Here is a 72,089-nt window from a genome sequence, read left to right on the forward strand (position 1 = left end):
GCTCATGAGTCTGAGAAGCTCTTGTGTTTATTCCCTGGGTGGCATTGGATGAATCCCCAAAACTCCATGGGCCCAAACTTCTTTATCTTCAAAAGGAAAGGGGTTTGCTCAATGGTCTCTGCTCTAAGAGCCCTTTCAGCTGTAATCCTATAGTGCCATGATTCTATGAACAAACATTGATTATACGATGACTTTGGGCAGATTGAATGGGAGGTGGGAAGATCAATTCAAAGTTTAGATAAAACATGAACTCTGTCCTCATGGGGTTCACAATTTAGTAGTATGAGAGATCACACATATGGACATCATTATATACAATACTCTCTGACCTGAACCTCAGAGAGGTACAAAGCAGAGTGTTACAGGAGATCTGGGGGGTCTTGACCAATTGTGCAGATCAGGGAAGGCTACCCAGAGGAGGTGACATTTGAGTTGGACCTTGAAGGAGGAACTTCAATGAAACAAGTGAAGAAGGGAAGGGGAAACAGTTCAGGTATATAGAAGAACAGAGACAGAAAAGGGCAACGTCATCCTTTCTGGTGAAGCATGCTGCTCCGGCTTGGCCAGAGTGTGAAGTATATGGATCGGAAAACATGTGAGATAAGGTTGGAATGATTAATGGGATGGAAAGAGCACTGGCGTTGGAGAAAGAAGAACTGGGTTCAGATCCTACCACTGCCACTTATTACCTGTGAGACATTGGGGAAATCATCTAACTTCTCTGTGCCTCAGTTTCCTTATCTATAAAAGAAGGTTGGATTAGAGGGTCTCTGAGGTGCCTCCTAACTCTATGATTTTAGCTCTTCCCATCTTAACCTCAAGTTTATGAAGTTAAAAAAGTAACAATATTTCAATACATTTTATTTTATACATTTTAAAGACAATATCCTAAGAAGGTGCCCATAGGCTTCAGCAGATTGACTGCCCACAGCATCCAGGACACACACAAAAATGGGTAGCTGCTGCGTTAGGTTGTAAGGTCACTGGGAGTCGAGAGTGTTTCGTTCTCTGTATACGTATCTGCAGCATCTAACAACCATATTATTAAGAATAATCGTTAGCATTTATTTAGCACTTTACAAATATTATCTCATTTAATGCCCACAACCATGGAAGATAGGTGCTATTATTATCCCCATTTGATAGGAAATTGAGAAGTCATGAGGAAAACTTTATGAGGAAGATGAAGTAAAGCAAAGTTAAGTCACTTAACCAAGGTTATGAAGCTAGTAAGTGTCTGAGGAAGGATTCAAATTCAGATTTTTCTGACTTCAAATCCAAGATTCCATCTGCTGTGCCATCTAGCTGCCTAGCACAGTGCCTGGCATCTACTAGATGCTTAATGAATACTTGTTGATGGATTGATGCTGAAAAACTTCCCAACAATGAGTGCTGTCCCCAAGTGGAATGCACTGGCTGCCTCAGGAGATAATGGGTACCTTCTCCCTCTCTTTGTGCCCTCCTCCAAATCTTCCACCAAAGGCTGGGTGGCCACCAATTGGGAATGTTGTAATGACAATTCCTGTTCATGTATAAATTTGATAAGATAAGCCCTGAGCTCCTTTTTTGATTTGGATACCAAATGATTCTATGAATGATCTGGGTTCCTCTCCCTGGTGATTTTCAAGCCAAGGTGTATTATTATTCCCTATATATCCTTCCATCCATCCATCTATCTATCTATCTATCTACCTATCTATCTATCTATCTATCTATCTATCTATCTATCTATCTATCTATCTATCTATCTATCTATCTGGTTGTATGTGTATTTATATATTTGTTCGCATGCTATTTCCATTAGATTGTAAGCTCCTAGAAGATGGGATTGTCTTTTGCCTCTTTTTGCACAGTGCCCAGCCCATAATAGGTGCTTAATAAATGTTGGTGGTTTGATTGAATGACACCTTCTCAGAGATGCTGCAGAAAGCAATCTTGACCAGGAATTTGTGAGCTGGACGAGGCAACCTCCTAATCCTTTCTGACTCTTGAGTTCTGTCTTCTGTAACTTTCCATTGCAGGAAAGAAGTTTATTCTGTGTCAGAACCAAGGCATCTCGTATTATAGAATGTGTTATTACCTTTCATGTGTTTGTCAAGCTGCCTCCCTGGACCATTTGATAATTTGTCATTCTCCGCTGTATTTAGAATGCTTTTGCTGGCATCTAGCTCATGCTGATGCTTTGTTTGGATAGGAATTGTAGAATTCTGTTTATAAAGGGCGAAAAAGATGAAAAAAGTTCAGTTTAAAATACCAAGATCTTTTCTTTCTCAGTAGTAAACAGGTTCGAGGAGGATTTATCTCAAAGTTGGCGCATGTTTATTTTTTCCTGAAGGATTCATTCTGGCTGGGATTCAGTCCTTCTGAAGCAGTACCACTTGTCAGCAGGTCTAGGGCTTGGGAAAAGCAACTGAGTTAGTCCTGAATGAAGGAATCGGCACAATTCACAGCCAAAACCAAAAGTGGCCGTTCTCCAAAGAACATGGACCTTACTGAAGTCACACTTGACTAGAGAAAGGGCAGGGGGAAAATGTGAATGTGAACATTCCCCCATTACTGTAACTGAAAAGCAAAAATACTTCTCCAAGGTTCTGCTCTTTGGATAGCTGCATGCCGGAGAAGTAAATGGAGCTGTCCATCTGTGCTGGGTGATCCCTGAACCCAGGAAGTCTCTGACACTGACCCCAAAGCACAGGAATAGCAACAACACAGCGAAAGAAGTGTATTTCTCAGACACAGCGAATGCATGCATGCCCCTTCTCCGACAGCCATCTTGGAAACTCTGGGAGGCCACGAGTGGAAGGAGTTTGAAACTTTCTCTTTGAAAACCCCTCTGACCAAACATATTCTGAGCGACCATGGACAAAGGATACTCCTGTCCTCTGAGTCCCTGCAAGCTTGGTGCGAGACCACTAAATACTGTGGAACTAAATGACCTGTAGATAGTAGCCTCATTTCATGTTTAGAATGGAAAAAAAAATCTGCTTTTTAAACGGCTGAGAAAAGAAAGCAGACGAGATGAAGGGTTTTGTGTAGCCTTTCTTTAATTGCCTAAAATCCATAGAATTTGTTGCTTCATGAGGCAAAAGGCAAATCTTATTTAGAAAACTAAACAAAGTGAAAGACCTTTTTTCCTGTTTGTTTAGGCCCTGATTTCCTCTGGTGCCATCCCAGCATCAAAAAAAGAATGCCTTCCTACTGTCTTGGGAAACTCCCATGACAGCAAATAAGCATCCATGGAAAAATAATTTTATATCAAAATAAGGCCTGGGACAGCAGCCCGTAAACTTGGAGCTGATTCGGAGTGGATCAGACCAGCGTTTCGTTTTTGTTTTTAATGTAATGCTGTTACAACTTACTTGCAACATTATTCCCCTGCCATGGGGGCCCCCTAATTATTTCATGATGGAGCAGGAAATCCTGGTAGGTCATACGTAAACAGCCCGAGGCAGGGACCTCTCCATCAGCTAAGCCTGACATCTGACATCTGGGCAGTTCAACGCTCCCATGCCCCAATTAACCAGGAAGAGTCCACGTCAAACTCAGGCTCGTACCACTGGCCGGCCCAGAGAATGTTGGGTGGCAAAGGTCTTTCCTCATCCAGTAAATTCTTCCAAAGATGCAAATGAAGAAAAAGGGACCAGGAACTGAGCTTCTTCCAATCTCTCCAATTCACATGCAGAAGCTTTTCAGATTCCTATTCTCCCCCTTCTTTTCCCCCTTACAGTCTCCCCAAGGCTTAATTTCCATGGACTCTGAATGGGCCGAAGTGTGCTTGAAGACCCTCAAAGGCAGCTCTTACCATTGTTAAGGTATCCTGGGGGAGGGGGGTGGAGAGGGTGGAGCCTCCTGGCAGAAGCAATAGAGTTGCCCCCCTCCAGGCTAGTGTTGGGGAGCAGACCGACACCTGCTCGCCAGGCTCATTACTATGCCCTGAATCATTGTCTGGGCTTCTAGACTGTAGTCAAGGAGAGACGTTGGCTCAGAGGCATGGTGTATCCAAATCTATATGGAGTTGCAATTGGCCTCCTAAAATGGCTCCCTGGCCCCCTCTGAAGCACAGATCAGATCCCATCTATTCTAAAAGACCTTTCATGATCCCCCCCCAACACACACACACACACACACACACACACACACACACACACACACACAGTCACCCTGGAATTACTTTATGGAGCTCTGTACACATTTCCCCCTAGCTTGATGAAATTTGTGAAATTAAAATAAAGCAATGGTGTTGACACTGATATTTCAGTATAATTGGTTCCCTTTGTAATTCTGCATGCATTTAAAATCATGATTTTGAGGTGGGGGACCACAGGCTTCGACAATTTGCCAAAGCAGTCCCTGCCCCCAAACAATGCCTTAGTGACATGGAAGCTCTTTGAGGGCACGGGAGAGGGATATTTTGTCTTTGCCTTTGCATCCTAAGGACCCAGGTAGTGCCTGTTACATTGTAGACACTTAATAAATGTGGAATTAAATTGTATTTAATCTACCAACCAATAGATACTTATTACGTATTTTAGGTTTCAAACACAAAATTGAATTATCTATCTTATAAGGAGAAGAAAGTACAAGCTTTATATTTTCCATGGGTTTTTTTTTTTAACTATGGCTAATAATTGTTTCTGTTTTTTACGTGACCCAGACTGTTTTTCTCCCTTTCCTTTCCTGCTGAAATACAGTATCTGGTAAATAAAAGTTTATTGAGTGAGTAATTGGGATCCCCTCTTCTTCCAAGGTCCATGTCACCAGCCACCTTGTCCAGATCTTTGGTGCTCCCCAGTTGAGAAATCCCTCCTTTCACAGGATGGAGGGTCTAGATTGAAGAATGGTGGAGACCTCAGAAATGAGCTAGTCCCACACACTCATGTTATAGAGGAGGAAAGAGCAAGTAAAGCGAAGGTAAGCCTGAGGTGACCCAGAAAGCAAAGGCCAGAGCCAGCCTTTGCAGCTAGGCTGCAGATCCTGACCCACAGCCTTCATGCCTCCATCACATTCTTCTTCCTATCACATGGCTTTAGGTACATTTTAAGCTTTTCGGGGGCAGAGTTAATAATGATATGGTGTATTATAGCAGGAGGATGAACGTCCGGTTTCTACATTAAAAAAAAAAAAAAACTGGACTTGATTTCTCACTCTGTTACTTACTACCTATGAGACCCTGGGCAAGTCACTTGTCTTCCCATTTAGCTCACCTGTGAAATAAGGAGGTTGGAATAGCATTCAGCTGTTCTCAAACCTTTCGGTTTCAGGAACCTTTTAGACTCTTAAAAGTAATTCTGGAGCCTCCTTCCTCAAAGAGTTTTTGTTTGTGTGGGTTATATCCATCAACGTTTAACAAATCAGAATTTTAAATGTCTTCATTTTATTATGAAAATAGTTTTGTCATAAGAGACCCACTGGCCTAGATGCACTCTGTGGTCTTTCCAAGCACTAATGCCCAGCGTATGATTCGTCTTTGTAGCTCCCACAGCAGATGCTGAAGAAACGTTTTTGAAATGAATAGTCTGACCATCTGGAGTAGTCATCCATTCAGTAATAATAGCTGACACTCATATCACTTTAAGGTTGGCAAAGCACTCACAACAGCCTCACAAGGAAACTGAGGCTCAGAGATGCTGAGGGACGTGATATTGGGGTCCTAGAAGTAGGATGGGCCAGAGGTGGGATTCGAACCCAGGTTGGTCTCCCTCACTGCCACTTGAGTGCCTTCCATGGGCAAGGTACTGAACCCAGGGCCACAGTAAACAGTACTTAGTACTTAGTCCTTCCTTTTCCTGGGCCTTTCTAGCTTGTTTCAAGAAGGCAGATGAAGGTTTATGGTTAGTCTCCCTTCCCCCTTCCCCCACCAGTCTTGGTTTTCTTCTCTTTTGGAGCCATCTGAAAGGCTTGAATCCCGCCCTTTTAAGGTTAAAGAACTTGGCCAGCACACCAGACATTTCAACACTTCTCCCAGCTGAAGTCTTTGAAGTCGTAGCCTTGCTAGAAGTCATAGAGCAGATATTTCTCCAAAAGACAAAGTCAAGAGGGTTTTAGCAGAGACAGTGACATGAGAGAAGGAATCTGGGAATACATATGGTCAATTGCAAATTGCCTTTCGGAAAGGAAAAAAACAAACCCGACTCAGTAGAATGAAAGAATCCAATAATGATAGGTCTTTGGGATTAGGGGCAGACATGATGTATTAATTATTATTTTTCATTCTGTAGTGCCACAAGCATACACAGTGCTGGATGAGTGGCCGGCAATGCTGGAGAAAGAATAATATCCCTGCCCCGGAGGGCTTACTGTGGATGTAAACATACCCAAGGATTTTGCTTTTCTAATCAGCATCCCTGACCTGTGATTCCACATACTTTCCTCCATTCATATTTCATCTGTGTATTTAATATAAACAGAAGGATGAGTTATTTTAGGAGGTGCACATTTCCCAAAATGAAAAGGAATGTGGCCAGTGGTGAGTCCAGAGACAGCTGTGAGTGTGGGGACATCATATGGCTTCTCTTGGATTATTGTCAAGAAGAGGAGCTTAAGGCATGTCTGGTGAATTGAATTTGAGGGAAGAAAATGGGTATCTGATGCCATGGAAAGAGCATTGGATTGAAAACTGGAAAGGACCTTAAAGTCATTTAATCTCTTAATTTAAGGAAAAAGAAAGATGGGGTAAGCTGTCTCCCTAAGGTCACACATCTCATAAGCACCAGAGCTGGCAACCATCTAATCCAGGGTTCTCTACTCCACTGCACTGGTGCTGAAACAGGAGATGGGGGAGACCTGGAGACAAACCTTGCCTTTCACATAGTCTGGTAGAGATGTGGCCCTCTTATCTTCCTCCCTGAGCAGTTCAAGGATCAGAAGGCAGTGGGCTAGAGTGGAAAGAACACTGTGTCTGGAGTCCCAAAGCCTGGGTGGCTCTGCTTTTTCCTAGCTCTGTGATTGTGACTTCCATTTGCTGGATGGCAGCTCCCTTATCTGTAAAATGAAGCATTTGCTTCACTGAGTTCTAGATCTATGATGCCATGAGGTGCGATTTCACTGGCTGCAGATACTCCTAAGGCAGCCTGGAGCCCTTCTGCTCTGCATCTTGGTGAATGGTCTTTGAGGGTTGCTGAGGGTGAAGAATTAATCAGCCAGTGACTGACCTGGAGATGAGCCTCTCTGAATTTGGGAAATCTGGTCCTTGGATGCCAGCCATGCAGCCCAGGCTGTTTCCTGCTGCTACATTCCATCTCCCTCACTGGAGTCACTGGGTGTTTTCTCTCACTGGCTCTGATCCCTTTACTTTGTATCCATTCACTTAAGTCTGCTCACGTTTCTCTGACTTTGCATATTCATAATTTCTTATTCAATTACTTTTGTGAACCATGATAAGTTTAGCCATTTCCCAAGAGATGGATATCTACTTTTTTTGCACTTCCCTGTCACCACAAAGAAGACTGCTTTGAGTGCCTTGGGATTCTCTGTTTGTCTTTGACCTCCTTGGGTTCTATGTAACTTCTGGGTCACAGGGTCACTTTTTCATTCTTGCTATTGCTTTCAAGATTTTCTTTAATGCCTTCCCACCCCAATTCAATACGATTATAGGCATGCCACCAATTACAACTGTACATAGCAAAGTTGAGTGACCAGAAGTCAAACAAGTGATGTGTCATTAGAATGTAAGCTCCATGATGGCAGGGACTGTTTTTGCTTTTTCTTTGTAGCCTTAGTCACAGTCTAGAACTTGGAAGTATTTAATAAATGCTTGTTGATTGATTGATGAATCCAAAAAATTTCCTGGCCTCATTTCTGATGTACATTTTAAGTTCAGATACTCACACAAACCACCTGGTAACAATCACCTTAATTGGTGATAAGTGATGACCCCAACTCTGGTTTACTGAGTTCTATGAGTGTGGTCTGTCTTCACATTAGTGCATTTGCATTTGTCATTACACAACCTCTATTTACCTACTGCTGTGTGACCACAGGGCATAGGCCTAGGAGGCAGCTGTTCCAAATGGCTTTAATGAGGAAAGTCTTCTGTGGAAACAAGGATTGTTATTGTATGAGGGAGACTTTGTAAAAGTCTTAACCTACAATGCCTGGTCAGTGTAAAGTCAGGGAAATTGCAACTTGGGTTGGAGTTGGGTCCCTTACTGTGTTTACTGGTCTTGGCTTGAAGTGAGAATCATTCTGGAGGCTATTCCCTTGGGACTGCCAAGAAACAAGGTAGCAAGATAATTTTCAGGGTACAGAGAAGGTGTCTGCTGTCAAGTGTTTATTGTTGAGGCTGTGTGGACAGGCGTTATAGGATAGAAGGAAGATTATTGGATCAAAAGTTGCTGGAACGAATATTCTCAATGGGAACAAAGTCAATGGATGATGGAGGATGGCAGAGAAAGGGATAGTCCGCTTATATGTGCATCTGTCAGGATAGGGGCACCATGGATCATAGTATTACAGATTTAGAGTCGAAAGAGACCTTAAAGGTCATTTAATACAATCTCTCCAATTTATAGATGGGAAAACTGAGGCCCATAGAGGCTAAAGTGATTTACCTAAGGTTTTAGGAGTAGGAAGTGAAAGAGCTAGAACTGGAACTCAAGGCATCTGAATCTAAGTATAGCACTCTTTCATTGCACCATACTGCTTGTCAGTGGGGTATGGGACCCTGGAGTGAAGGCTGTAGGCAGGTCAGCAGAGGACTGCATGGCAAAGTACAGGGACAGAAGTGACTGCAGGGAGGAAGCACCCTCCCCTAAGGCAGATTCTTACCACTTTATCCCCAGCGTTAGTGTCCTCCGGCCATGCTTCATTCACCCAGCGTTAGTTCTTGCTCTGATAGTCAGAAGATCCAGATCAAGTCCCGTCTTTATCATTTACTACTTGTGTGATCATGAGCAAAGTACTTGACCTCTCATCCATAGCCTGAGGATCATTGGAATGTGTACAACCTATCTTTCAGGTTGTTATTATGAAGATATAAAAAGATAATAATACCAAGTTGTACTTATAAGGTTTTTAAAATGTATAGAGCCTTTCTCCTACAACAATCTTACAAGGCGGTCAGATAGGTTTAGTCACTGACTGACTAGATCTAGGTTATTGAATAATAGGTCAAGGCCAGCCTTGAGAGGGAGCCTTAGTGGAATGTTGCAGAGCTCTATGTGTGATCCTGGTCTGTTTAACATGTGATCATTATTTTGGAATTGGCAGGGAACTTGAAAATGTTTTTGTTAACTACCTGGAGGAAGAAATAGATGGCACCCTTATTGACTTTGAAGATGAGACCAAGCTAAGAAGCAAAATCAACATACTAAATCACACAATTATTTTCCAAAGAAATTTCTACAGACTTGAACGAAATCCTGAATCTAGTAAGATGAAATTTATTCATCACACATATGAAGTCCTTCAGGAGGGTTCAAAGTACATTGCATACATTTTTATCTTCACGTATTCTGATGACTGAAGAAGGAAAGAATGGGGGGAAATAGCTAGAAAGCAGCTTGTGTGAAAAAAGATCTTGGGATTTCAGTAAATTCTTTATGAGTAGCCAATGTGGTGAAGAGCCCAGGAAAGGTGAAGTGATATCAGGTGACATTAATAGGAGTAGAGTATATACAAGGAAGGCAATGGCAGCATCACTGTGCTTGGTCCTAGGGAGACTCTATCTTTAGCATTGTGACTAATTCTAGGTAGTGCATTTTAGGAAGGTCATTAGCAAGTGGCAGCAGGGCACAGGAGATGAGAGGATCCAAACCTTGTCATGTGAAAGTCAGTGAACAGAAAAGGCTGAGTCTAGAAGAGGGGGGCATATTTGAAGGACTGTCATTTGGAAGATGGATTAGACTTGTTCTGTTGGGTCTCAGAGGTCAAACCATGCCCCAAAGTGGCAGCTACCAGAAGACCAAATTCATTTTAACATAAGGAAACCTATTAAATGATGGGAGCTGTCCAAAAATGTACTATGTGGCCATAGAGAGTTGTGAGTTCCCTGTCACTGGAGGTCTCCAAGTAGAGGCTGGGTGGTGATTTATTGGGGCTTATAGAGGGCATTGAGTCTAGGAGCTGGGTTCGATGACTTCTGTGGTCACTTCGGATGCTGAGATCCTGAGTCACAGATTCTTTGCAAACGAAGAGCCTCATGAGCTGTGAAGGACAATATACTTGTGAGTGGTGCTTATTACTGGTATTGTCTTTAGAATTTCCTCTGCCTTTTAGCCATAATCCCAGGACAGGAGCCCATGTTTGGGCAGATGGGCTTTGGCAGGGCTGAAGGGACTCATAAAAAAGCCAACTTTTAGAGCTAAAAAATAAGCTCAAACCAGCAATGTGATAAAATGCATGACAGCCTGCGCTGGAGCCCAGCAGAGCTGGATTCAAGTCTTGTCTCTGACACATAATGGCTGTGTGATCCTGACCAAGTCACTCAACTTTTCAGTGCCCAAGTAACTGTCCACAGCCACAAATTGGAAATTTTCAAATTTCCTACAAACTGAACTGCATTGGTAGACAGAGTTCCTCCCTGGGAGCTCCCTCTATTGCTAAAATTCCTCATTTGGTAAAAAACAAAACAAAACAAAACAAAACAAAAACAAACAAACAAACAAAAAACACAAAGATCCAAGTAAATGTGCAGTATAGCAAAAAAGAAGTCAGAATTCAGAATCAGAGGACCTGGGTTCAAATCCTGACCCAGCTGCTTACTGCCTGTGTGACCTAAGGTAACTCAACTTACCTTTCTGGGTCTCAGTGTCCTCCTTTGTAACCTGAGGGAGATGGCCTGGGTGATTTCAATTTAGTTTAACAAACATTTATTAGGTACCTACTATGTATTTAGTGCTGTTAGATATAGGAGCAAAAAGGACAAAGCTGCCCCATGTGCAATGACGTTCACTTATAAGATCTCTTCCAGTTCTAAGTCACATGAATTTTCTTTTCCTGATGTGTCTCCATGGTTTGGCAAGAATCACAGCACAACTTCACCCAGCATTTTACCATTTGCCAAGAATTTTCCTTAGGTTAACTAATATTTGGAAAGGGCAGGTAAGATTCCTTAACACCGAGTGAAAAAACCAAGTTAGGCTTCCCCTCCTGCCACCCAATTTATCAGCAGTGGCTAGCGACATTGGAGGAATGCTTGGCTCTCCTCTCCACAATGCTGGCTCAGACACAGACCTTCGTGCTACTGAATTCATTTTAACTCAAAGTAGAAATAACTCCATTAACTGCCTTCTAATGCAAGACCCTTGGATCTGGCCACATCTGCTGTCTACCCTTCCTGCTCCCTGGGTCTTTTTGAAAGACAGGCAGAGTGAAAAGCTCTCTGGTTTTTTCTGTGCAAATAAAATTATGAAGTTGGGTGTGGCCCCTTAGGGAACTTGCAGTCTGGTTGGGGAGATAAGATATATTCCAGAATCACGGAATTTAGATTGGTAAACCAAGGCAGGAGCCATCCATCCCAACACATACTGTAAAAACCAACCCTTTTGCCAACACACCAGACCAGTGGTCATGAAGCCTTTGTTTGGAGGCCTCCACCAAGGAAACCATCATTCTCTGCTTTGTGAGCAGCTGCTAGTTTCTGGGAAGGTTTCTTTCCATCAGACCTCAATTTGTCTCTTTGCAGTTTCTACCCATTGCTCCCTCTGAGGCAGGGGTTCTGACACTTTGTGGGGACAATGGACACCTTTGGCAGCCTGAGGAAGCCTTCTCAGAATTATGTTTTTAAATGCGTAAAGTAAAATGCAGAAGATTGTTAAGGAAATTAATTGGATTGAAATAGTTAACAGAAGTTCATGGATCCCCAAGTTAGAACCTCCATGGGGGCCAACCAGAATAATCCTTCTTCCACCTGATGGATGATGATGATGATGATGATAATGATGATGGTAATAACAATGATGATGATGAAGATGTTGATAAGCATTTATACAGTAAAATACTTTAAATATCTGCAAAGTGTTTTTGAACATATATCATTCGATCTTTACGATAACCCTGTGATGTACGAGTATCATCCCCATTTTACAGATGAGGAAGCTGAGACAGGCAGACATTAAGTGACTTGCCCAAGGTCACATAGCTAGTAAGTGATTGAGGCAAGACTAACGCTCAGGTCTTCCCAACTCCAACTCCAGTGTCCGCTGTACCCCCTATTTGTCTTCAAGCACTTGAAAATAGAGCTATGAAAATGTTAGCTATTGGTTTTGTTGTTGTTGTTATTACCTGACAAGTTGTCACTGGGCCTCTGCTTGAAGACCTCCAAGGAGAAGGAGCCCAGCACCTCTGGAGGTGGACCTTTCTACCTGAGGACTGCATGGATTAAGGTTTTCCTGGCATCAAGGCCAATATTTAGAAGACAAGTGGATGAATATTGAGTTGAGCTCCCTCATTTTACAGATGAGGTAAAGTGATTTGTCCATTGCCCCAGGTTGCAAGTAGCAAATTTGAGCTTGGAACCCAACTCTGTTGACTCCTTCTCAAAGACGAAGAAGCAGCCATGTTTCTTTCCCAGAGTAGCCTCACACTTTCAGACACATTCTACGTTACTCCCTTTCATCCACTCCATGTCCCAGCTAAACTGGCTTTTCTTTTTTCTGTTTGTCTATTCCTTGGCTTGAGCCTCCCATGTCCCACCTCCTCATCTCTCAAGAGTCTTTTGCCTCCCTCCAGGCTCAGCACAGACAGCCTATCCCCACAAAGCTGTTTCTGATCCCTCTTATTGTCAGCCCTCACTCCTACTTTGATTTCCCTTGCATTCTATGCACTACGGGCATGTTTCTTCCATCTCCCCACTCCCCCAAAAGTAAGTTCCTTGAGGTCAGGAATTATTCTTCATTTTGTATATTTACCCATGGTACCTAGCACAGTGCTGACATAAAGGCAATGTTTAATTGGTATTTGGTGAATGGAATCGAATTTGATTGAACACTCAATTATGGTGAGAAAGGCTATAAGAATAAACCAGAAGTTACCCCTCCACCACTAGATGGGCCCTATATATCTGCAAGGCCAAATACTGATCAATTGTCCATTGAACTATTTTCTGAGACCAAAGAATGAGTAGAGTAAGGCAGTGGGAATTTACGTAGAGCTGTCTATTGGTCACCAACCATTAAAGACGGAGGCAAACGAGACACAGAACCTGCCTGAAATTCCTTCTAAGCTACTTCCAGTGGGTGGTATTGGACTACCCCAATATTTGCTTTCTGATAAAATCTTCTATTTTATCAGCCACTTGAAGAAAACTCAGGAGAGACGCTGATCCTATTTTTGGTGACACAAAGATGGCAGGAACAGCCGATACGGACAGAAGGATGAGCGAGTCATTGTTTAAAATCATTTCAGCTGGATCGGATGGTAGACAAAAACCACCAAGTTGTATTGAACAGCAGTAATTCAAGTCATCAAACTAAAGAGACACATAGCCATCCTAATAAGTGCAGAACACCATATTAGGATTAAACACAACTTATCCCCTGCCGTCATGAGGCTTATACTTTCATATAATATGAAACTCCACACAGGCTAAATAAATCCAACAATTCAAGAGACATAAATATAAAATCCCACACTTAAGACAGAAAAACCCAACAATTCAATTCAACAAACATGTTAAAACATTTTCTTATTTTTTTTTACATCACCCTCATTTTTCTATCTCCCCCTACCCCCTACACATTGGGAGAGCCAACATTTATAATTAAGTCTATAGAGGAAAAAGAAAAACAAATTCAATTCAGTTCAACACACCAACACATCAGTCTGGTCCAATGGTGTCTCCATGTCTAGTGTCCTCCATGTCTGCATAGAAGGGAGGAAGGTACATTCTCGGATCTCTTCTTTGGGGCCAAACTTAAATATTATAATTGCACACAGATCAATTTCTGTTTTTAAATTTGTCTTGTCATTGTTTATCTGTGTTCCTAGTTCTTCTTCCATCATTTTGCATCAGTTCATATAGGTCTTCCTGTTCTCTAGGGTCATCCTGTATTCATTTTTAAGGAGGGCTTCATTGCATCACACATTTGGAAGAAGCTATCATCTAGTCAAACCCCTCCTCTCCCAGATCTCCCATATGCAAGATTCAATCACATTCCCAAACCACAATTCGATGAACTATTTCCCCAGCTGATGAGCATCCACTTTGTTTCTAGTTCTTTTTCCTCCACAAAAAAGTGTCTCTGCAGATATTTTGGGGTATTTGGGGTAACGTTGACCTCCATGAGGCGTCTGCCTCATGGTATAATCCCTAGGTCAAAGGGCAGGGACACCCAGAGACCTTTATCAAGGGTCTATTATGTGAGAGACACTGGCAATATAAAGACCAAAAGACTGCAGTGCCTGGCCTCAAAGAACTTGCATTCAAACAACAACAATAATACTGATGTTTATTAGAATTGGCAGTGTTTATCATGGTGACTGGCACATAGTAGGTGCTTAATAAACGCTTGTTGACTTGATTAATAATCAATGTACAAGTCCAGGATAAGAGAGACTCCACTATGAAGCAACTCTGGTGAAAAAGTCTTGAAGGTGTCAATAGATGGCCAGCTCAACAGAAGCCAATGGTACGGCTAGACCACAGGAGGGAGGGATTGAGGGGGAATGAGGAAGGCAGTGGGTGTGCTGTCCTCTGCCTGAAAATATTCGGAGGAGTGTGATCAGGATGGAAGAAGGAACTCAACATCATAGGATCCTGACTTTAGACATGAAAGTCAACTAGACTAGACAATTAGAAGTAAATTAGGCCAACATCTCATTTTACAGATGAGGCCCAGAGAGATGAAGCAAGTTGCTTAAAATTACACAGATCACATTCGCCCGAATCTTTCTGAGATTAAACATTGCCAAGGCATTAGACAGGTCCTTATTTGGCAAAGGTGAGACGGGTGTTATAGACCCTCTTCCCCTCCTTTGGAGGTGAGCAGCTTATTCTAGAGGGAGTCTGGGGTCCTGTCAAGACTCAGATCTAGGATCTTGTAAGTGAATAATACTATCTCTCATGTCTTACATGTATATCATGCTTCATAATTATGTATAGACGTCATTTTGGAATGAGAATTCCAACCTAGAATTCCTGACCAACAATCTTTGCTACAAAATGCCTAAGAAAAGAGAATTCAGTCCAAAGGGAAGCTGGCTAGCTCCCAAGGCCACTTATTTCACTGATAGATTCTACTTAAGTTTTTTTCTGACATCGAGCCTCATTTGGCCCCTGCCACCATCCACTGCTTCCCATTTTGTCCTGCGGGGGCCAGCAGAGTGAATGGGATCCCTCTTCCACGTCCTGGCCTTCAAAGGCTTTGACTATTGTGTTCCTCCTTTAGTCTCTTCCCGGCTAATCTTCCCCGGTTGCAACTTTTCAAACGCTGGAAGATGGTGAGATTTCTTTCATGTATGTCCTGTGTCCCCTAAGCCTTCTCTTCTCTAACTAGCCACCTAGGTAACAATGGTCCAGTGGATAGGGAGCTGGTCTGGAGTCAGAAAGTTGGTTGTTGTTATCCAGTTGTGTCTGACTCTCCATGACCCTATTTGGGATTTTCTTGGCAGGGATCTGGAGGGGTTTGCCATTTCCTTCTCCAGCTCATTTTGCAGAGGAAGAAACTGAGGCAAGCAGAGATAAATGATTTGCCTGAGTCATATACAGAGAGTAAGTGTCTGAGGCCAGATTTGAACTCATAATGATAAATCTTCTTGACTCCAGGCCCGACACTCTATCCACTGTGTCACAAGGGTCAGGAAGATCTGAATTCAAATCCAGCCTCAGATATTCTCATGTGACCCAGGCAAATCACTTCTCCTTTGTCTGCCTTAACTATAAAATGAGGGTCATAACAGTATATATCTTCCAGGATTGTGAGGATCAAATGAGAATCTTTGTAAAGCACTTATCACAGTGTCTGGCTTATAGTAGGTGATTAATAAATGCTTATTTCCCTCCTTCCTCCCTCACAACTCATATATATAGTATGTTTTAAGGTTTACAATATATTTTTACCCATGTGACATGAACTCAAGTCTCTTCCCCATTCTGGTTGGCCTCCAAAGGACTCCCATCTTCTCAGCATTCTTCCTAAAATGTGGAATCTGAACTCAATACAATATTCCAGAAGTGGGGTGCCCAACATACACCTTTGTCCCTGGAAGCTAGGGCCATCCTAATGCAGCCTGAGGTTGTACACGCCTCTTTGTTTGGATGTCATGTCCCGTTGCCCACTTATATTGAGCTGGTATATATGGAGATAAATAGATATGAGAGAAGTAGAGTAATGTGCCCATTTTGCAGATGAAGAGTCTGAAGAGTTTAAGGGACTTTCCTGTAATCAGAACCTTCTCCACTTGTATCCAACTTTCACAATCCTCAAGTCCAGAGAGCTTCTTCCTTTCTATGCACTGGGTGCTCTTTCTAAGCCACTGGATTTGGAGTCAGAACACCAAATTTGAATTCTGGCATTGCCATTTATTATCTGTGTGACCTCAGGCAAGTCACTTGATTGGGGGTGGGGGGGAGCAGAGAGACTTAGTTTCCTTTTCTGACAAATGAGGTCAGACCTCCCTAAATTGGTAAGAGTATGGGCCTGGTCAACCTCCAGCTCCAGCTTTTGAAGCTAAAAAGTCAGGCTCATAAATTTAGAGACAGAAGAACTTGAGATCATCCATTAGCCTCTTCTTTTTACAGATGAGGAAACTGAGGCTCTGGAGAGGTTAAATGATAACCCTGGTGGTAAGTAGCAAAGTCAGGCTTTGAGTGCGATGTTTCAGTTCCAAACCCAGGGCCCTTTTCATTGCCTCGCATCTCAGACTTCAGATGGCAATGATCCCCTGCATGGACACAGAGTAACTTGTGACCACAGTTCTAGGCTAGACTGGTGATGACAAAAAGTGACTATAAAATAACATGCAACTTTTAGAGAAACAGAAAGTTTACAGGCGGTGCAGACCTTTGGGGTGTGGATGCATTTGGCCCTCATCTATACTGTTGGCATTTCAGTTAGACATGCTAAATTTTGTGCCTTTACCCATGAAATTCAATTGGTAATACAGAAGGCATGTGCATTTTTTCCCTTTAGGGTAAATGGAATTTTATTTCCATCTTGCAGGATTTCTTCTTGCCTTTAATTAAAGAGTCAAGGTAATTTTTTTCCTCTCCTCCATTAACTTTTTGAGGTTATAGTTTGTGTGTGTGTGTGTGTGTGTGTGTGTGTGTGTGTGTTTGTTTCAAAATAAGGTTTGTTTTGCACTAAGAAAAATGTATGACTTTTTTATGACTCTTCATTTATATTTGCAAATCCCTCAGCTGGGAATTAGAGAGTTCAAAATATACATTTTACAGATTGGTGGTCAGAATGCTGCAGTCAATTATGGAGCATTCATTGGAGTCTACATAAAAACTGCTTATATAAACAAGAAGTCATTTCCATTAATCTTTAGAAACTCAGCTAATCAAGGCAGCCCATGATTTTAGAGCTCTTTTACCAAGTTTATGAAACTATAAGAGATACACATTTAATCCTTGTTTTTGATACATGCAAAATGATATGATTATAAAATATAAACAAACCTGAATTTCATTATTAATTGGTGGGTGGATGGGTTGATGGCTGCTCTGAGACCATATTTCTATCTTTCTTTTTTAAACCCAGGTTCTGGATAATGAACAATGCCATCACACTTTCCCAGTCACCAATGGAGTGAAACAAGGCTGTGTGGTCTCTCCTATGCTTTTTAGCATGATATTTTCAGCCATATTGTCAAATGCCTTCAGTGAGGATGAACTCGGCATCAAGGTCAGCTACTGCACTGGTGATGAATTATTTAACTTGAAAATGCTACAAGCCAAGACCAAAGTGGAGGGAGAGTTGGTGCATGACTTTTGGTTGCAGATGATTGTGCACTCCATGCAGCCTCTGAGGCTGAGATGCAACGAAGTGTGTTTTGATTCTGTGCTGCTTGTGGTAATTTTGACCTAACAATTAGCACCAAGAAAACACAGGTGCTCCGTCAGCCAGCACCACAACACCCATATGTGGAACCATTGGTTATAGCAAATGGAGAAGTTTGGGATGAGTTCACTCACCTGGGCAGTGCACTTTCTAGGGATGTCCAAATGATGAGATCGACATATGCATTTCCAGAGCTAGCTCAGGGTTTGGAATGCTTTGAAGGAAAGTACGGGAGAGAAGATATATTAGATTGCCCACCAAGCTGAAGGTTTGAGAGAGCTGTTGTGCTGACAATATACCAGAGCTATGCCAGGAAACTGAATCGCTTTCCTTTGAATTGTCTTAGGAAGATTCTGAAGATCAACTGACAGGAGAAGATACCAGACACGGAGGTCCTTTCTCTAGCTGAACTTCAAGCATTCACACTCTGCTTCAGAGAGCACAACTCCGATGGGCTGGCCACGTTGTTCGAATGCAAAACGTACACTTGCCAAAAAGACTACTTTATGGAGAACTCACACAAGGCAAGTGCTAACATAATGGTCAGAAAGAGCAATACAAGGACACTCTCAAGGTCTCTCTTAAGACCTTTGGAAAATAATAGCAGCGGCAGCAGCACCAGCAACAATGACCAACACGGCAATTCCCTATTGGCCAGTCTTCTAGCGATAAGACCTTTTGAGCTTAGCTGGGTGGGTTCTTGGGTGTTCAGCCACATACTCAGTCACCAGAGTCCTAATCAAAGAACGTGCAGCTTGTCCCAGCTCACCAGGGCCTAGCGTGCTCTGTTGAACCTGCCTTTGGGAATGAAGGATGCCCACCACAGCACTACGATGCTTCAGAGTAAAACTCTGATGAAGATTCCCAGCCCTGGACGAGAATAATTGACAAATAGAATGATGATGGTGAGGCACTACAGGACCCCAAAGTGTCTCTGATTTCTCAATGAGAGACTGAACTCTATTCTGTAAAAGCTTAGCTTTAGCTGTACTGTTACCACGTCCAAATTCTTTGAAAGCTGGTTAATCAACAGAGCATCCATGAGATATCATGTAATATACCCATTTCACGGATTATAACAAGTCAGAACTGGAAGGGACCTCTGAGCCCATCTAGCCCTAACTTCATACTATAGTTGAGGAAACTGAATACCAGCAAAGTTAATGAATTGCCTTAGGTCTTTCTGACAATGAGTGACAGAAGAAAGGTTCAACATCAAGGACATTACTCCAAAGCCAGTGTTCTTTCTACTGCTCCATTCTGTTCACCAGCATGTTGGGTTAGCCAGAGCCACCCAGCCAGAGAACAATACTGGGATTCTAATTACAATCTCTCTGTGCTAAAATCTAGTTTCTGGTTTCTAAGTCAAGCCAAATACTCAAATATTTAGCAAATGCCCATTATGACCAAAGCACCGAGGTTACCAAGGTAAAATAATGAGATCCTGCTGGGCACAGAGGAAACGCCAGTGAGCTATGCCAAGGCCTCTGTCCTCAAGGAGCTTTCAATCTAAAATGTGGGGATAAGACATGAAGTAAACCCAATCTACTTCACAGGAGAAAAGGACACAGAGACAAAGATCTAAGAAACTCTGAGAAGGGAGGGACTGCCTTCCCTTTCTGCAGGAAGCCTTTCCTGCTCCCCCTCCTGCTCATGCCTCCCCTTGAAGGTCAGTGCCAAGCCATCGAGTCTCCATCTTGTTTGTGTGTTGTTGTCCCCAGGTCTCTTCCTTCATTCGACTGGGAGCTTCCAAAGGGCAGGGGCCATTTCTGGCCTTTCTTCATATCCCCTGCTCGCAGACTTCTAAATGGCAATGAACAAGTGTATGTTGACTTGACTTGAGAGTTTAAAGAAGGGTGTAAGGAATGGATGGTGCCTGAACTGTGTTTCAGAGGGAGAGCAGGATTTCAGTAGGTGATGAGAGGAAGAAGCATATCCCAAGCATGGAAGATGCACACACAGAGAGCGCATGGAGATAGGAGAGAACAGGGTGAAATCAGTGGTCCAGGTGGCTGAAATATAGATTGCACCAAGGCAGACCACATGACATGAGACTGGAAAGGCAGGGGGAGCCAAGTGGTACAAGACCTGAAATATCAGGATGAGGAGTTGGCATTTATTCCATAGGCAATACTGAAGCAGGGGAGTGGGCTCCTTGAGGGCAGGGACCATCTTTTGCTTCTTTTTGTATCCCCAGCATTTAGCACAGTGCCTGGCACATAATAGGTGCCTAATGCATGCTTATCGATTAATTGGTTAGTGATGAGAACTACACCTTAGGAAAACTATTTTGGTAGCAGTGTGAAGGAAAGATCACAAAAGGGGAGAGAATAAAATGAGGCAGACCAATTGGGAGGCTATCACGATAGTCCAGTCAGGAGGAGATAAGAATATTGAGTAGCATGGGGGCTGAGTTGACAGAGAGCAGGGGGCAGACTCTAGATAAATTATGGAGGTAGACTCCACAAGTCTTAGTAGCTGATGGGGTGTGGAGGTGGTGAGGGAGCATGAAGAGTTCACTCCAACGCTCAGAACCTGGGCCGTCAAGGATAGTGGAGTCCTCGGCAGAAACAGCAAAGTCTGGAGGAGGGATGAATGTAAGGGTGAAGACAAGAAGTTGTCATCCTCCTCCCATGTGCCCATTTCCATTCTCAATTCTCATGAAACATATGAGGATTTCCTTGGTTGAGAGGATCTTGTCAGTTTCTTCGTGGACTTCTCTCTTCCTTCATCCCATTCAATCATTAGTGAGATAGAAGCTCCCATTATCTTCATGGTGGCCTCTCTGTGGCTCTCCTTTCTAGATGAGATTTGCAGCATCAACTTAGCCTGAGAGAGGGTAGATGGCTTTTGGTTTATTTTTCCTCCCTTGTCCCTCCCTGACCACAGAAGGTAAACTCCTTGAGAGCTCATGGTTTCACTTTTGTCTTTGTAGGCAAGAGCCTAATACAATGCCTGCCTAGGCTAGGCACTTAATAAATGCTCATTGTTAATTGATTCTTTTTTTTTCTTTAGGTTTTTACTATTCAGCTAGGTGGTGCAGTGGATAAAGATGGCCTTGGGGTTAGGATGACCTGAGTTCAAACCCAGGACTGTGAAGTGTTCTGCCTACCAAAAGCAGAATATATAATACATTCTTGACTTGCCTTAATGGCAATTTCATCTGTCAAAAGGTAGAGAGAGGAAACAACATGCAGAACTCCTCTTCTGGATCTCGTCCTTACCAAGGATGAGGAGCTTGCTTCTGAAACAAAAACAATTGGAACCTTGTGGGGAAATGACTACTCCATTTTACAATTAGTGATAGAGAAGGTGGGTAAAGGTGTTCAGGGTCCCACATTTCCCCTTAAGATTGAAGAGAGCAGACTTCCAACGCCAATGGTTTTTGTGAACAAGGTGGAAAGAGGTGGACTAAACTAGTGGGAAATACTGAAGCTGAGGATGAAATACTTTGGTCCCCTAATGAGAAGACAGGATTTATTGGAAAAGACTCTGATGCTGGGAAAGCTTGAAGGGACAAGGAGAAGGGGATGGCAGAAGATGAGATGGGTAAATAGTGTCATGGAAGCAACAAACATTAAGTTGGACAGACTTTGAGGGACAGTGAAGGATAGAAGGGCCTGGCGTGCTGTGGCCCATGGGGTCAGGAAGAGCTGGACGCAGCTGAATGACTGAACAACAAGAGACTCATGGTGTCCATCATGTGCACTGGAGATTCCTGAGGGAGGACTGCAGTAATTAGAAGGGACTAAAATTTCATAGATGCCCAAGCATTTTATTATCGTCCTTAAATTTTTTTCAATGAATTTGATACCAATAGTGCAACTCCTACCATGTGAGAACCTATGAATTTTTTTGATGTTAAAAAAGGGTGCTTATACTCAAAAAGGTTGGGAAGCATTAGGTGAGAAGGCCGCACAGTTAGAGTTGATGGTCTCTAATGGATTGCTATGGGGATCTTTCTGCTCAACACTTCATTCCATCGTTCCTTCCCAGGCTCCCCTCCTGGCTCTGGACTTTCTCTACCAGGTCATAGCAGCCTCCTCACCCTGGAAGTTCACTCCCCTGCTGGGCTTCTCATGCCTGAAGGACAAGCTGCCCTCTGTATTCCTTCCCCTAATTGGCTGGTTCCTCCCAAAGCTCTGTCTCAAGGGAAGTGCCCAGGCCTGCCCTGTCATCATTCCTCTTCAGACTCCGCTCCTGACCCTCCAGACATTCTCCTCACCCTCAACTAGTTTTTATGTGTTGTCCTCCCTACATTAGAATGTAAGCTTATCTGCCTTTAGTTTTCTGGGACACCATAGGCATGTTGTCAACATTTATTGACTAGTCTATATGGAATAGATCTAGGAGTTTTGTGGGTTCAATCTGAGTTGAGGGTGAATTAGTAGTCAAGAAAACTAATCTTAGGTTGCCTTAAGAAAACCCTTGTGTCCATAACTTGAAGGATGAGTCTCATTGTGATCTGCTGTGACCAAGCCATATCTGGCCTTTTAAGTTCAGCTCTGGGTACCATGTTTTTATTAGCAAAGCCAGAAAGATACTGTGGTATAGTGGAAAGAGAGTGTGCCTTGGAGTCAGAAAGACCTGATTGCAGGACCTATATCTGACACATACTGGCTATGTTATCCTGGGCAAATCATTGAATTTTTCAGTATCCTGGGCAACTCTAAAATAATAAATTGAAGAATAGTTACTGATTTGCATTGACAGAGAGAGTTTTCTCACTTGTGAATGACCTGTAATAAATTAAATCAGACACTCTGCCCTCATCCCCCATGGATAAACTTGAGTGTCCAGAGAAGAGCAGACCGAGGAGGACGGAGAAGGTCTTGTGAGCATTATTTCATGCTGTAAGACTACCTGTTGAAGGAATTGGAGATGTGAGCCTGCAAAAGACTTGTCAGTCAATAAGCATTTGTTAAGGGCTTATCGTGTCAAAAGTACAAGCTAAGTTCTGGGGATACAAGGAGGTACAAAAGACAGTCCCTGCTCTCAAGAACCTTACAATCTAATGGAGAAGGCACAGCATGCAAACACATACTTACAAAGCAAGCTATGGAAAGGATACATAGGAAATAATTTTAAGAGGGAAAGCATTCAAATTAAGAAAGGTTGGGGGAGGATTCCTGTGGGATTTTAGTTGGGACTTGAAGAAAGCCAAGGAGGTCAGTAATTGGAGGGGAGAAGGGAGAGTGTTCCAGGGGCGAGGAGAAGCAGAGAAATGCCCAGAGTTGAGAGCATTGTGTCTAGAGTATCTCGTTCCCGGAACAGTGAGGTGACGAGGGCCTGCACCAGGGTGGGGGCAGTGTCAGAGAAGAGAGGGGGCCATATTGGAGAGATGCTGCAGTGCCACAATGGATACCATTGGCAACAGCCTGGATCTGGGGGGTGAGAGAGGGTTAATAGTCCAGGATGACTTCAAGTCTGGGAGCCTAAGGTACCGGGAGGGCGGTGGTGCCTTTACAGTAGTAGGGAAGGTAGGAGCAGGGGAACAGTTAAGAGGAAGGATAATTGAGTTCCATTTTGGACATTTTGATTTCAAGATGTCTACTGGAAGGGCAGCTGAAGATGCAAGATTGGAGGTCAGCAGAGAGATTGGAGCAGTCAAGAAAGATCTGAGAATCCTCAGCATGGAGATGGTCATTAAATCCATGGGAGCTGATGAGATGACCAAGTGAAGCAGGATAGAAGGAGAAGAGAAGAGGGCCCAGGCTAGAACCCTGAGGGACATCTATGGTTAGAAGGCATGACCTGGAGGTGGATCCAGCCAAGAAGACAGAGAGGGAGGAGGAGAACTAGGAGAGAGGGCTGTCCTAAAAGCCTGGAGAAGAGAATATCAAGGGGGAGAGAGTGATCAACAGTGTCAAGGACTGCAGAGAAGTCAAGGAGGAGGATTGAGAAAAGGCCATTGGATTTGCCAACTAAGAGATCATTAGTAACTTTGAGAAGAGTGGTTTTTGTGGAATGATGAGATTGCAAGCCAGATTGTAAGGGATTAAGAAGAGAATAGGAGGTGGAGGCACCCATTTGGAGTTGTTCATCTTTCCTTTTCAAAGAGGACCAAAGACATCCCAGATCAGTGATGTCTTGACTTTTGCATTAATTGGATTTAAGTGAGGCAGACTTGCATAGTCATCAGCCTCACTGTCCTCCAGAGTCATCAAAGTCCAGTGGCAACACAGAAGTCGAGAGGACCATTGATGGCCCAACATGTGGCGGATGACCTTGGAGTCTTCTAGTCCGACTAAGCTCTCAGCATTCTGCACCTCGGGCTGAAGGGCTTCAGCTGCCTTCCTGGCTATGGCACAAATTGTTCTCATCCTCCCCTTCTGCTGGAAGTGGGAGGCTGGGGGAGGGGAGTCTTTGTGTGCTTGGGGTAGACATCCCCTTAACGCTCCAACAGTTTAAGGACATTTACCCACAACGTAGCCTGTCTTTAGGATGTGTCTTTGCTCTGGATCCTCAACATACCCACAACATAGCCACTACCTTGCTCCAGCTTCTTAGAAGCCTCAGGTGAGAGTTGGGTGAATCAGGTGGACACAAAGGTGGATGAGCAGCTCTGCCAAGGGCTCAGTAGCCCTCACAACAGAGGGGCTAGTCCTCCCTGAACATCCCATACACTTTACTAGTAGAAGTAGTAGGAGTAGTGGCAGTAGTCACAGTAGTAATAGTAACAGCAGCAGTAGCAGTATTTATATAGCACTTTAAGATTTGCAAAGCACTTTTAAAATATTACATTTTAAAAGTTTTAAATATTAACTCATTGAATCCTCACAACCCTGGAAGGTAGGTGCTCTTATTAGCCCAATTTTGCAGATGAGAAACTGAGGCAGAGGATAAGTGAATTGCTCAGGGTTACCCAATTAGAAAGCATCTGAGGCCTTCTGTACTGCTGGTTCAGTACTCCAGCTTCTCTGACTCCTGGCTGCCAGAATCATGAGACAGAAATGCAGTAGATGAGACAAGTTCTCAAGGCTGCGTGGGTCTGAGTGTGGGATATCAAAGTCTTCAAGCTTTGAAGAGCTGGTAAGTGGAGGAAGGATTAAAATGGGCTCTCTCAGTTGGCCCCCAAAGGCAGAACAAAACCTTAAAGGAGGAAGTTGTAGACAAACAGCCTTGAGCTGATAGAAGGATAATCTTCACCATCAGAGCTCTGGCAGAGTAGAAGTGGTGGCCTTGGGCGTGGGGGTGGGTGGGGCAGGGCTCCCTCTAACCCCGGGTCTTTCAGCAAAGGCTGGAAGAGTCCTCCTGAGGGCAGCTGGAGCAGAGACTCCAAATGAGGCTTGGCTGGGACTCAGCGGCTTGGGGTCTCTGTGAGTCTGGCTTTGCAAGTTGGGAGTCCAACTGGAGCCCTGAACACCTGTGCCTGGCCCAGGTGTCTTCCCCTTCAGCCACATCCCTGCCCTAAGGGGCTGCTCCACTGTGCTGAGTTCCTGAGGGTGGGAATCAGTGACTGGGATTCAGATTAACCACTGGGGGAAAAATATTTTTAAATGTTTTACATGCCTTTCGACTGGAGAAGGAGAGGTCTTAACTCTACTATCTATTCATCAAAGTATTTAGGAAAATGGCCACGAATCCATGGTAATTCAGCACAGCAAGGTGGGATACAGTGGGTAGAGTGCTGGACTTGGAATCAGCTAGACGTGGGTTTGAATCCTGCCCCAGATACATCCTCAGCTGTGTGACCTTGGACAAGTCCCTTGAGCTCTCAGCCTCAGTTCCCCCATCTATAAAATAGGGATAATAATGGTGTTCTGCAGCCTGGAAATCACTCAGTCAGCACCTGGCTGGGTTCCTCTTTTGTGGCAGGAATCCCTTAGAACCTGAAAAGCTAGGGCAAGACCAAGAGGGGAAATAAAACTTGAATGATATCTATCGGCCCTGGGGCATGCTGCCATGGTGCCCTGTGCAAGGCTGAGGATGTGTCTTTGCTCTGGATCCTCAAATGTGTTTCCAAGGGATTTTTTTTCTCAGCTGGGCAGGTTGGATGCTAAAGACATGTAGACAGAGCTTTAGAAGTCAACTCATGGGGGTGATTTGAGAGCTGAGGGTTATGGGTCCAATATTTTTAGTTCTTGCTCTTGTCTTGAGATAAGCATGTTTCTTTTCTGGAGAGGAGGGACTGCAAGGTGGTGGCGTAGGAAGGGTCCTATATCTGGAGTGGGAGACCCTAGTGTGAATTCTGGCATGGCAGAGTGAAACAATGCTGAACTTTAGTACTGGAATCAGAGGACCAGGGTTCGAATTCCACCCTTGATGGAATTTACTGTCTCTGACCCTGGGCCTCATTTTCCTCATTTGTACATTTAGAGGTCTGGACTGGATGTCCTTTGAGCTCTACATGTACACATGCTCTACATGTGTAATCTTATAAGCCGATGTCTAGATCACCTTAGGGATCCCTTCCAGCTCTGAATAATAATAATAACAATAATAACAAATATTTATTAATGCTTTAAGGTTTACAGATCTCTTTACACATGTCATCTCATGTGAGCCTTACAATCCTAGTAGGTAAGTGCTCTTATTATCTCCATTTTAGAAATAAGGAAACTGAGGCAGATAGAGGCTGAGTGACTTGTCCAAGGTCACACAGATAGTAAGCGTCTGGGGCAAAATTCAAATCCAGGTCCCACTTATTGACTGTGTGACATTTGGCGAGACGTCTCAGGTCTCAGTCTCCTCACGTGGGGTTGTATTGGATGACTGCCAAGGTCTCTTCCAGTTGTTCATCTACAATCCTTTGACCTCATGATAAGTTTAATAAGAACACCTATTTGTTCAGCCTTATCTGTTGGTCCATTGACACCTCATTAGTATGGATGTTGGGGGTCCTGGGGAACTCTGCAGCAAGCCCTCCAATGGCGCCTGGCCTGTCTCCTGTAGCCCCAGCATTGCCTACGTGAGGCCAATGTAATTAGTTAAGCTTTACTGGTCACTTGCTCTGCCCTATCTTTTCCTCATTGGACAATCCCTACGTGCTGTAGTTAATTGACCCATGGGATATAGAAAGCAGTCACCGTCCAGGGCCCTCCCACAATGGTGCCTGTGCATTTCTCAGTTGGCTGATGCTTTGGTGATAGATGCATCATGGGGTGTCTATCTCAGAGGTTGGGGGCGGGGTGTCCGAGGAGACCCAGAGAGTAGCTCCATAACTCAAGCATAGCCCTCAGGTACAGGATAAGCTGACACCAGCTCAAGCCAGCTGAGGAAGCTGATTGTTAAATTTTCAGAATAAGCATTTAATGGGGACTGCTACACACCAGGGTCTGATTTGTCATTTTACTGACTGTCTAGGCTTATAAAAGTGATGCAGATTAAACTGAAAAGTGGGCTGGGTGTACGTTTTTTCCTTTTGGAAAGTTGGTTGCTAAACATTTTAGCTCCCATGTATCTCACCTTCAATGAACATATATCAATTACTTTCTCTACGACAAGGCTCTGGGCTGGATATTGGCGTCATCTCTATAAACAATACAAGGTGTCCTCTGGACACCTCCCAGGTCACTTATTACCTCTAGGACCAAATAGAAGCTCAGTTTGGCATTTACAGACGTTCACCTGAGGGCCCCAATCTATTTTCTAACCTTCATATGCGTTGTTCCCCTCCAGACACACCCAAGGCTGGCCTTCTTACCCCAACCAGAGGCTTTTTTAGGGGGCTCTCATGCCCGTGCACCATTGCATTTCCCAGTGCTCTGCCTTGAGGACGCTCTCCTCCAGGCCTGGAATGCACCCCTCCTTCCCCACTGCTTCTTTTAAACTTCCTCTGCCTTTGACATGAAGGTTTCCAACTACTTAGTCCCTAGTCCCAAATCATCTTGTATCCCTTTTGCATAGACTTGTGTATGTGCATGTAGTCTCTGCCAGAAAGACTGGAAGCACCTTGAAGGCAGACGTGGTTCTCTAGAACTCCTGACATATTTTAGGTCCTTAGTCAATGCTGCTTGATTGATTGAAGAGTAAGTGGATGAGGTCTCCAAAGGCGAGAGGAAAAGAAGGCCCAGAATTCCAGAAGAGAGTCCTGGGGGAGGCCTTTGCTTGAGGATAGAAGGTTGATGAAGATCTAGTCAAAGAGATGAAGAAGGAGGAGTCAGAGAGGTAGGCGGAGAACAGAGAGTGAACAGCATCTGAGAGAGGGAAGGAGGGGACACCGCGCAGGGAGAGGGAGACGGACCACAGCGTTGGAGGCTGCAGAAACACCGAATGCTCGGTGGCCAAGGAATAGCCACGCCGTTGAGCAGAGAAGAGATGCTTAGAGTCCTCGGGAAAGGCGAGCTCTCGGGCCACTCACAAACCCCAGGTTTTCCATTTTGTTCTTCAGAAGTGATGGCGGCGGTTCAGTTGGAAAGTCAAAGCTGGCTTTTCAGTAATGAGCTAATCAAGTTGAGGATTACCAGACCCACTCCAGCCTGGCTTCCTGAGCCAAAGGGGGAGAATTGAGACAATTATCTTGAAAATTCCAATTTTAAAAAGCCTTTTAATTGACAGGGAACTTTTTTTTTGGCCTGAATAATTGAGATTGGCTGCCTAGAGGGATTTTACTAAGGGTTCCACGTAGACTCGGCCTGGTGGTGGCAAGGTCTGCAATCATCCGTATAACTCGGGCCCCATACCGCCATGTTCAGCAGGTTTGTGAGCTATCCAATGAATCAGAATCATGGAGACAGTTAATCCGCATGATCCACGCCACATGCCTTAGTCTAAACAGCACACAGCTTCTTTTTGGTTATTGCTTCTTTGGCTTGAAGTCTCTGGGCAATCATGAGAGGAACAATATGTTACATTTTCACAAGATTTTCAGCTTTTCTGAATATTTTTACACCCACCCTCTCACACGGGCCCTGAGAAGGAGATAGAGAAAATGTGATTCTGCTCATTTTAAGTAGAGTTGGTGTTGGGAACCTGGGGGTTGAATCTCACCTTAAACTCTTCTTAGCTTTCCTGTCTTGAAGTCTTTATTAGCTCCTCAGTTTCCTCATCTGTAGAATGTGTATATTGACTTGACTTTTTTTTTTTTGCTTTTTGGTGAAGCAATTGGGGTGAAGTGATTTGCCCAGGGTCGCACAGCTAGTAAGCGTCATGAGTCTGAGTCCGGATTTGAACTGAGGTCCTCCTGACTCCAAGGCCAGAGCTCTGTCCGCTTCCCCACCTAGGTGCCCTTTGACTTGACTTTTATAAACCATTGAAAACTGAATTGTCTTTCTGATCCTTTCTCTGACTGGCTGCTCCTATAATGGTGGGATTTTGGGAGGTAACATGGATGTGGGAATGAATCCTATCATTCACTATTTAAACTCCACCAGTGATAACAGTTTTGGGGGAGAGGTGTCTAGATCTGCATTGGGAATCAGAATTTAAAAAAGTCCTTCCCTCATTGCAGAGTTCTAAGTCATTGATAATTTCTAGTCTTAATAAAGTGTTTGGGACACTGAGGTGAAAGGAGTTGCCCAAGACCTCACAGCCAGAAGGTGTCCCAGTGGATTCGAACTGAGGCTAACGGCACTGTGCAGTGCAGTCCACCATACTGCCGCTGACAGGTAATACTGAAAGTCTAACACTTTCTGGTATTTGAAACTTGGGATAACATTGTCTTTTGCAAATGTGAACAAATGGACCCCTAATACTCTTATTTCTTTAGGTGAGACACAAATTGAGAGACACAAGGCTTTTGGGAATTGGCAAATGCTTTAAGACAAAGAATTGCAGCCTCCCGGCTTCCAAGCTTTCCAGTGGGGAGGGCCCTGAGAGGGTGTTTTGTCCAGCTTTTCTGCTTTACAGATGAGGGATCTGCCTGGACCCAAGAAGGGTAATCACCTGCCCAAGGTTACATAGGCAGCACTTAAGCAGAGCTTCAGACTCCAAGTCAAGCATCCTTGAAAGTCGCCCGTGTTGTCTGAGCTTCCAGAGCTCTCTCTACGCATGTGACGCTCAGTCCAATGAAAGGAGCCTCTGGCCAGTTTAGTGGTTCAATTTTGTGGAATACTGGCAAAGAGATTTTCAAAAAATCCTAAATACTACAAAGTCCAAGATCACCACAAAGTTATCAGGCATCCAGTGGCTGAAGTACTGGGTTGGGAATTTTCTAGTGACTTTGAGTGTTATAAGTAGCCTTTCCAAATTAAAAATAAATCTGTTCCATAAATGAATTGACAGAAAAGGCAGCCACATAACCCAAGAGAGAGAAGGAATGGGTCGTCATCTACTAGGCTAGAAAAGAGCAGATTAGCCTATGATTCCAGAAGAAGCTCCCTTAGAGAAAGAGTGACCCCCAAGTAGAAGGAGCTGCTTCAGGTGGCCGTGGGCTTCCCCTCGCTGGAGGTGTCCACACAAAGGTAAAGGCCACTTTCTGGGGACCTTACAGAGCAGGCTCCTGCTCTTGAGTAGGTCAGACTAGAGGGCCGTTGAAGTCCTTTCCAACTCTGTCCTGTAAGTTCTGTGAGTCTGTGATTCTAGGCATTGGGCTCTTCAGTCCAAGGTCAAAACATACCTGTCCACACAAAATGTGTCCCACCCAGTATCCAGCAAGGTGCACCCATAGACTGTGGAGCTTGGCATCACAAGCCCAGTTCGGTCATTTCCTACTTGTGTGACCTTGGGGAAGTCACTTGGCCTTTCACGGTCTCAGTTTTGTGTCTGCAATGATGAAGCTAGATCAAGTGACCTCTATGGTCCCTTCCAGCTCTAAGCCTATGACCCTAGCCTTAAAGAGATGTGTCAAGTAAACCACTGAGGAAAGGAACATTTCACACCTTCAAAAAGAGAAGATTAGGGACAAATAAAAAAATTTTTTGCCTCTAACAAGTCCCCAAGAGAATTCCTTACACATTTTTCACTCAGCAAGTATGGTCATGAAAAGAGGCTGCAGTTTAACAAGACAGGTATCTCAGGGGCAAACCGTTTCTCAAATGTCGCGGCTGGAAATGCTTGGGTTAGGACTCGATGGAGCCTTCTGTGACTGTCGGCTTCAGGCTCAGAGCCAGAGAAGGGAAACGGCATATTGGCTCGCTTACCGCTCAGGGTGATGTGCACCTTCGATGGGATTTGTTCGTGAACCCGTTTGGAGAAGGGGATGATTGACGGTGTGAAGACAACGGTTATCTTTAGCGCTAGACAAGCTATGCTGTGTCTCCCTCTTGGTCAATATTGATCTGGCTTTATGCCAGCAGAAACTGTGACAAGAAACGTGAGCGTTCAGAGGATGTGATACTGTTGCTGAGAATAGATTGTAACAAGATACCAGGAGGCTGGCATCCAGTGAGGGCAAAGAGTAGCGAGATCTAAATGGGTAGTTCTCCTGTCACTAGAAGACACGCCTCAGGGGGATTTGTCCCTTTTTTTAGTTCTCAGTTGTCTTTGCTTCTTCTCAAGGCCCCATTTCAGTTTCACAAGCCTTTATTATGTGTGCCTACTATGTGCAAGGGGACCACAAAGACGTAAACAATAAAATCCAGGCAGTCGAGGAGCTAAAGCTAGAATGGAGTGGGGGTGGGGGTGAGCAAGATAGCCAGGTGAAGGGGAGATGGCCAAGGAGGCCGCCGGGCAAAGGGCCCCCTTCTAGGTGACAGAGTCAGAGGAGGCTTCACACCTGCATCGTATCTGGGACTTGGACAGAGGAAGACTCACGGGGAAGGATGTTAGTGGTCAGAACTGTAACTCACACAACACAATGCAGAACAATTATTAAGTACTTACTGTGTACTGAGCTTTGATTTAGTCACTGGACAGAAAGGCAAGTTGGTAAGACACCAGTCCCAGCACTTCAGAACCCAAAGTAGAAGGTGTGACTACTGATCCTGATAAGTGGAATACGCAATCTTAAAGAAGTCACCCTAGGATAGGTGGGAGCTTGCTGATCTGAGGGGAGGATGCTGCCCAGCTGTGGGAAGCGAGGGGAGGTGGGAGAACTGTAGGATCAGAGACACAGAGCTGGAAGGGATTTTGGAGACCATGAGACCAGCTCTCTCATTTTACAGTTAAGGAAACTGAGGCATAGGGACATTCTATGAATTATAGCTTAGTAATGTCTCAGATGGGATTTTAGCCCATGTCTTCCTGACGCTAAACCCAGTGCTCTAACCATTGTGTGATACTGTCAGTGGCTTCCTGGTGGAAGATTTATTTAAATTAGGTTTTAAAGGCAAAGTGGGAATTTGGAAGCAGAGGAGAGGAGTGTGTTTCAGGATGGGGGAAATGACTTGAGCAAAGACATGGAGGTGAGAGAATACATTGTGTGTTGGGGGACAGAATTGTCTGGTTAGGTTGGCAAAGATTACATGAAAGGCAGATACAGTTGGAAACACAAAGGATGACAAATTGTGGCAGCCTTTGAATGTCAGGAAGCAGGTAAAGGAGGAAGCCATTTAAGATTTCTGAGCAAAGGAGTCAATTACCAAGCATTTATTAAGGGTTTGCTACTTGCTAAGAGAGGGGAATGCAGAGAAAGGACAGAAAGTCATACTCCCTTTTTGCATGATGAAGTGACACAGTGACATCTGTCTTCCTCTCAACTCTTGGATAATACATGTAAAGTGTTTTGTGAACCTTAGAGCACTTTGTCAACTCTAACTATTCTTATCATCAGTGTTCAAGATGGGAGTATTTGGGATGACTGTTGTGATTCACCATGTCTGGCCTGAGCCCCCACTTTATTCCCTTAGACTTTCTAAAGGTCAGCTAAATTCAGTTGGTATCTTATCAAAAGACCAGGCAGAAACCTTGCCTCAAAAAAATGTAAAATATTTAATTGGGACAGAACTTCCAAGCAGAGCAAGAGAAAACAGATCTCAGCACCCATTTCTGAATGAGTTCAGCCTCATCTCTTATTCTCACTAGATCAAGGAAAACAGTTTCTTCAAGATTCCTCCCCCCGACATGGGAGAGAAGGTCAGTGGGAGCTTGTGGGGCATCATTCCCTAAAGACTGCGGCTGATGCTGCGATGCTAGCCCAGTTTCTCTCATTTCAGCAGCCGAGCCATCTCTCCTCACTCCAGGAACTCTTGAGGGCATGCCTGGACTCTGGGGGTCTTCTAATGCTTTCGGTGTAGTCTTCTATAGTCTTCTCGTCCAGACCCAATGTACTCTTCTTCTCAGCGTCCTCTTCCTGTGATGTCACGGAATCACAAAATGGCAGCGTTGGAAAGGCCTTCAGAGGCTATTTAGGCTAACTCGTGTGTGCACGTGCAGCACCAGAACATCAGATGGCCACCGAGTCTCTTCTTGAAGCTCTAAAGAGGAGGAACTGGCTCCATCCCGAGGCGTCTCATTTCCCTTCTGGGTCGCTCCAACTGATGGGGAGTTTGTTCCTAACAGGAAGCCCATCTGGGGCTCTTTGGAGCTCCCTCTTCCTCCACTGACCCTAGTCTTGCTCTTGGGGTCAAACAGAATCAAATAGAATCTCTCTTCCAAATGACCATGCCTCACAAGTCGTTTCCAGGATAATGTCCTTAGTTCTTTCAGTCATCTGCCTAACATGAAGTTGCCCAATACTGTAGGATTAGCTTCATGGGAAATAGAAGATGAAGTCCTTACCCCAGTGAGTGATCGTGCTCTGGGCCCAAGTATTCTAGAGAATGTAACTCTTCTCCTACCTGGGCTCTGCCTTTATTTATGCATGAGGAAGATTATTCTGGTAGAAGGATGACTTGTGAGTTGGAGGAAAGATGAAAAATGGGGGCAGGTAGATCTCTAAGAGGGCTATTGCAATAAGCCAGACAGGTGGTAATGAGGGCTTTTATTATGACAATAACAGTGGAAAGAGACAGAAAGCATTGGTCAGAAACTTTGTGGATGTTGAATAGATTAAGACTTGGTATGCAATTGGATATAAGAAATTATGTCCAGGGAAGACTCCAATATAATTTCAATAAAAATAATAGTAGCTGATATTTATGTAGCATTTTAGATTTTCCCAAGTACTTTCAGTGTATAACCTCATTTTACCCTATGCCATTCTCATGAGGTAGATAAATATTAGAATTCACAATTTATAAATGAAGAAAATGAGGCCAACCTATTACGGAAGATAATAATTGTGGTGTCGCAGACAGAAATTGTAACGTTATGAAGAGGACCAGGTTAGGGAGGAGGTGAAGATAATGATTTCAGTTTTGGATAGGTTGAATCTGAGGTTCCAATGAGAGTGTGAATGGTGATATCCTGTAACTAGTTGGAGATATAACTTTGGCATTGAAGAGGAAAGTCATGCTAGAGATTTGGAAGTCATTTGAGCAGAGGTGAAACCAAGGGTATGAATAAGATTGTTATGAGAGAGAATGTAATGAGTGAAGAGGTTAAGGAGAAATTATGGAAAAATTCCATATAACAGTGGAAGGATATTGCTGAAGCAGGACTCAATCAGATAGAGATAACCAGGATGGTGAGAAGATCTGACACCATCCCATATGAGTATGGCTTGAGCAAAGGAGAAGAGATTTAGGGGACACATGATAACTGTCCTCCAGGATTTGAAGGGTTGCCATATGGAAGAGGAGTTAGACCTACTCCTCTTCCCCAGAAGGAAGAACCAAACACAATGGGTAGGAGTGGAAGAGCAGCAGATTTTGACTAGGAATAAGGAAGAAAAGAACTTCCTGTTGGAATGGTTTGTCCCAGGAAGCAAGATGTTCTTCCTCATTAGAGCTTTCCAGGTAAAGGCCAGATGGTCACATCTGGAACTTATGTAGGTACAGGTTAGACTAAATTAGATTCTGAGTCCCCTTCCACCTCTCACATTTGATATCAGGAAATGGAGTTAGAGAAAGAGAAATAAGAAAGGGAGAAGGAGAACCAGGACACTGGTGTCACCAGAGCCCAGGAAGAAGAGTATTCAGTAGGAGGGAATGAAGAAAAGGCTACTGGATTTGGTGATTAGGAGGTCATCAGAGACATTATAAACAACGGGTGAAGGAAAGAGTGGGAAGTGAGGCGTAGGGCATTGACAAACTTCTGTAGAAGGGTAGGTTTAGGAGACAGTTTGCAGGAGTGAGAGATGAGGAAGTAGAGTTATACAGTTCAGCTGAATCCTTCAAGAAGTGAAGCAGTGATTCCAAGTGTAGTAGAGGACAATATATTGAGTGAATGGTAAGGTCGAGAGGAGATCTGTTGGGTTTTTATGATGACAGTAAATTTGAACATGTTTGTGTTTGTAGGCAACAGAGAGGGAGTCAGTAAAAGAAGAGAGAGTAGGGGAAGTCATGTCCATCAGAAACGGACCTATCAATTGCAATGACCTTAAAGAAGATGTGTTACTTTGTGTCTTGCCACCATCCTCTATAATGAATCCTCCCTTGTAACAAAGAAAAGTCATTAAGAAAACAGGCAATCTAGCACAATGGCCCCATATGGCAATGGATGCAACATTCCATCTCCTTAGTCCCCCATGACTCTACTAAATGGAGGGAGGTGTGTTTCATCATAGGTCTTATGGAACCAAAATTTGGTCACCTAGGTTTTAGCAAACTTTATACCAGAGTCTTTTGTTCCTGAAAAAGCTCGAGGGATGTGAGTTAGATGATCTAGTTGAGTTAGAATTAGATGGAATTCAAATTGATGCCAAATTGGAAGGCGGTCTGTTCTGTCTGTACAGACTGTATCAGAAATCTGCCCTAGCAGATTTTGTTGTTTTCAAATATCCAATTGGAAAGTGGGAGGGGTTGGCACATCCATTTGGATAACATGGAGATGGCCGAGAAGTAGCATGGTGGACATAAAGTACAGAAGACTCAGGGTCTGCTATGAGCCTTTGTCCATAAAAGCCAATTCTCATTAAGAAAGTCCTTAATGGATATATTGATTAATCTCATCAAAGTTTTCCAGACATGAGAAAGTAGGCATATGGTTCAGTAATTATTAATATTTCCCAAGTTACCCTTTTTGGGGATAATAGTAAGGTCCGTGTGACTTAACTAGGTCATGTAGCAGTGAATAGAGAGCTAGTCTTAGAGTCAGGAGGTCCTGGGTTCAAGTCTTGATTCTGACACAAACTGGCTGTGTGACCTTGGGCACATCACTTAAACTCTCACTCTGAGACTCAGTCCTGTAGAAAGTGCTGATGGGCTTGGTAGGAGGAATTTCCCCAGGAGGAGTTGCCTATTTTAATAAAAGCATAGATTTGGTCTCCCCATCTCCTCCCCCCTCCCCCTGCCTCCAGCATTTGATTTCCTTTTGTTGTTCTTATCCTCTGCGAAGAGATCCCTCAGGGTCCTCGGAGAGGTGCTGCCTCCAGCAAAGAACTGCTCTGGGTAGACTTGGTCTGCTCCAGCTGCTCTTCTCATCTTTGTTAACCATCCTAAGCCATCAAATGAGACTTTCCCATCTTCTGTAGCCTTTAAGACAATTAAAAACAACTTTATCAAAATTGCAAATTTTTTTTCACTCTTCTTTGGAGTACTGGTGAACATGTTTTTAGAAAAGTTAAAAAAAGAAAAAACAAATGGTCCAAGGGAAGCAGGGGTGATGGCTGCTGAGGTGGGCAGCCCGCCACCGTGTCACGATACTACATGTCACTGATGGTTGTTCTTGTATTTAAAGTCCAGATGTAGGTAAAAAAAAGGCTGCACAGCACCACAGAGAGATGAGGGATGATTGGTGCAGATTACGGATGGTGAAGACCATGTGAGCTTTATTTGGTGTGAATAGCAGTATATTCCTAGCAGGATTCCTCCCCACCCCAGCTCAGATGGAGCATCTGTGAACTTAAACTCAGCTCTTTCTCACACTGAACAGCCTCTTCTTTAGACAGCCCCTGGCTCTCAACATGATGACAGAAATGACTCTTGGCAACACCTTTCTGAAGGCCGTGTGATGGCAAGCAGTGCATATGTAAAGCAGAGATTTGGCACACACAACACCCAGCTCTTGAGGTCCCAGTGGATTCATGTTTTCATCCAAGAAATGTGGAGACATGCATCTTCCCCTGAATTTCTCCTAGGATAATCCCAGAATTCCCAGGTTGACAAGAACATGCTATAAATATCAATATCGTTATGAATCACTCTCATTCCCAATAAAGCCTGAAACCCAACCTTTCAACTTGGTGGTTACAGGTCCACCTCCTGTGCGTTGCTTTTAAAGCTTGACAGTATCCATGCATGCAAACACTGTGTGTTAGTTCTCTCCAGGGGCTCAAATAATCCTATACGTATCTGTGGTTTCTTATAACTGCAGAAATAGCCAAAAAAAGTTGTGTATTTTTTTTATGGTACCTGATTTGTTTCCCCTCCAAGAACTCTAGAATCTGATTCCCCAACCCAAGATAGGGTTAGCCCAGGAGGGCTTGTTCTTAATGAAGGGTCTTTACAGGGTACTTGGAAAGGAACAGATGAGATGAATAAGACATTCTACATTTGGGTCCCCAAAGACCATCTTGTACTTGTCTTGTGAAGAATGGAGATAAGTAACCTAAGAAAGCATGAACAATACCCAGGAGGAGCTGGCATCCTGTGGACATTTATACGCACTTAGCTTTTCATAGGGAATGAATTCATGTGAAAACAAACAAATAAACTTCCCAAGTATGGATGCAGGAATGGTCCTGCTTCAACTGAGATCCCATAGGGTAATAGATCCAGAGCTGGAAGTAATCCTAGAACTGAGGCCCAGAGAAGTGATTGCCCAAGGTAACATTGGTAGAGCTTTCTGCCATTGCTATGTTGTTGTTATTCAGTCATTTCAGTTGGGTCTGACTTTCATGACCCCATTTGGAGTTTTCTTGGCAAAGATACTGGAGTGGTTTGCCATTGCCTCCTCCAGGTCATTTTACAGGTGAGGAAATTGAGGCAAAAAGCTTAAGTGACTTGCCTAGGGTCACACAGCTAGTAAGTGGCTGAGGTCAGATTTGAACTTAGGAAGATGAGTCTTGTGGACTCCAGGCCTTGTGTTCTATGCACCGTGGCACCACTTAGCTGCATGTAAAGTACTTAACAGAGGCCAACTGATTGCACTGTCACAACAGTCTTATGAGGGAGTTGCTAGGACTATCTTCGTTTTGTGGATAAGCAAACAGACACAAAGAATTTAAGTGACTTGCCAAAGGTTACCCAGCAAAGGAGAAGTGAAGCAGCACTCCATATCCTATAGTCCATCCACTGCACTGACTAGCTGCCTCAAATAAGCACAAAACGGTTAAATAAAAAAGAGAGTGGGATGGAGGCCACCAGCACTTGGGGGGGGGGATCAGGAAAAAAGCAGCATGTAAAGGGTAGAACTTGAATTGTGTCTTGAAGAAAGAAGGGGATTTAATAAGATGGGGGGTGAGGAAGACTTGCATCTTGGTCATAGGGGAAGGACAACGCAAGGCAGAGAAATGTGAGATTGAGGGTTGGGTATGAGAAAAATAATAGCCAACAGATAGATAGATGGAGACAAATAGATACAGTGCTTTAAGGTTTGCAAAGCATTTTACAAACATTATTTGGTTTTTATACTCACAATCATTCTTGGAGGCTGATCAGTGGAACAAATTAGGTATATGGTATACAAAACTAAATTAACCCAGTAACCTAGGTTCAAAAGACTCCAAAGACTCCAGCTACTGGAACAAGGATTCATTCACTATTTAACAAAAAATCCTGGGAAAATTAGATCAAAGTTTGGCAGAAATCAGCTTTAGAACAACACCCCACATCACATACCAAGATAAGTTCCAAATGGATGAATGACTTAGATGTAAAAGGTTACATTATAGCATTTTAGCAGAATAAGGAAGAAGTTACCTTTTAGATCTATGGAGAGAGGATAATTTCATGAACAAACAAAGGTTCAAAGGATTACAGAGGACAAAATGAACAACTCAGTTACATAAAATTTAAAGTTTTTTCCACAAATAAAAATGCAATTAAATTAGAAGAGAAATAGTTAATTAGATGAGACTCTGTGCAGCAAGTTTCTCTGATATGTCTCATTTCCAAAATATATAATGAATTGATCCAAATGCATAAGAATAAGAGCTATTCCACAATTGAGAAATAACCAAAGACCATGAACAGGTAGTTTTCAAAGGAAGAAATCTAAGCTAGCAATCAGAGAACCAGGAGAACAATTTATATAAGCACTACAGAATTGTAAAGATAAACAATTTCTAAAAACTTAAGTATTCTGACCAATGCAATGATCAACCATGATTCTGGAGGACTGGTGATGATAAACTTTGCTACCCATCTCCTGAGAGATAAATGAGCGACTTTGTATGTAGAATAAGTCATAGACAATGTGGAAATATGTTTTGTTTGACTATGGATTTTCATTAAATTTTTTTCCTTGTTTTTAAATAGAGAGTAAATGGGAGAGAAAATATAATGCTTGTTAATTAGAAGGGAAAGTAAAAGATCAAAAGGAAAAAAAAAAACCTCACCTCTTGCCAGTTGAGTAGATACAGGGGATGAGAAAAGAAAGGGTAGGATGACTATGAAATTATGAACCTGAGTGACTTATAAGGATGGCAGGGCTTCATCTGAAATGGGAAAAGTTTGAAAGAAGAGTAGATTTCAGGGAGGAAGATGCTAAACTCCCTTTGGGATGTGTTGCATTTGAGATGCCTATGAGATACCCAGTTGAAAATGTCCAGAAGGCAGTTGACGATAAGGGAATTGAGCTCAGGAGAAAGATGTGGGCTAGATATGGAGATCTGGGAGTCATTTGAATAAGGATAGTAATTAAACAAACCCACGCAAGATATTGAGATCATAGAAAGAGGTGAAAAAGAAGAGATGAGGGCCCAGGACCAAGTTCTAGACTATGCCAATGCTTGAGCCGTGGATGACTACCCTTCCAAGGCAACAGAGAAGGCAGGTACACACAGCTGCCAAAATAACTTGCCTACACCACAAATCTAACTCTATTACTCCCTTGTTCAAAAATGGCCAAGGACTTCCTATTGCCTAGGATAAAATGGAGCCTGAGAGGCCTCATTCCCCTTTGCCCACATTAGGTTCCAGCTGAACTGGTCTCATTGCCACCTCCCCAAACTTGGTATTACATCTCCTGCACATGTTGTCCCCCATGACTGGAAGGCCCTTTCCTTTCCCACCCAGAATCCTTCACTTCTCTTACAGCTTGGCTCAAGCACCATGTCCTAGAAAAGGCCACCCCTTATGCACTTAGCTGGTACTACTCTCTGCTTCCTGAAATTATCTGACAATTAATACCTATTTTTGGTTCATCATTTTTGTGAACTAAACTCAATACATTCTTGGAGTTGCCTCCACCATTGTAGTTCCTTGGTCCTAATCCACCTCAACTGTTATAGAAAAAGAACAACCTTGCCTCATCATTCAGATCCAGTAGGCTGCTCAAGCTTATATTCAGGAAAATAATCTCTTAATCATCTTTCCAGTCTAAAAATGGTTAAAAATGAAGAATGTTGATAAATTCTCTTTTCATCTGCTTGCCTGACCAGAACCCAAACTTAGATTTATCTACATGCAAATTATAGGTGACCAGATAAGTCTCTTTTATCCCATACTATGTGTTCTAAAATAGTATTTGTAAAATGAAATCTTTACTCGGAAATTGTGTTTAGCCCAGGGGCTGGGATAAACTCTGATGTGCTTATAAGTCAATAATAGACATTTTAGGATTTAATCATATACTGTTGCTGTGTTGTTCGTTAACTATTTTGTTTATGTTTAGTCTTGTTTCCCTAACTACATTGGAAACTACCTAAGGGTAGAGACCAGACTAGCTTCTTTTGTGTCCTCAATGGGCACCTAGTTCAGCACTGGGCACATGGGAACACTTGATGGCTGTATATACATACATGGATTTGTGAAGCATCCAAGTATTCCATTTAGAGATAGTGAGGAAAAATGGAATAAAATTCCCATCAACATTGGAGGTAGGACTGTGACTGTCATTATGGAAATGATGTTTATGCCCACATGGTAATTTCGACATTGTGGTTTGTTGTTTTTTATGTGCTGTGGCCTCTGCTAAAGTCTTTTCCCAATGAATTCTCATGATATGGATGTGACCTTTGGCTCTGGAGGCCTGTGCTGGGGGAGCACAGACTTAGCAAGTCTGTAACCAAATGTTAAGTCACATATATAGGTTCAAAAAACCAACTGCCTAAATGCAAGATGGCAGGAGTCATGGCTACAACAGTATCTGCTGATTCTTATAGTCAATAAGTTAATAAGTAGTCAATAAGCATTTATTAAGCACCTGTTATATTCCAAGCACTGTGATGTATTCTGGGGAGACAAAGAAAGGCAGTACAGTAGGGCACTACAGCCCTACAGTAGCTCAAAATCCAATGGAGGGAGATGTCATATGAACAACTGTGTATAAACAAACTGTGTCCAGGAAAAATGGGAAATAATTAACAGAAGGAATTAAGATAGGTTGAGAAAACCTTCTTGTAGAAGGCAGGATTTAAACTATGGATTTAAAGGAAGCCAGGGGGAAGAAGAAGAGTGTTCCAGGCATGGGGGAATAGCCAGAGAGAATTCTTGGAGTTGGGTTTTCTTTGAGGAACAGTCAGGAGGTCGGTGTCACTGAATCAGAGAGGACGTGTTGGGGAGTAAGGTGTAAGAAGACTGGAAAGGGAGAAGGCGGCTGCGTTTGGAGTGCGAAACAGAGGATTTTGTAATTGATCCCAAAGGTGATGGGCCACTGGTATTTCTTGAAAAAGGGGTGACATGAACCGACTTGTGCTTTAGGAAGATCATGTCAGTGTCTGAACGGAGGATGGATTGGAGAGGGGAGAGACTTGGGGTGGGCAGACCCCTTCAGCAGCCTATTTGTTGCAATAGTCCAGATGTGAGGTGATGAGGCTCTGTATCAGGTGGGAGCTATGTCAGAGGAAAGAAGAAGGCATATTTGGGAGATGTTGCAGAGGTGAAATCAACAGGTGCTGGCTCCATATTAAATATTGTGGGGTAGAGAGAATGAGGAGTTTAGGGGATGGTAATGTCCTTGATAGTGATAGAGGAACAACTTTGGGGGAAAGATAATGAGTTCGGTGTTGGCTGTGGAGTGCCTTCTGTCAAGGAAATGGACATATATGATCCTACCGCTTCTTTCCAATAGGCTGAACCTCTACAGTGACGTCACTGCATGGTCAATCTCCTGCTTCTTTAGTGATTTCTGAGCTCACGAACGAGGACACATGGCTTCTGCGTGGGGCCGTCTACACGGCATCCATGCCAGGGGCACAAATAAACAGGCAGCAGAAGGTACTGTGGAGAGCACTGGATTTGGACTCAAGAGGGCTGGGTCTTAAATCCAAACTCTACCAGTCACTAATTGCATCAACTTAGGAAGTCACTAACTTGGCAAATCAGTGGAAAAAACAATGGATCTAGTCAGGAAGATTTGAGTTTAAAACCAGCCTTAGATACTTGTCATCTGTGTGACCCTGGGTGGACACTGAATCTCTGTCTGCCTCAATTTTCTTAACTGTAAAGTGGGAATAATATCCTGTCTATCATAGTTGTTGTGAGGATGAAATGAGATAATAATTGTAAAGGGTTTTGCAAAACTTAAACCATTAAGTAAATGCTAGATATTATTATTAGCTTCTCTGGATCTCAATTTCCTTGTCTATAAAATAAAAAGTTTGGATCACATGATAAAAGAAAATAATAATAACATAAATATAACAATAACAGCTAACATTTACATGATGCTTTAAGGTTTTCAAAGAGTTTTACTTATATTATTACATTTGATCCTGTAAAGTTGCTGCTATTAGCCCTATTTTACAGATGAGGAAACTGAGGTTAAGGGAGGTCAGGGGATTGGCCCAGGGTCCTATAGCTAGGAAATGCCTAAGGCCAAATTTGAATTCGGGTCTTCCAGACTTCGTGCCTAGAAGAATACTCCCTGTAAGATTACTGTAGTGTTCCTTGACTCTGCTCCATAAAATGACACTGTAAGAAACTACGTTAGCAAGGTTTCTCTCAGGGAGAAGCTTGGTGCCATCAGAAGACCCTTTCAGTCTTGCCCACCTTCCCTTCCTCATTCGATTCTCCACCCAGGTCGCTGTTCATTTTCAGCATCTGCTCAAGAACGTACACTTGTAGAGGAGGGACCCTGGGCTTGGTGTGGTTTTCCTTGATTTGCTTTGGGTTTTGCCTCTGACTGAGATGATGCTGATAGGTGAGCTCTATGGGCTGTTCACCCAACTGCATCGGGGCCGATAGATATTCTTTATCTACAGACTTTCGAATGCTTATAGATTTAAATGAGGAAGATCTTCATTGCTCTGGGTCTGTCGGCGATCAGCACAACGTAACCACAAACAGAAGGACCTCACCAGTCATGGTTAAGTCCTCCGCAATTCAATTCAACATTGATGAGCCAGCCTGGACAACTTCGGTCTCCTGTGGCCAGCCCAGTCTCCCAACTGGGATGTGGAGAACCTCCAACGCAAAAAAACAGCACTCCTCCCTTTGATTTCAGGCTTCCCATCTTCCTTTGAAGAGCTTTCCTTTGAGAGATGATGAAAAGGAAGGGTAGTGCAGAATGAGACTTCCTTTTCCTGCTGTGTGGGCTCAACCTCCATCTCCAGTCGCACCATTTCCTGCCTACTCTACAGCTACTGCAGGGAAGAAGTCTTGGGAAGTGGGCCCTCCCCTCTAACCATCTGACCGTGTCCCTACCACCTCATGGTGCACTTGCCTCCAGCCCAATCTGAAACCTTCTTTTGGGAAGAGGAGTGAAGCCCTCCACCCAATGATGAACATTATCATTTCTGACCACACCCTTCACAACCCAGTGATTCTGAACCCTGGAGATTATCTTCCAAACCTGTTCTCTACCCTGGCATCACCTGATTCTTTATTCCCATCCCCCTCAAGCCTTCTACCCCCAAATCTCAACCAAACACCACTTAGCCTTTCCTGTGTGTCCTCTAGAATGCTACTTCTGTAGGTAACAAAGTTCCCTTCATCCTTAATCTTTTCATTTCCCACCTCTTCCTTCTACTAACTATTAGTGAAATCTACCCCCCACCACACACACACACACACACACACACACACACACACACACACACACACACACACACACACAGCACAACCTCCCTGGCCACTCTTTCCAGTACTGGATACACCTTCACACATTCCCTTCAGGTCAATGGTTGAATTGGGGGAGTTGAAATACTTCTTGCTCCCCATTGCCACTTCTGGGTTCTCCCCTATCTCTAGCACTCAATAACCATTCTTCTTTGGAGGTTCATGCTATTCATATGTACAATCTAATCAAAATGCTATTGTCTATAAACCTTCAGGCCACTCCTCTTTCTTCCTCAATGATTCTGATACCTGGCTCACAATTTTTCTCTCTTCTTCAACTCCTGCCCGCATACCTGGGGATTTGAACAAACACATTGACTCTCTCTTACTAACCACTCAGTTCCTCAACCTACTCTCCTCCGATGACCTATTTCCTCTACCTCACTTCAGCCACACAAAAATGGTCACACCCTTGATTTTGCCATCACCCACAAATGCACCATGTCCATGTTCAATAATTCTGTAATCTCTTTATCCAAACCTACCTATTACCTCTCCCTCTGCTTTTCCTTACACAACCCTGTTCTCATCTGCACCATGACCTTCAATCCTCAGTTCTCTCTCAGGCCATCTCCCTTGCACTAACCACTTTTCTATTTTCTATTCCATGTCTTGACCTGTTGGTAAACCATTTCAACTCTACACTGTCATCTTCTCTTGAATCCCTAGCCATATCATCAACAAAGCCATGCCAAGCCTCTGCCTCAGGTCACTCCCTTCATTCAAAGGGCTGAACAAAGGTGGAGAAAATCATACACCTGTTCTGACTAGGGCCATTACAAACTTACGATTCTCATCCCTCCTTCATCCTCCCTGCCACAGCTGCCCCTTCGCTCAGCCTCGAGCACTGCTAGTGCCCTCCCTCCCCAAACTACCTTACATTTATTCTGTATTTGGACATGTTTTCCCCACATAAACCCATCTTTTTTTTAAACAACAATAATGTTCCAGGGATGCTGAATTGATGTAAATCATATATAATCCAAGTCCTAAATCTCGTTAGTATGAGACTGTCCTCATTAGTAAAGATCAATGCCTCACACCTGTGTAATGAGAAACAAGGTATGTGTGAGATAGATCCAGAGTGAAGGGAGGGTTTAGTAGATGAAAGTTAAATCATCTACATGATTCCAAACAACCATTCAGGCTAAGTTTTGATTGAGACAACCTAATGAGCCAGTTTTAGTATCACATCCTTATTCTTTAACTAGTGAACAAACCCAAAAGAAAAATTTTACCAAGAAGGTTGAGAAAATGTGTTTCCCTTTCCCATTGTGGTTTTACAAATGGCATTTCCACATCTCTTTTCATTGTCTCCTCTTCCCATCTCCTCTGAGTTAGGCCGAGCTGTTTCCTCTTTCAGTTGATTAGTGCATGAAGCTCTGCCACGGAAGAGACGGGATGGAGAATGTGGAGCAGTAAGGATGGGGGAATCCAGACTGGCTGTGGAGTGAATTGAGCTTCCCAGGTGATTTTCTCCAATGTTTGGAGTTCACTGAAATCTAAAACAGCTTTTACAAGTTCTTTGGCCCATAGGTTTTGAGAATATGCTGTTTGAGGGAAATTTAATCCATCTGTTTCTGATTCGCTTACACTTAAATAGTCAAAATATTGTCTTTAATAGCGATTTGATGCCCAGCTCATCTTTTGAAGTTCTGTTAATGTGCCTTTAGAAGCCCTCCTTTCACTCAAAAACCAGGAAGTCACATCTTTCTGAGGAGTAAACTAGTGTATACATTGGAAAATTCAGGTTGAGTGGGAAACACCTCAAATCACAGCTTTTTAATGGGCTGCCTGCTTGTGGGTGTGAGCAGTGCAACCTTAGAACAGGAGTGTTCCTGGCTTCCTGATTCTGACTTGTCCAGGCCATCTCAGGACTCGTCTGGAGCAAAGGGCTGGGGCCATGACGCCTGGTCATTTACCTGGGTTTGCTTGGGCTCCATTTCTGGCTTCCTTTTAAAAACCTCATTGACAGTTATTAAGTAGGTCAACATGGTGGTTCATTTTTTTAAGTTCAATGTAGTCTAATCAATAGCTGTAAAATGAGGTCATGTACCTCTAAAGACCACTCTACCTCTGAGTCCTATGACGTGAATGATCCATTCATTGAAAAGCTTGCTCCCTGCAAGGCATTGGGCTCAGTGCTAGAGATATCAAGAGAGATAAGATACAGACCCTGTTCTCAAACTAATAGGGTGAGCCATGAAACAAGGGAGGGTGTTAGCTGCAGAGGAAATGTCCAGACCAAGGACTATAAGAAATTTTAAGTGGGAAGAGATCACTTTTAGCTGGGGGAAGGAGGGGGTGAGAGGAGTCAATTCAAGGAAGGCCACATGGAGGAGGTGGCTCCCAAGGTTGGTCTTCCCAGACCAGGGAGGCATCTAGGTATCTCAGCATCACAGAACGTGGAGTGGAAGGAATTTCAGTGGACTCCGGTCCAACCCACATCTGAAGAACTTCCCCTGCCGCACATCCAGTGTGTCCCTTTGGCCCTTCCTCAGACACCTCCAAGAGTTGGAAACCTCTTTCCTCCTGAATCATCCCACCTTTGGACAGAATCTTCATCACTTTTGTCCCTTGCTTGTGCGCATGACGGCGTTATGCTATAGGATGAGACACCAGTGAGATATACAAGGGAAGCTCTCTTGCTGAGGACATGCTGTTTATCTCTGCACCTTTCTGCAGCTGGTTTCCATGTGTGAAATTCACTCCCTTCTCCTGAACTCCTGAAGCCCCTACCTTCCTCTGAAGCTCAGCACAGGTGGCATCTCTTACCACCTTCCTGGCAGTCTCTCAGTCTTGATACGTGAGGGTGGGGAATCTGTGGCCTCAAGGCCACATGTGGCCCTCTAGGTCCTCAAGTGCAGCCCTTGGACTGAATCCAAACTTCACAGCACAGATCCCTTTAATAATAAGATTTGTTCTGTAAAACTTGGACTCAGTCAAAAGACCACAAGGCCCTAGAGGGCCACATGTGGCCTCAAGGCCGCAGGTTCTCCACCCCTGGATGCTATCTATCTATCTATCCACCTATCTGTCTCATCTCTTTATATATAGCTATCATCTATCTATTTCAGTGCTTAGCATAGTGCCTGGAACATAGTAGGTACTTAATAAATGCCTGTTTGTCTATCATCTAGCTATAATCTAATCTATCATGTGACCTATCATCTAATCTACCCCTCCATTCATCCATCCGTCATCTACCCACCCTCACCCCCACCCCACGTCAATTTCCAGATGTGAGTATCGAATAAGGAAACACATATACAGTGTTTTATGAACCTTAGAAAGCTATAGAAGAGCTAGCTATTTTTATCATGACATGTATCTAGTAATGCATATTTTAATGAGATCATGTTTTATACAATATTATATTGAGTAATTGATATGATACCGATTTGGAGAATGGTAACTTCAGAACCTGAAGTTTGGGGTGGGGTCCATCTAGGAGAAGGAATGAAGGATCCTGAGTGACTAAGAGAAGGAAGGGCAGAGGTCAATGTGGGGCACCCGGTACCTGGAGGAAGGTACAGGAAAGTAGGTAGGGGGATGTTCAGGGCAAACTCTCCCTAACTGGGCAAGGTTGCCTGGGGCTCTAAGAACATATAGAAGGTATTCTCTTGATACAGATTTTGGACAAGCACGAGGCTTCTGAGCACACTTGCATTGCCTTTCTGGTATCAGGGAATGAATTCTGGGCAAAGTTTTCTCTGCCACAGTTCACCCCTGCATTTACACTCTTGTCCATGCCCCAATCTGTGCCGGCTCTGACTAAGCTGATTCCTAGCCCCAAAATGTTTCTTTGGCCACAAAATCTTATTGACTCCAGCAACCATTTAATTCCTAAATAATACATGAACTCTTCTGATCCTTGGCCTGCTTACTGGTATTACTACAAAGGGCAGCCAGCAGTTCCCATTTCTGTTTGTTTGGTTTGGTTTTTTCCCTCCAGTTGCTTCTTCCAAAATAAATCAATTGCCCAACTCCTCAAGCTTATGACATACTCTTGCGTCTTGGGCTTATGAATCACGGCAAAAATGTCTTTCATGTAATCAGGGTTCCCATAGCATCATGTGCCTGTGGGCACTCACTGACTTCTTTTGAATCTTATTCTGATGATAAGTCATTCTGTTAGTCTGGCTTGGTTCTGCCTTCAAAGAACCACAGGATATGAGGGTTAGAGGAGACCTCAGTGGTATCTAGTCTAAGCTATATCCCAGAATTTCTACTCAAATACACTCACACAGAGTCAGCTCAAAGGCCTCTACACAGGAGGGAACCCAGCACCTCTTGAGGCAGCCCATTCCTGGGACTATACGGGCTTCTCCATGGCAGTGGGCATTAGCACGGGCAGTGGAGTAGGCAATGATGCCCTGTTCCCTGTTTTCCATCCACATTAAGCCACTCCTTCAGGAGACAGATTGCTTTTTTGTTTTGTTTCGTTTTGTTGTATTTGTGTTCAATTTTCTCTCCCCCTCCCATATTGCCTATTCTAAGTTCCTTGAATCCCAAAATCAGGGTTGTCTACTAACAGTTCTTAATTCATTTAAGTGGGGGAAGGTCCAATAGGATACCTTAAGACCTTGACACAGAGGAGTGGGATATAAGTAGATGCAGTATAATAAGGCTGTATCCCATGCAAGCAACTGTCTTGGAGGGTTCTGACTGGCAGGCCAGCATGACCAGTGTAGAGACATGGTGGCAGGAAATCAACGCTAAGTTCTTAAAGAGCATCCTTTCTCTCCTATGCCTAAATAAGTCTCATTCTGGTATTTCATTTCTGAACTTGATGCATCAGGCTGGCCTGAATCAGTTAGTGAATACCACTGTCTTTGCTTGGGGACTCTCATCAAGTTCTTTGTAAAATTTCTGTGCCTCCTCATCCTTTGCACCAAGTGTTAGAACATAAGAAGCAATTAAGTTCACTGGTGTTTATTGTCTATGCTGAAACCAATACTCTTAACTCCTTTATTTAACTTATCCACAACTTCCTGATATGAACTGACTTCACTGGGGGAAGTGAAGAATTGGCTCAGTGCTTGTCGGCAGGCAGTGTGTGCTCAACCGATGCAGTCCCTGCATGGAAAAGCCAGAGAGCCTGTTCTTCTGGAAAGGCCCAATCAAAGACTCTTGGCCTAGTTCTTTCCTGCCCGTATGCCATTTGAGAAAGATGAGCTGCTGTGGGCCTCTGGGTAGGGGAAGGGCCCTGAGCCCTCTCTCCCTGGGAGCCAGCATGAAGCCAGGAGCACACAACCCTGCTGTTGCTTCTGTCTCTGCTGTGTCCCTCTCCCTGGATTTAGGTGAAGGAGCACTGGAGAGAGCTGAAACCTTGTGTGCTTCCAAAGGTTAGAATGGTGAGTCACCAGAGCTCTGGAAGCTGTAGTCCATGCTAGATTCTGTGGTCTCCAGGCCAGCAGTAAAACACTGAGAAATGATCTGAGGGTTCCAGTGCAGGGTAGCCAAGATGAGGATTCATTCATGGGCCATGCATGTCACATTTGGAAGGGAACTTGGTGGGGCCGTTGCTGTGAAGAGATTGCTTTAAGTGTCTCTCCAGGGACTAATGTGGTATTAAGGGAAAGTTCGCATTTTGGTTCTTGCTATGTATTACAGTAAATATGGCCTTGATGTCATTTGGTGAAATGGAGCTGAGGCACTAATCACTGACGGCTAACTCTGGGGGTGATACACCCAAATTGAAACTCAAGCTAACAGCATCAGAAAAGTCATCGCACAGCTCCTCTGACATATCCCAAGAATCCTGAGAGGCAAGCCGTAATTGCCCTACTCTGGAGACAGTCCAGAGTCAGGGCTACACATTTCTATGTGAGAATGTCTGGTTTTACTTACAGCGAGAATGCGAGTTCCTCTAGCATGTTATGTTAGCTTGATGGTTGTTAGACAAGGATCTTCTGTTTGAAGTACCAACAGTAAATTGATGTTAACAATGGTTTAAGAGGGCCCAGTGAGAAGGAAGGTAGCAATGCAGGAATTCTCATAATCTGAAAACATCAAGAAACAAGACAATTCAATTAAACTGGAACTGAGTCCAAAAGAGGAGAGAGAGACATCTTCACAGGATGGAAAGTCATCTGAAGTAACAAAGGAGGCATGAACTGCCTGGAGCTCCCTCATTCTCACCATCCCTATGTTGCTGCACCCCTGCCTTATACCTGACCGCCATGTTTCAGAACAACTATGATAAATGGAAGACCTATCTGAAAAGTAAAGAGGCCTTAAACATAGCCACAATTCTCTCTTGATCAAAATAGCATTTAGCAGGGACTGAGTTAAGCCTCAAACGTCTGCCACTCGAGGAGGCCAAAGTTGGCCAGATGCAAGAATCTGGGCCAGAGAAAATGTGCATTTCAGGGCCTCTATAGTCTGGCTTCCTGCCTCATCATCCAAATGAAACTGCTCTCTTCAAAGTTCCCAATGATATCTTTTTTTTTTTGTGAGGCAGTCGGGGTTAAGTGACTTGCCCAAGGTCACACAGCTAGCACAGCTAGTACATGTCAAGTGTTTGGTCTGAGGCCAGCTTTGAACTCAGGTCCTCCTGACTTCAGGTCCGGCGCTCTATTGACTGCGCCACCTAGCTGCCCCTCCAATGATTTCTCAATTGCCAACTCTAGCAGCCTTTTTACAAGCCTTGTCCTCGCTGGCTCCTTCACGGCCTACGGCCCTGCTGGTCACCTGTTTTCCTGCACATTCTCCCCCCTCCAGTTTTCCATGACCTCTGCTCTCCTGGCTCTGCTCTGCCATGTCTGAGTGCTCTTTCTCAATCTTGATCTTCACCCAAGTTGTTCCCACCAATGAGGGGCATTCTTTAAGGCTCCTTCCTAGGCCTCCTCCTGTCCCTTGCCATACTCTTGTGGAGGTTTGTTAGATTCCATGAGTTTAACTATCAATTCTGTGCAGATGATTCATCTGGAGACTCCTTCTGTGGTCCTGCGACACCAGCCACCTTTGGATCTATTAAAGTAGATGCCTGAGGTCAAACTCAACATGTTCGGAAACAGAACTTATCTTTCCTCAAAAAATCTTCCCTCTTCCTCATTAATGCCAAGGCACTGCTGTCCTCCCAGGCACCTAGGCTTGAATGACTGGGTTCAACCTTTCCTCCTGACTTGCATTTACCCCACATATTAAATCTGTTGTCATTTCTACCATTATCACATCTCATACATGGTGGCCATTCCACTTCCACTGCCAAAACATACCCTCTTGCTTGGATGATTGTTTCCCTGTCCCCACTCCTCTCCATGCTCCGCCCACTTGACGAAGTGATTTTCCTAAAGCACAGGTCATCCCCCTGCTTAGTAAACTCCATGGCTCCCTAATACCTCCAGGATTAAATAGAAAATATCTGTGTGGCATTATAACCTTACCCTTTTCCATACTTCCAGTCTTGCTCAGGAGTACAGGCGCCCCTCCCTGCACTCTATGGTCCAGACACACCGGCCTATTTGTTCATCCTTGCAAAGGATACTCCATCTCTCACCTCCATGCCTCTGCACTGTCTGTCTGCCATGCCTGGAATGCTTCCCTCCTCATGTCTAACTCCCAGGTTCCTACTATTCCTTCAAGACTCAACTCAAATCCCCTTCTTTGCAAGAGCTCCTTCCTGGTCACGCACACAAGTGGTACTTTCCCTTGAGATGACTTTCCATTTACACTGTGAATATCTTGCATGTACAGAGTCATTTATATGTTGTCTTTCCCATTAGAATGTGAGATCCTTAAGAGCAAGGACTGGATGTTTGCCCTTTTTATATCCTCACTGCTCACACAGTGCCTGGCATATAGTCAATGTTTAATAAATACTCTTTGACTCCTAGGAGGAGGGGCCAGACTGTGGGAGGGAAGATATCTGGTATATGTTGCTGGTTATAGATGAAGGGAAGAAGACAAGAAAGACCAGAAGGAAATGGCTGGATTTTTCCTCATCCCAACTCCCAGTCAGAAAAAAACAACATAGAAACTCATAAAGAAATAAGGAAAAATGAGCAAACTTTTCAGAAAAGGCCACAACACAATGCATAAGCATTATATTTCATAGTGAAGCAAGTTATCCCTTCCCTTCCTCCCCACCCCAATGGGGAAAAAATAAACAAAATAAAACAAAACAAAAAACAAGGCATCACTTTCTGTCAATTCTCCCAAAAGATAATGTAACCTTAGCAAGAGCCTTCAGAATGATTTGAAAGAGAAATAAACTTTTAAAAGAATTAAAAATGAATATGCCAGTTGGAAACCTGAGCTTACAAAAGAGAAATAAATAAGACAGACATAAGAGTAGATGACTCAAAACACATGGCAGAGAATTTCTTTAAAATAGTAGATGCTCTGAAAAAGAGAATGAAAGATTTGAAACTCACAAAATCAGAACTAAAAAAAGTGGCAGAAAGAAAGAAAAGTAATTTGAAACAATGCATGAATCTAGATAAGGCAAATAAAACAACTTTGAACACACTCTCTTCAGAGCTAATTTAAGAATCATAGGTTTCCTAGAAATCTTTAATGAATTAAGAAGTCCAAATATCATACTACAGGAAAAATACAAGAAAAATGCTCAGGTTGTTGGGAGGAGACAGCAAAGTCCTAATGGGTAGAATCTATATACCCACAACAAAGAGAAATATTAAGCTTAAAACTAAATGGAATGTAGTGGTTCAACTTTAGATTTCAATGCCAAACAACAATACGGTAACCAGCTAAAAGAAAAGGCCTTTGTCTATGAAGAAAAGTCAACTAAAGTCAAGAATGCCAAATGTTCAAGTGAGCTGAAGAAGACAAGGTAGGCTAGGGATAACTGAAAGGGATTTTTTTAAGCTATGGAGAAATAGGGATTAGACCTTTGATTTCATTGTTTTAGGGAACTCCTAATTTAGGAAACTACCTCTACCAAGAAAGTTGGCATATTTCCTGTATGTTACAATCTTAGAGAATCGCCTAGAGTATTGAGAAATTAAATGACTCAGGGTCACACAGTCAATATGGAGAAGAATAAGGACTTGAACTCAGAGCTTCCTGGCTCTATCCTGTATGCCACACTGCCTCTCATCACTATATCAAAAGAAAAGGAGAAAGAAGGTTAGGACTTGTGGTTAGAATAGATGAGATGAGAAGAACCAGTGAAAGAGCAAAGACAGAGCTGCTCACTTCTTATTTTGGATCTGTTTTCTTTTTTTTTCTGCCAAGGAAAGAGTAAAAGTGACTGAGAGGGAATTGATGCCCAGGACAAGTATGGAGAGTGCAGGGCGCTACTGGCTCCCCTTGATGAATCCAAGGTATCTGGTACAGATGAACTACCATGACTAAAAGGGAATTGACACCAGGACAAGTATGGAGAAGGCAGGTGCTCTTGGCTCCCCTTGATGAATCCAAGATAATCAGGAAAAATGAACTATATCCTTGGCTATGAACGAAAGATTGACATGTGTGATTTCTCAGTGTCAGTGAGATTTTTAAAAATGTGGAAAATTGGAGAAGTGCCACAAGATTGGAGACAGACAAGTGTCCATCTGGGTTTCAAAAAGGGAGAAGGAAGCAAAGACTATAAACTACGGAGCAATGATTTTTTTTTACTTTGATTTCTGGGAAAATTCTAACTGGATCACTAACGAAATAGATGGTGAATGTCTAGAGAGGGGAACAGTGATTACAAAGATCCGGCAACAGTTTCATCAAATACGGGTCATTTCTTTACTGATAGAACTTTTAAGCTAGTAAGGAGAATGCTACGAATATAATGAGACTAGATTTTAGCAAAGCCCTTGATAAAGTATCTCATACTATTCTCATGGAGAAGATCTCCGTCTGGAGCTGTGGATTAGACTACTGCAAGCAGATGGATCCAGAGCTGGTTGGATGGCTGGACTCTGAGCAGTTGTGGTTCAATGGTTAGATGTCAGCATGGAAGAAGGCCTCTACTAGTGGATCACAAGGATCTTTGCTTGAGTCCGGGCGACTTTGATAAAGGCTCAGTTGGTGCACTCATCAAATTTGTAGATGACCCAAAGATGGAATAGCTAACACATCGTGTAACAGAATCAGGATCTAACACGACCATTGTAGTATAGGGCATTGAACTGAAGAGAGAGGGGAAGAGAATAAATATTTAATAAGTGCCTACTCTATTCCAGGAGCTATGCCAAGCCCAAATTCAGTAGGGATAAATGCAGCCTTACACTTTGGTACAAAATAAGGGAGACATGGTTAGAAAGAAGACTAATTTTGAATCAAAAAACAAAAACAAAAACAAAAAGGATTTTCAACCAAAGACCGAAATTTGAGTCATTCTCCAAAAGAATCTAGATATGAGCAGAGAATTCTCCTGACAAATGTTCCACGTGAGAGGAACATGAGAAATGTATAGTTATCAAGAAAAGTCTAAGCCATGGAATCAATTGTCCTTGGTATCTGGAGTAATGCAAGGCTATTGTTTTAAACAAAATACGATCAAAGATTAAAAGTAAGACCAAAAAGAGTTCATCAAGGGACAAAAGGATCCAAGGTGTTGAAGACTGAAATGGAACTAAAAGAAGCATGAGAAGAGGAGCAAGAATTTAATTAGCATTTCATGTTCTCAAAGTGATGCTCCCCCAACAGCGAATACATATCAAGGGGAGACTAGAGCAATGGGAAATTGCTTGAGTAGTAGATGAAATAAAAGACAGAATGAAATTTAAGAAGTTGTTCCCACCCGCTTGATCATGAACAGAGAAAATCTAGTAATTTACGGCATTTTTCAAAAAGCCTGTGGAGCTGAGAGAGTCTGGGCCAAGAATAAAGGAGAAACGAGGTGAAGGATATGAGAGGCTGGTCTTATCCTCCATGGAGGGCCTACGCGATGTCACTGAAGCATGTACCCAAGATTAGAGATGGTGACAGAACCTCATAATATTTCATGTGAAGAAAATGGGCAATTTGGAGACCACCTTCACCAAGCATAGGTCAAGATTCTGAGGACTCTATGCCATCCCAGGGGGACATATAATCCTTGGGAGTGGTCAACATCCAAGGTGGGAGAGTAGACCTAGATAGATGTAAGATGTCCTGGCTGTGCAGCGAGTTATTCTGATTTCTATGGTTGAGGACACAGAGCACTTCTCATCAGGCAACACAGCTTTCCTCCTAAACCAATACCTCTAGGAGTGAAGTGCAATGGAAGAGGGATCCAGAAAATGAAAGAAAGATAAATGGAAGAGAGGATGAGGAGACATTTGCAAGTGCTCAAACATTGGCATAAGAAAGAGAAGGGAATCACCTTTTATCTTTCAGAAACCCTGCCTTTCCTGAGAACCTTAGAAATATTTCAGAAGGAATTCAAAGTGTAAAGATAGGCAAAGAGAAAATTTCCCTCTCCCTATTTGCTGGTGATATGATGGATTAGAAAATTCTAAGGAAATGGCAAAAATACTCATTAAGATAATTAAGAGCTTCAGCAACATTACAGGTTACAAAATAAACCCAGAATTTTTAAATTCCTATTGATTAATAACAAAATCCAAAAGGCAATAATAGAAAGGGAAATCTTATTCCAAATAACTACAAAATGCACAAAATATTTGAAAGTCAGTTTACCAAAGTGCACTCAACACTTACAGATTCCATGACAAAGTGTCCTTGGAGAAATTACATTAACAACTTAAATTGCTGGAGAAATATTCAAGGCTATAATAAAAATGGTGATACTAATAAAGTTAATCTATAGTTTTAGGGTTATTCTAATCAACTATCAAAGGAATATTTTATAGAATTTGATGAAATAACAATATATATGAAATTCAATTTATAGAACAAAGGATCTTGCTATAAAAAAGGGACAAATTTGACTCTAGAGAAGCATAGAAAGACTTACATGAACAGATACAAAGTGAAGCAAGCAGAGCCAAGAAAACAATACACACAGTGATACAACAATGTAAATAGAAAGAATGCATCTTCTTTCCTCTACCTTTTTTTTTCCTTTTCTGAGAAAGAAAAAAAAGAAAACCTTCGTAACAAATGCACGTAGTCAAGGAAAATAGGTTCCCATGCTGACCATGTCTGAAAGTCATGTCTCATTCTGCATATTGAGCCTATCACCTTGCTGTTATGGCAGGGGGTAGCATGAATGTAATGGAATATTTTTGTGCTGTAAGAAAAAAAAATGAAAGGGGCAGTTTCAGAGAAACCTGGGAAGATTTGTAGGAACTGATGTAAATTGAAGTGAATAGAACCTGGGGAACAATTCCTACAATAATACTTCCAACCTTTTAGAGTTGCTTTTCAGCTCAGGACCTCAAAGCATCTTAATAAATGACCATATTAATCTCCAGAATCCCATGAAACTAAGATCACAGCTTTAGTCCTGGAATAGCCTTTAGGGGTCATTAGTCCAAATCTTTCATTTTAAAATAGGTTGTGACTTACTCAGTCATACATCTAATAAATGTTTGAGGTGGGATTTGAATCCAGGTCTTTTAACTTTAAATTTAATGTTTTTACCACTCCATTACTGCCACCTGCCCGTCAATTTATCCCATTTCATTTAAGAAGAAATTAAGGCAGAGACTAATTAAAAGACTTATTTTAAAGGCCATACAGTGAGAGGGTGGCCAGAAGGTGAGGCAGGGGAGGGCAGTAATTAAAGCTAGCCTGAGTTTCCCATCTTTCTTATTCCATTTAAGTGCCCACAAAACTTCTCTTCTCTCCCCCCACACCCCTTACATGAAAGAAAGTCAAGTCATGATGCTTTGATTCAGAGAACGTGACTGTGAAACCCATACCCTTGACAGGTGGCAAGTGTTCTTTCCTTACATGCTGGGAATGAGGGGTTGGAGACAGTTCATTAATCCCTTTCAAAGACAAGAAAGTGTCTGGAAAGATGCCCCACTTTTTACTATCTGATACCCAAGACAGAAAGTTTATCCCATGCTAAGAATAATTAGGATGAGAGTTTCCTAACGACCCAGTGGCGTCATCCTGATGGGATCCAGGAAGCTCTAGTGCCTCCAGCTCTCTTGGGGACTGCCCCAGCCGCCATGTACGCCTCAATGAGCCAGCTAACAGGATTGTCAGGAGGGAGTCGCCCACTGGTAAGAGAGTGGGGCTGTAATTATTCCCAGGATTCCTAAAGCTTCCTTTTCAAGGATCATGGAGAGCTACACATAAATGATTTGATCTTCATAGCACTGGGCAAAATGGTCAAGGAGGTGACTTATCTGTTTCAGTTTCTTCCCATCCTACCATCCTTTGAAAGCCTCCCTCTCCTTCTCCCCAGGGTTCTTTCTCCTCCCTTACAAATACCAGAAGGTCTTCCTTGACCACCCCACTCCCTTACCTAGGACCCTTTGCAGGGAAGACCTCTATGCCTAGACTTTTCTCAGCCCCATCCAAACTTCCAGGGCAGGGGTGCCACTCCTTCAGGGCTTACCCTCGGTCAGTATAGACAATCAGCACCAAATGGGCCAAAGCTCCCAGAGGAAGGTGGTCATTTAAGGGGCTCTTCAGCAGTGAAGGATTGCATCTGGAAGGGATTCTGGAGGGCTTTCAAGACAAGGATTGTTCTCATCGTTGCCCATATATGTCCAAAGCCTAGTATGACATCTACACCAAAGTGGATGTCTATGAAGTGCTTGATATGTACACGCGTTCACACAAACATACATGTACAGTTTATATACACATGTGTGTATGCATGCATGTATTGTATACGTGTATGCATTTAACTGGCTCCTAGGTGTCGAGCGTACAAATAGAATGAACTAATCCCCACTTTCATGTAGATGCACATGTTAATATACATGTATATATACATGGATGTGCTTTGGGTGCCCACACACATACATATATCTACATGTATATATATATGCATATATCTGCATATATATATATATATATATGTATGTATGTATGTATAGTACATATTGTCCCCTCATTTAGGCTCCAAGGGATGTGACTTTCCTAAGGTCTCAGAGGAAACAGAAGCAAAGGCCAAATTCAAACCCAAACTACCTTGATTAGTTCCAAACTGAGCTCTCTTTCCTCCGTACCAGAAACCTTTCCAGTCATTCTGCTGGTGGAGATTTTGGCAAAGCATTTGTAGCGGTGCTAATGGGAGGCGGGGTGGGATGTGGGGAAAGGTTTCTGAACTGCCCTGTGCATGGGTGGAGAATCTCTGGGCTGTCGACAAGCTCTGCTTACCCAAGCACAGACCCTGACTGACCCCCAGAGGACATGACTCGGAAAGAAGTCACGAGCTGTCTGGACGGCTATTTACCCGTCACAGTTAATAACCATGAAGCGCAAGGACCTTTGTTCAAGTGCCAGGTCACAGCCTGGGTGACCTTGGGCGAGTCACAACCTCTTTGGGCCTCAATTTCCTCATCTGCAAAATGAGGGGCCAGATCAGACAACCTCGAATGACCTTCCCAGCTTTCAGTCTGTGACCCACCAGCTGCTTCTGGCTGAGTCTGCACCAGCGTGTATTCCTGTTCTCACTGACCCTTTGTGCATGGAGATACAGCTCCAAGCCTCGTCTTTGGGAGCTGCCAGGATTTGCGAACGGGATTCGGTCCAGTTCCACCGGGGACGTCGCTCTATATACATACATACATATACACACACATGTATGCTTATAGAGGCATGCACATGCATCAAAGAATACCCATCCACTATAGATACAGGGATGTGTGCACGCACATACAGGAAATGTGTGTATATGTACATATGGGCACATATGTGTGCATGCATACATGTATGTACACACACATACACACACAGATGTGCAAGTGCGTATGTACGATCAGGGATTCTTTCTTTCTTTGCATGAGGAGCTCAGCTTTTACACACCAGACCTCTGGGAAGGTTCCGTCCGACTGTGAATCTGCAGGTAACGCCACGTGGGCCTCGCTCTCAGAGCAGCCCTTCTCCCTGCCCCCCTTCCCCAGCCCTAAGTTCATAATCAGTCTAATTGCTGCAGGATTGCTCCAGTCCAGCTAAGATTACTCTCCGGTGGAAGTCTTCCAGAGTCCCATTCATGGAGACTTAGGCAAAGGTCACTCTGGGATTTCTGAATCCGTCTCTGGCAGAGAGGAGCCTAATTTCCTCGTCCAGGAAGCTGGTCTTCATCAGCAGGGCCTGGCTTTTCATGTGGGGCCTGGTGGAGATGCTGCTGAATTCCGGCTTTCTCCAGACCTCTCACTCGGCCTGTCCTTGTTTTTTTTTTTTTTTTCCTTTTTTCTTCTGCTTCCATCTGTGACCAGCCTCAAATTGCCTTTTATGAGACATTAATAGCTCCTGTCTCCTTCAGATTGGCCCGAGGCATGGCAGCAGGTAAGGGAAACCAAAACACAACAAAGAAACAGGCATTTAAAAAATAGCCCAAGAAACAAAGGAGCCCCCTAGAAAGAGTCTATGTGAGGGGATGCTCTAGGGCCTCAACTCGGCCAGCTGGCAGTGCCTTTCTCTCTCAGAGACTCCTCCAATCTCCTCTGTGTGTGCCAATTAACAAGCACATTTTGGTACCTACTAGGTGCCAGACACTGCACTCAGCACTGGGGATACACAGTAGGGCAACAGCTTGCCCCTTACCCTTGAGGAGTTCCCCTTCTAATGGGGGGGGGGCAACATGAAGACAACGATGTAGACACGTACGCAGTATGGAGTGGAGGTCAGCTCAGAGGATGAGTACTCACAGGAGGATTCTGGGAGAGACCTGCAAAAGGTGGGCTCTGAGCTGATCGTCTCATGTGGCCACAGAGACACGCTTGTATTTTGTAAGGTATTTACGTGTGTGTTGGCTCCCCCTAGAATGGAAGCTTCTTGCGATGTTTTCCCCCTCTGAATCCCCAACATTTAGCTTCATGTCTGGCACATAGTGGGTGCTTAATAAATGCCATTAAAATATATGGATTGATTTGGGGTTAGAGGACCAAAGGTCCTTGGAGGGATTCCCATCTTGACTCTGCCACTTTCCGCCTGTGTGATGTGGGGCAGATTATCTTTGTCTGTGTGTTCCTCAGTTTCCTCACCTGTAAACCAGGATGAACTAGCTGAACTCTAAGGGCTCATCTCGCTCTAAATCATTGATGCCATGATTTTTTTGTGAAAGGCAATGTGGTGCAGTGGAAACATCCCTGGATTAGAATTCTGTCAAAAGACCCGAATTCTAATTAAAAGAAAAAAACCGTTGATATCTTTAATTTAAGGTAACCCTTATTTTGCAGATACAGCTTTCTGCTGTCTGTGTAACAAAAAATTAAAGAGAGAGAGAGAAAAGCAGGTGAGCCACGCCAACTGGGAGAAGAAGAATTGCTGCTGGGTCCAGGGGCCTGGGGCTCTTGGCTAGCTCCTCTCAATGAAGGGTTCCTTCATGCCTCTGGACCTAGGTGCACAGACCAATCCTGGGGGAACCTCGCCCCTAAAGAGAGGGGTGAAGAGATTCCCTGCCTCCAAGGAGGTCCCATTCTATCAGTGAGATAACATGTCCATAGATAATTATACACAGAATAAATACAATGTAGTTTCGGGAGGGAAGGGTAGGGAACAATCATTTATTAAGCAGCTACTGTGTGCCAAGCACTGTGCTAAGGACTTTACAAATATCTCGTTTGATTCTTACAACTACCCTGGTAGGTGGGTGCTAGTATAATTCCCATTTTACACTTGAGGAAACTGAGGCAGGCAGAGGCTTCATGAGTTGCCCAGGCTCACAGGGCGAGTCAGCGTTTGGGACTGTCTTCCTGACACCAGGCCCAGCACTCTGTCCAGTTCTAAATCTATGACCCTGTGATCCTGGACTCTGCCCATGGGATTTTTCAATCATGTCAGACTTTCTGCCTTTCTTTACAGGTCTGTGTAATTACGGTTAGTAGTCTGTTTGGCCTGATACAAACCAGATTGTATCAGTCAAGCCATCAGAGGGAGCCCCAAAGATCTGACCAGCATATGATGACTTATTTGCCTCATTGGTAAGGTTCAGCCTTTGGGACCACTTAACAAGGGAACCTACAGCCCAGGACCAGCCCTCAGCTCACAGGGACTGGGTCTGGTCCTGGAGGCCTGGCCCCAAGGCACCGGTTTCTTTGGCTCAGGGCTCCTAGGTGGCTGACTCCTAGCAAACCTCCAAGGAGGCAGTGATGAATTGAGGGGAGGGTATGAAGGAGTCACCCATTTTCCGCAATTCAAAGGAACACATAAAGATGACTCCCCCCCCCCACCCCCAGGCCAGGTTGGATCATCCCACTGAGGGTGGGCAGGGACCTGAGGATTATCTAGGTGAGCATCCTGTCCACTGCTCCCCAGGCAAGCGGTAAATGGAGCTCCGAGAGAGGAGGAGCTGACTGCCCTCCCGTAAGGAGGTAGAGAGGCAAGGAGGTGGATACACACACACACACACACACACACACACAGAGTATTTATTAGATACTTGGGTATCAAATCCTTATTAAAGACAGTCAATACAAATATTCCTTTCCAATCCATTTCAGATCCTACTGGTATTCATTTTGTTTATGCAAAAGTTTTTCAATGGCAATTTTAATGATCTATTTCATTTTTTGTCATCACTTCTGTCCCTTTTTGGGCCCAAATTCAGTTGACCAAACATTTATTAAGGAATTACTACGTGCAATGCATGGCACCAAATACACCTTGCATTTTCAGAGGCACAGAATCTCAGAATTTCAAGGGACCTCAGTGAACACCGGTTCCCACCAGCTGCCCTATTTTAAAATGGACCCCACCATGGCCCCAGGAAAGTTCATCGTCAGAAACACCATCCTGGAAGACTGCATCACTTTGGTACTACCATCTCCCAGTAACCTCTGCCTCTGATTGGGAAGGTGGAGTTAAGAACTCTTTCCAAAGCTTCCATTAAAAGAGGGCTTCCTGGGCCAACCATCTTGTCATTTCCCTCAGCTGCATTCTTTTGGAGATGACTCCATCATGCTCCTGGAGCCCTTCTCTTCCAATCCCTACCCCAGCTTTCTAGCTTCCTTTTGTATGCTGTCTTGCTCCATTAGATTGTAAGCTCCTTGAAGGCAGGGGCTGTCTTTTTCATCTTCATATCCCAAGCACTTAGCACAGTTCCTGGTACATAGTAGGCACTTAATCAATGTTTCTTTGCCAACTGACTGACCATCTAGTCCAAGCCACATGCAGAAAGGAATTTCTGCTATAATCTAAATTACAAGGGATCACCCGGTTGAAGCCTTTCAGTGAGGAAGCAGCAAATATCTCACAAGGCTGACCATTTCACTTTGGAACAGACATTCTTGTTCAGAAGTTTTTCTTCATACCAAGTTTAGCAGATTCCCCCCTGTTTTTTGGGGCCACCCAGAGCAAGTCTGATCTTTCCTCCATGTGGAAGCCCTTCAGACGCTTTATTTTCTCTTTCTCTTCTCTCTGTCCTCTGTTCTCACTCTTCTTTCTCTCCTTTTTCTCCCCCTCCCCATTGTCTCTTCCCTCTCCCTTTTCTGTTCTCTCTTTACTCTCTCCTTACTCTGATGCCCAGACACTTAGCTTGCCTGGGTTTTACTATTACTTCTGGTTTAATCCCATCCTCAGGAAGAGGAACAATTATTAAACCACTGGAAAGTTAATGATGGGTATTTACTCCCCGACCTCAGTCATTTTGGTGTCCGGGGTTTGGCATGGCAACCAGGGGGAAAACCAAAGTGGGTCAATGTCATCTCGGCACATGTGATATTCTAGTGATCCCTGTGTGTGTGTGTGTGTGCATGTGTGTGTATCTTCTAGATGGACAATTATCGATACCCTGGTCTAGCCTTAATTCACAAACTGTTTCATGATCAAAGTGCCAAAGTCTTTACTGGTAAGTCCCCGCCCCGAGTTAGTGCTAGGAGGCTAAGCTCCACAATGAGCTCATCTATCCAAGGGGTTGGTGGAGTGGGGGGCAAAAAACCAGTGCTGCATTCCCCAATGGAGAATTTGGTTTTAAACACAGGGTGTATGCCGGGTTTAGTTTTTCTTTCTCTTTCACATATAACTACATAAGCAGCGTGCTTGGGGCAAAAAATTGCATAATCTCAGATTCAGGGTGCTTCAGCTTAAATCCAGCCTCAGACACTTACCAGCTGTCATTTAAATGTCATTTAACCTCTATTTGTCTCAGTTTCCTCATCTGTAGAATGAGGATGATAATAATAGCACCTACCTCCCAGGGTCATTGTGAAGATTAAATGAGAAAACATTTGTAAATATGTGCTGGAGCAGAGTGCCTGGCATACAGCAAGTGTTTAACAAATGCTTGTTTTCATCCCTACCCTGGGCTAGACGTTCTCTCTTCCTCCTGAAATCACTTTGTATGTACTTTGTAAGCTTCACATTGTTATGACAAAGCTGTTTGTGTTCAGTGTTGACGTCATCTTGCTTTCCTCTTTTTCTGTGGGGCACAGACAGGATGGTCCTGCCTTTATTCTTTCCTATTTCATGTTGAGTGCATTATTATCATCATCGTCATCATCATCAAAGCACATATTCTATCCCCAGTTAGAATGGAAGTCCCTTGAGATGAAAACTTCTTATTTTGTTTTTTGGCCCCATTTTACCATGGGCTTGGTACATAGGAGGTGCTTAATAAATGCGCTGCCTTACATTAAATCTAGAAAATGCTTTTGTGAGTGCCCAGGTGGGTCAGGAAAATGATGCCCCTGAGCTTCAACTTGTAGAAAACATCCCCAGAGATTTTTGGAATCTTCCAGTGTGGTCTTCCTTGAGTCACCTGCACTTGCACTTTTCTTGCCTGCTCCCCTTTCCCCACCCACCTGCTCTGTCTAGAACTTACTTTACCTTTCTAGACCTCAGTTTCCTCATCTGTAAAATGAGGATGTTGGACTAAGCAAGCTCAAAGGTCCATCAATTTCATCTGTAAATGCAAGGTCTTCTGACTCTCGACTGGGGCTTTCTCCGAAGACAAAAGCCTTATCGCTCTCCATGCCCATTAAACTCTTGACTAAGCTGCTACTGCCATCTCACACTTTTCCAATTTTATAGGACAGATGAATTTTCCTTAAGGATGGCCACTATTGCAAACCAGCATTTGCTTTCTTAAAAACAAATTGCCGTATGTTTGAAGAATCAAGATTTGATGAGACAAATGATGAAAACCCCCAAACTGGGCGTCGGGGAATGCTTGGCCATGTTAAGTCGGGATGCTTTTCTGCATTTTTCAAAGCTAGATTTTCCCTAAAAATCTGGCTCCTTTAAATCATCAAAATCTTTCAGGTCAAGCATTCAGTGGCAGGTGGGAACAATAAGAAGGACTTTCAAGGTTCAGCATCTTTTTAGAATGGGAGATTTTTTTTATGTGTTTCCTACTTCTGGGAATTAAGCAAAGACAAGATCTTGAACGGCTTCTGTCTTGGGACGTTGTTCCTACTCTGAGAAATGAAGACATTTAGAGAATGGTTCAAGTTCCATAAATGTAATACTGATCTCTCTAAATAGTAGAGATATGAGACACAGAAGGTTGCCTATAATTCAAAGATTGCTTGTGAATGTCCGATTTCCATATTAATGTAACGTCTTTCTCAGTAAACTATAATAATGATGATGATGATGATGATAGTAATAATAATAATAATAATAATAACGATAATAATAACAATTCATCTTTATATGATACTTTAAGGTTTGCAAAGTGCTCTATATACATTATAACATTTGATTCTCCTACTAACCCCATAAAGTAAATGTTACAGATGAGGAAACTGAGGCTCAGAGAAATTAAGTGTCTTGTGCAGGGTTCCTTGCAGAGCAGGACAAGTGTTTTTCATTTTGTTTTGTTTTTTCCAATGCCTAACATGATGCCTTATGCATAGTAGGTCTTAAATAATCTATTGAATAAATAAATGTCTGAAAGATTACTCAGTTTGGCCCAGATGATCTCCTGTGGAGTATTCAGTGTGAACTAACTTTTAATAATGAGCCCCTCCCCTCCCCTCCCCTGGCCTTTTCTGAGCCCTGCATCTTGCCTTTTTGCTGAGTGGATTTTCTCTTTTAAGGGGTAAGGGAATGAGAAGTGGAGGGTTTATCTGGTCTTCTTTTAAAAAAATCCCAAAGATAAAAATTTGGGAGTCCCATTTCTACTGAAGAAATTGGAGAAGCATGAGGATATAAACATCACCCCCACCCCCTGTACTCGATGTCCTCGTGGCCGTTGTCCAGCATCGTCACAATCCAAGAAAAGCAGAGGCATCATCCCCAAAGACTCGGCCCTTGCCAAGCCCACTGCCTGGTGTTGGGGAAGGGTAGAGATGGTCCCAAATGGCCTCCCCTGCTTTTGCTGCGAAAAAGGCAGGCAGATGAAGGACAAAGGCCGGTGACCAGAAAAGCTAATCTTTACTTTCAAAGTTTGGAAGTTGTTTTTCAAGCAGGAGAACATATCAGCTTTGATTTTTTTTTTTTTTTGGTGTGCTTATTTTTTTTGTTCACTCTATAAATAGCTCCTGGCAGGCAGAAACAGCCTTGATTGCTTGAGATGAAGGAGAGAGAGCAGCAGGCTGAACACAGAATCAATGGCCCGGTGCCAAGAGCTTCATCAAATGAATAATGGCTTCCACTTGACAATCAGGAAAGTGCCTCTTCTCCTGCAGATTTAGTTTTTAATGATGATTAGAGAGGATGGGCCCCGAAAATTTCTCTGGTAGAAATGACCTCCTATTAATTTCTGTTCCCTGAAATTCTGGATTTCAAAGCTCCCCTCCAGCTGCACCAGCACAGGCCCTGACATAAAGGAACTATTATCTTTGTAATTGTAGCAACAAGTAGGAAATTTGTCATTGATTAGCAGAGACTTTGTAACTTCACGATCCCCTCGCGCAGGCTGGGTCCCCACTCTCTGCTGATTTCCTTACTTTCTGAGGCAAATGCTACGTCGGAGCCCAAGCATCTCCCACAACGGCCTTTGTTTTAATTTAATATGGGCTTCCTTAGAGCATTCTGGTTTTATTATGCGCAGACTGTGAATAGTGGGCCAAGTTATAATTTCTAAGTTTGTGAGATTTTGTGAGAAGCAGCACAGAGTAGTCAGAAAGACCAGGGACTCAAGCCCTGTCTCTGACATCATGCTGGCCGTGTGACCCTGGGCAAGTCACCGAACCCACGGCCAGCTGATGCTCTACAACAAAGCTGAGTTTCTACACTGAGCAGTTGGTTCCATGCAATGATGAAATCACAGGTCTGGATAAAGCCAAGTAAAGCCACGCTCTGGCAAGCTGAGGGTTAACCCATAATGACTCCTGGGTGCTCTTGTCTTCCAGGCGCATTTAAAAGACTAGCGAGGCCGCCATCTTGTTGCTTAGTCTCACTGTGGAGAAGGGGGAGGATGTAGGCAAGAGTAACCCCACCAGATGTGTAGATATCTTGGCCCCTGGAGGGAATGACCACACTGAAGCACTCATCCATTCCTTCTACAGAGAGATGGTGAGGGAGAGGGTGAAGTGCCCTGGCTCTCAACGATTGTGCGTGAACCTTGCCTTGGGGACCACCTCGCTCGGTGGCCTTTGGACAGCTCTCTGTACTCCCCTGGTCTTCACTGAGATGCTTTTCAAGATGAGCTACTTTCCAAGGTTCCTTCTCATTTGAAATTCCATGAATCTCGACAATTCTGTGCCTAAAATCATCACCCCCCAATTACTAACAAAGTCAAATATAGAGGATGGACCTTCAAGGCTCCCAGTTTTATAGATGAGGGCTCTGAGGCTCAGAGCAGGTCGGTGATGTTCCTGAGGCCACACACTCAGTACAATCACTAACCAAAGAAATCTCAATCCATGACACTTTTCTCCCGACATTTTTCTTTTCCGGGAGAGGCTAAGTTCAGACAAGGCTGAACTGGTTTTGGCAACAGGAGTGGAACTACCGGCCAGGTTCTAGACTAACGAAGGACCCGATGGGCCCCTACTGTAAGGGCCACATTCCACGGGGAAAGATTTAAGTCAACTGGCAACTAAAGCCATATCAAGAGCACAGCTTGTTACCAGCGGCCCTTGTTGTGCTCCAATCACAGAAAAACAAAGTTTTAGAAATAAGAGTACAAGTTAGAAAACAAAACAAAACTGGCTCGAATGCAGGAAAACGATGGTGGTTGGCCCCAACCTTTGGTCCAGCCGGCACCAGCACCAGCACCAGAACCAGCGCCAGAACCAGCACCAGAACCAGCACCAGCACCAGAACCTGCACAGCTCTCATGGGCCAGGAAAGGTGAGAAGTGTGAGGAGCTAACTGTGAAAAACCACAAACCACTTCTGCCCAGTAACTAAGGCCCTTTTGTTGACACAATTGCTTAGGACCTAAAATAACATTGGAGGCAGTTGGAAAGTCTGACGGAAAATACGAACAAAAAGGAGGAAAGATTCACAGGGGCCGTCCAAGATTTCCGATTCTCTCCCGGAGGCTCGGCAGCGTCCAGGACAGGGCAGAGAATCTGCTCCTCGGAGGCACAGGGGCTGTGGCTGCCAAACAATCACTCTGACCGTTCCGTGAATCGAGTGAGGACCCATGTGGGGGACAAACAGAACCGTGGATACTCCCCCGCTCCACCCACAGCTTCGAAGGATGCAGAAAAAACCAAGAACAAGATGTTGCTTTTTTTTCTCTTGAGATGCAGATAACCTTGTACTAGAAAGTCAAGGTGAACTTTTCTAGCACAGGCCTGGTCTAGAGAAAGGTTTCCATGCAATTTCTTTTTGTCAGAAAACAAACAAACAAACAAACCAAGAGGGGGTGGCTTGCTAGCTTGGAGCCATAGCTTGGAGAACTGGAAGGGGCCTCAGAGACATCTGGTTCCCCCGGGGCAAGAAAGGAATGCTTATTACAACAGGCCCAGGGCCTTCCCAGGTCCCCCTTCTGTTGTTGCCTTCTCTCTGAGATCACCTGCAACTAATACTCTCTCTTGTTTTGTACATAGTTCTTAGGCAGCCGGGCAGCTCAGTGGATAGAGACCTGGGCCTGGAGTCAGGAAGACCTGAGTTCAAATTTGGCCTCAGATACTTCCTAGCTGGGTGATCCTGGGTATGTCACTTCACCCTGTTTGCCTCAGTTTCCTCATCTGTCAAATGACTTGGAGAAGGAAAGGGCAAACCACTCCAGTAGCCTTGCCAAGTAAACTCCAAATGGAGTCATGAAGTCAGACACGACTAGAACACAACAAAACATAGTTCTTGGCAAGCAGCTCCTCCTCCTCCTTCCCCTATTTAACACAGTGCCTGGCACACAGTAGGTGCTTAGCAAGTGTTGGTTGACTTGTCTTGACAAGAAGCCATCTAGTCTCCACTTGAAGGCCTCCTTGGAGAGAGAAGCAGCCCACTGCAGGGGGTTGGGTAGGTCTGATTAATGTCTAATAATTCATTCTCTGAAGAAAAAAAGGATCCATGACATTTTCAAGTTTAATCTGTATTACTCTCATTTTCTCCATCACTTTCTGGTCTGGACAGTCAACAAAGCATCGCATCAAGTCATGATTTTATAGAATTTACTATAGAATTTTACTGTAGAATTTTACTAAGAATTTCTAAGGTGAGCACTGTAAGAACCAACTCTGAGAAGCCTGGATAAACTGATTTCCAGCCCAGGCTAAGTCTCCTCTCGCCTTCCCTCTGTTGATTGTTTTCTATTTCTACAGTTCGTAACTTGCTTGTATGTATTTGTTTATATGCCTGCCCCATTAGATGATAAGCTCCTTCAGGGCAGCGACTGTCTTTCACCTAGTTTTGTCTCCCCAGCATTTAGCACAGTGCCTGGCACACAGCAGGCACTTAATGAATGCTCAGTGATTAATTGTCTTCCCATCAGGCCTAAATTTGCCTCTTTGATACTCCTTAAGATCACAGACACAGAGTTGAAAGGGACTGTCCAGGTCTTATAGGCCAACCCATCCCCTGTCGATTCCTTTCCACCTGCCTGCTGGGAGGACAGAGGCAGGTTTCATCATTCGGGATCAAGACTGGTCAGTACAGCTGTTTAATTTGCAGAAAAGGAAGCCGAGGTAGCGAATGTCGTAGACAGGATGTGAAGCCGGGTGCTGTGACTCAGAAGCCAGCGCTCCTGGACAATGAAGGATGCTTCCCATAGTGCCTCTCCACAGAACCCATGGGCAGATAATGCTGCAGGAAGAAGGGACGCTGTACGTTTCATTGGCTACTTGTCCTTGTGCTCCCAACTAGTAAGTATTTTTTCATCCTTCTGCTTCCTGGAGCCGGTATTCTTGAGTCCTGGGGAGACGCTCCTTCCCCCTTTGCTGACCCAACCCTGTTCCTCAGCCACGACTGAAAATTTCAACCTAATGAACAGATTTTCAGACAATCCCCTGGGGGCTCTGGAGTCAGTGCTCACCAGCCAAACTTAGGCAGTACCATTGTCTTAGGAAAACAATAACAGCTAACACAGAGAGCTTTAAAATGTCCAAAGAATTTTATAGTACATTAGTTCATTCGAGTCTCATGACAATCCTACTGAGGTGAGGTGCTGGAAAGATTATTAACTAACCCTACTTTATAGATGAGAAAATTGAAGCAGACAGAAGTTACTTGACTTGCCCAGGGTCACACAGCTACTAAGTGTCTAAGGCTGAGTTTGAATTCAGGTCTTCTTGATTCTGTACACTGCTCCACCTGTCTTTGCTTATGACTCAGTGAGCTTAAGTAGCTATTGTTTTTGTTTTGGCCAGAAACCCCTAGGGTATTCCCCTCCCAGATTGAGTTAATTCTATTTTATTTTATTTTTGACTAGGTAAGAGGCCATTCTCTGCCTCATTTCTTACCTAGCCTTAATCACTGAATGGGTGTTGCCTCAGACACACTGAGACCTGTTGAAGACCTCAGCTTAAAAAGGCCAAGGTCTCTCGCTGCAGCCAGGGCCATCTCCAGGCAGCCTGATCTATATCTGGCCACTGGACCTAACAGCTCCAGAGGAAAAAGTGAGGCTGGTGATCTTGCACAGCCCTTCCTCACTTAAATCCAATTCACTTGCGTGTCCCGGCATCACCTTCCTGATGTCATGGTCCCCTTCAGGAATAAAGGACAAACCACAAGGTGCCATGTGTTAAGGCAAAAGAGACAGTGCTTCTGGTTCTCAAGGAGCTGACGGCCTTGGACCCCTCTGTGCCTCAGATTCCACAGATGGACTCGGGCGTTTCTGCAGGCTCTCAGTCCATGATCTGAAGAGCAGCCTTGAGGATTTCGGGGTCTTCAGCACTTCCCTTCCCTGGGAGCAACTAACTCCCCTCTCCCTCCCCTGCCACTGCCAGTCCTGCTCCAGCCCTGCCGTGGCCCCTCCCCCTAGCGCCCCGGCTCCAAGGACACCCTACTATTTTGTGCGAGTGAAGCACCCAAGCTCCCGAGAGGAAGCTGCTGTCCGGGAGAAAGGCTGTGATGCGATTTATCGGGGGCAGAGATGCTTATGAAATAGAGCAGTTGGTGCTAAATGGTTTTTTTTTCTCATTAAAAAACAAGACAAGACTGGAAGCCTCCAGAGAAGTTGTCCTTGATCCATCCCAATAGGAAGGGCACAGTTCCTCAGTGAGACCAAAGGACGCTCCAGCTTGAAGGGCTTGGCCTCGTCCTCGTTCCGGAAGCCTCCTCTGGAGGACTCTTGGGCCTTGGCAGGGAGATGGACACTTGAATTCCCTCAGAGCTGGCTCTTGGCCTCACTTCCCTGCTTTCTGCTCCCCACCCCACTCATTTCCTATGCTTCCTTCCTCTCACTCTCTCATCGCAGCCTCTTCCCGGAGGTGGGCTCCTACAGATCATTTTTCCATCCCCTGCCAATCTCCCTCTACCTCAGGCAGTCTGGCTTCCCAGGTGGTCGCCTGTTTAACTGCCTAGATTACCTCCTGACATTAGCATCAGGTCTTGGGTCTAATAGCCCTAATCCCCTGAACTCTGTTCATTTACCCTAATGGCTCCCTCTTCTAGGCGTCTGAGTAAAGAAGAAGGCTTCAGGCAAGGCTTCTTGCTGCCCCATCAACCTCCCGGCCCCAATCCACTGAATGACATGAAACTCAAGGCCAACCCCCCAAGCCACATCTTTGATGCTTTTCAGGGGACCTACTTGTTCATTTTTTTAAGTAACATAATTTTTTTCTTATTATTATTTTAGTTGTTCTATGATGTCTGTTTCTATATCACAGTCCTTTCTTCAGATAGTAAGGGAGAGAGAGAGACAGAGACAGAGACAGAAAGATAGAGAGAGAAAGAGGCAGAGAGAGACAGAGACAGAGAGAGCAAGAGAGAGAGAAAGAGAGAGAGAGAGAGAGACCTTTCCAGATCCCAGGCCAACATTCTACCCATCATGCCATGCTCCTTTCTTCACACATATACATATGTATATTCAATTAACATTTGTTAATGTCACAGACATTACCTTGGAAAAAATGAAGTGGGCAGTTTGGTTTCTATGCCCTCCCACCTCCTTTTCATTGCCCTTATCACCACCACCCCATTTGTGGCCCTCTCCTTCTAAGCTCCCATGAATCCATCTCCAGGCTCTCTACTGAGATTTCGCCACCCCATGGCCGCTGCCATTACCTCTCCCTCCAATAATCTCTCCCTTTCAGAACCTTTCAAATGAAGGAGGTCAGTTACATGGCATTGAGGGTCCCTTCCTGCTCTCAATCTATGATCCTAAGACTAGAGCAGGAAAGAGAGGTCCCAGATACAGTAAGAAATATTCAGAGCAGCATTTGTTTTTTTGTGGGAGCAAACAACTAAAAACAAAAGGGGTGCCCATCCATCGATGTTTTATTGGACTGTAAGGAACAGCAAATACTGGATGAGAAAGACCAGCATGGCCATGTGTATAGTGAAGCCACAGAAGCAGGAGAACAGCCTGTATAATGACTAAAAGAGCAGAAATGACAAGAACAGGGAAGGTTTCACATCTTTGTGTATGTGTCTGAAGAAAGGAACATGAATGCAATGATCCAAGACAATCCCAGCGGACTGATGGTGAAAAGTGCTACCTGTCTCCAGAGAAAGAGCTGGTGGCATCTGAAAACTGACTGAAGCATTCTTTCTTTTTCTTTTTCTTTCTCTTTCTTTCTTTCTTTCTTTCTTTCTTTCTTTCTTTCTTTCTTTCTTTCTTTCTTTCTTTCTTTCTTTCTTTCTTTCTT

The sequence above is a fragment of the Vombatus ursinus genome, unplaced genomic scaffold (assembly GCF_900497805.2).
Source record: "Vombatus ursinus unplaced genomic scaffold, bare-nosed wombat genome assembly UNPS02014804.1, whole genome shotgun sequence".
NCBI classification, from domain to species: Eukaryota; Metazoa; Chordata; class Mammalia; order Diprotodontia; family Vombatidae; genus Vombatus; species Vombatus ursinus.